Source organism: Jatropha curcas, chromosome 3 (genome assembly GCF_041381405.1).
Source record: "Jatropha curcas cultivar XTBG-Jc1 chromosome 3, XTBG_Jcur_1.0, whole genome shotgun sequence".
NCBI classification, from domain to species: domain Eukaryota; kingdom Viridiplantae; phylum Streptophyta; class Magnoliopsida; order Malpighiales; family Euphorbiaceae; genus Jatropha; species Jatropha curcas.
Window position 1 is genome coordinate 29,265,166 of NC_143153.1, and position 69,085 is coordinate 29,334,250.

The following is a 69,085-nucleotide window of genomic DNA, read 5'->3' on the forward strand; positions in this document are numbered from 1 at the left end:
TTCGCCAATCTTAGTGGCAACATTAATGATTTTGTTGATATACATATTTTATTAAAAAAACTTAAGAATTTATGGTATTTTAAAAAAGAAAATAGAATTATAGCATGGAATAAGTGAAAAAAGAAACTAAAATTATAAGTGAAACGAATGTAAAAAATAGAAATTAGAACAGAAAGATAAGTATAAAATTAAAATAGACGTAGTAATAAAATGAAAATTATTTTAATAAATTATATGTAAAATGAATATGCACTTGTATGGACAAGTATTTAATAGTATGAAATAGCATAGTTGTAAAGTAATTATGACAGCAATTTCTTGTAAGGAAAACACAATTAATTATAAATAGTGAATAAATTTATCCATTAATTTATTTTTTCTTTTTGAGCATAAACTAATCCATTAATTTCAATTTGGCCACAAATGAAACAATCATCAACGAAAACAATCTTGCACCGAAAAAAAGCACAAAACAGAGCCACACAGGTAAAACAAAAATTGGACAATTTCTTCTTAATCTTACATATATTGACTAATTTTTCATACTCAGTGAGTTTCTCTATTTAACGAACAATAAGAGTCCAAAACTAAAATAAATGAACCTTTTTGGCAATTATGAACTCAGATTAAAATCCACTACAAAACAAATATTTAAATCTTAACCCTCTCCTTCCCCTTCTCCTACACACTACTCTTTCCCCTTCTACTCTTCAGTCTGTTCTCGTTTCTTTCTTTCTGTCTTCTTCATTCTCCTCTTCTTCTTCAAAAAATCAGAACCCAAAAACATTTCAGCAAAATAAACAAAACCCAGAAAAAAAAAAATGAGACTTCTTCTTCTTCTGTTTCTCATTCTCCATCTTCAAATCTGCACTTCTTTTGCTCGTGTAATGTCTGAATACCAAGCTCTTCTTTCTGTAAAAGCCGCCATTGATGACCCTCAATCAGCTCTTGTTTCATGGAACTCAAGTAACTCACTTTGCTCGTGGTCTGGCGTTACCTGTGACCCTTCTGGTCGTCACGTGACCTCTCTTGACCTTTCTAGTCTTAATCTTTCTGGTATTCTCTCCTCTGATATCGCTCATCTTCGTTACCTTCAAAACCTTACTCTCGCTGCTAACCAGCTTTCTGGCCCCATCCCGCCTCAGCTTTCCGCCATTCCTGGCCTTCGCTCCCTTAATCTTTCTAACAATGTTTTTAATGGAACTTTCCCTTCTCAACTCTCTCAGCTCAAAAATCTGCAAGTTCTTGACTTGTATAACAACAATATGACCGATGTATTGCCGTTGGCTGTCACCGACATGCCCAATCTCCGTCACCTGCATCTGGGTGGGAATTTTTTCTCTGGAAAAATCCCACCGGAGTATGGGAAGTGGGAGTTTCTAGAATACTTAGCAATCTCCGGCAACGAATTGGTCGGTCCTATTCCACCGGAGATTGGTAACTTAACCAGGTTGCAGCAACTCTACATTGGATACTATAATAGCTATGAAGGCGGTTTACCGCCCGAGATCGGAAACTTATCCGATTTAGTCCGGTTTGATGCTGCAAATTGCATGTTATCGGGAGAGATACCAAAGGAGATAGGAAAGTTACAGAAGCTAGACACTCTATTTCTTCAGGTGAATGGTCTTTCTGGGTCTTTAACAGAAGAGCTTGGCAACTTGAAAAGCTTAAAATCCATGGATTTGTCCAACAATATGCTTACCGGAGAGATTCCGAGTTCGTTCTCCGAGTTGAAGAACTTAACGCTGTTGAATCTTTTCCGTAACAAACTCTATGGAGCGATTCCGGAGTTCATCGGTGATTTACCCAAGCTGGAAGTGTTGCAGTTATGGGAAAATAACTTCACAGGAAGTATTCCACAAGGGTTGGGCAAAAATGGGAATCTTGTCCTTCTAGATCTCTCTTCAAACAAACTCACCGGAAATCTTCCGCCGAATATGTGTCTCGGTAACCGGTTACAAACTTTGATTACACTTAGTAATTTCTTGTTTGGGCCGATTCCTGAATCCCTTGGAAAATGCGAGTCATTGAGTCGGATTCGAATGGGAGAGAATTTTCTAAACGGGTCGATTCCAAAGGGGCTTTTTGGGTTACCAAAATTGAGTCAAGTAGAGTTACAAGATAATCTTTTAACTGGAGAGTTTCCAGTTACTGACACTATAGCAATGAATCTTGGCCAAATCAGTCTTTCTAACAATAGGCTTTCTGGGTCTTTGCCTCCTAGTATTGGGAACTTCTCTGGTGTTCAAAAGTTGCTTCTTGATGGGAATAAATTCTCTGGGGCTATCCCACCTCAAATTGGAAGATTACAACAACTCTCAAAGATGGACTTTAGCTCTAACAAGTTTTCAGGCCCAATTACACCTGAAATTAGCCAATGTAAGCTATTAACATTTGTTGACCTCAGTAGAAATGAGCTGTCAGGTGCAATTCCAACTGAGATTACAGGTATGAGAATATTGAACTACCTTAATTTGTCAAGAAATCATCTAATTGGCAGTATTCCTTCATCAATAGCAACTATGCAGAGCTTAACTTCTGTTGATTTTTCTTATAACAATCTTACTGGTTTGGTTCCTGGTACTGGTCAATTTAGTTATTTTAATTACACTTCGTTTTTGGGTAATCCTGATCTTTGTGGTCCTTATTTGGGTCCTTGCAAAGATGGGGATGGAAATGGAACCCACCAAGCACATGTTAAAGGGCCACTCTCTGCTTCTTTGAAGCTCTTGCTTGTCATTGGCTTGCTTGTTTGCTCAATTGCATTTGCAGTTGCAGCAATAATTAAAGCAAGATCATTGAAGAAGGCTAGTGAGTCTCGCGCATGGAAATTGACTGCATTCCAGCGCTTAGATTTTACGGTTGATGATGTTCTGGACTGCTTGAAAGAAGATAATATAATTGGAAAAGGAGGTGCAGGAATTGTTTATAAGGGATCTATGCCAAACGGTGATCATGTTGCTGTTAAGAGGTTACCAGCAATGAGCAGAGGGTCATCTCATGATCATGGATTCAATGCTGAGATACAAACTTTAGGAAGGATTAGACATAGACACATCGTTAGATTATTGGGGTTTTGCTCGAATCATGAGACTAATCTTCTGGTGTATGAGTACATGCCTAATGGGAGCTTAGGTGAGGTTCTTCATGGCAAGAAAGGAGGTCATTTGCATTGGGATACCAGGTATAAGATTGCTGTTGAAGCTGCAAAAGGCCTTTGCTATCTTCATCATGATTGTTCACCACTGATTGTTCATCGCGATGTGAAATCGAACAATATCCTTCTTGATTCCAATTTTGAAGCTCATGTTGCTGATTTTGGTCTTGCTAAGTTCTTGCAAGACTCAGGCACCTCAGAATGTATGTCTGCAATTGCTGGTTCTTATGGATATATAGCTCCAGGTATGATCGATTGGTTTTGGGGATTTATTTTCGTTTTTGTTTGTACTTTGTTTTTTTCTGTCTTAGGTGTTCTCATATCATTTCTTTTACAAAGTTCTATTATGTCATGATAATATTTGAATTTCCTAGATTAAAAAATTTGACACCATGATCATTTGTGTACAGATCTTACTGATGTCAATTTCAAAATTTCACTGTACTTTGGCCTATTTCAACTTTTGGGATCTATAAGCATGACGTGTGCTATTCAATCTTAATCAGTCCTTGGAAGTGGTTGGTTTTATCACAAGTCAGTCTAGGCTGTCGAGAAGTTCTTCACATTAAAAATTAAGTTTTAGTCATCTTAAAGTACAAAAATTGAATGATGTTTTTTCTTTGCTATTAAACCCATTGTCTTGTCTACTATGATGAAACCCTGTTCATGAATTAAGGTACGGCTTATAGGATATAAAACCAAATTATTATGATTTGGGCTTTTGATTAATCAATTGAACGATCCTAATTTTTGCAGAGTATGCGTATACGCTCAAGGTTGATGAGAAGAGTGATGTATACAGCTTCGGTGTTGTTCTGTTAGAACTTGTTACTGGTAGAAAACCGGTTGGGGAATTTGGTGATGGAGTGGACATAGTTCAATGGGTTCGAAAAATGACCGACTCGAACAAGGAAGGAGTTCTCAAAGTCCTAGACCCAAGACTCCCTTCAGTTCCACTTCATGAGGTAATGCATGTGTTCTATGTTGCAATGCTGTGTGTTGAAGAACAGGCGATAGAGCGCCCAACAATGCGAGAAGTAGTGCAGATTTTAACAGAGCTTCCTAAGCCACCAAACTCAAAACAGGGAGACTTAACAGTTACAGAATCCTCACCACAATCAGCTGCTACACTAGACTCTCCAAATGCAGCAACTACTAGAGATCAAAAAGATCATCAATCGCCTCAATCACCACCTGACCTTCTCAGCATTTAAAAGCCTTTTTGAAAGGGAAAGAAGGGGGATTGTTTGTTCTCTTAAATTCCAGGAATTGTGTTAGTTTCAATCTTGTGATATTTTATTTTCTTTCTTTCTTTTTTTTAATCTTTTGGGAAGGTTTGCTCTAACTTATTGGTATTAAGTTTGCAAGTTTTTTTGTGTATAGTAGGAGGAAAATTAAGGGTGGGAGAAATTAAGGAAGGGTTTGTTTATTTTCTTATAAAAATCTTGTCTTCAAAGTTCTCCATAACATCAAGTTCTAGCGGCACTATACTAATGCCAGCAATTGACCTCTCTGTGCATGCTAATAGCAGAAACTGTTCACCACTATTTTGTTTTAGCTCTGCGTAAAGTTTAAGGGAAAGAGAAGAAAGAGAGAGTCACGGTTCTTTAATTAGTTGGTTATTTTCTGAGCTGTAAGAGGGAAAGACTGAAAGAGACAGAAATTTGTTAGGTATAAAGAGAAAAAAATTTGGTTGTGGTTTATGAATACTTTTATTATATATAAAAGAGTGGATATGCACAATGGGCAATGGCGTGACCTTTCAATTGCCAAGATTGGTGGGGCTTTCTCTGGCTACTGCTGCTAGAGAGAGTGAAAGCTCCTTACCCCTGCCAATTTCCAGGTCTCTTTCTGTGAAATTAAATTGAACTAAGCTACATGAGTGCTCCTTTCCCTTTAAAAGAAGCACAAGTACCTTTGTTTTTATTTTCTCATTCAAGTCTTTTTTTTTTTTTTTGTGAATATACAAGTATAATAAGCACTCAGTTTCGGTTTGGTTTGAAAAAAGAACGTAATTCAGTTTTTATTTTTATCAATATAGTTCAGTTTGGAATCGAACCGACTGATTGGACGTCTCGGGTTACCATGGCGATTTGGTGGTGGTGGGTTCCATTTTTTGGTGTCTATGATCTGGAAGCAAATGAAGGACCTCCCCTATGTGAGGTTTTTGCCATATGCAATGCAAGTGACTCATGCAATGCAAAACTTGTTGTAGAGTTAGTAAGATTGTCCTTGAGGTTGTTGAATTTGGGAATCACCTAACTAAAGATTCTATTATATTTCAATAATTGCCTCCCTTAAAAAAAAAAAATGAAAACGACCAAAATACCCGCATCAAAAGTTCAAAAGTATCAATTCCATAGTTCTATTTTTTATAATGTTTCTAATTTAATTCATGTAATGTAACTTTTTATTTTTTATGAAAAATTATTTAAATAACTAATAATTAAATACTATTAAAACAGATAATAGCTACCAAAATAATTAATTTTACGTAACAAATATTTTAAGTTAGTAGAATCGTACATGTACCCAAGAATATATTCACATTTCAGTTCAATTATTAATTAGACCAAATTGTCCTTAATTGAAGGGTAAAGTCAAGGAGCAAGGGCACTTGCCCATATAAAAGGCTACCTTTACAGAAAGATTACCTTAGAAAGACAAAAGCCCACGTCTTGTTTGATAGTGTTTGTTGTATTTTCTTGCGTTGGAACTATTAGGTAAGGTAAGGTAAGGATGGGAAATAGGATATACTTTGTATGGCTGAGATGCCATGTGTTTTAGTGACGTGGCATGTCCCATCTCTATATATGTATAATGCAACGTAATAATATGGTAAAGATTCAGGTGGCATTGTATTTTGCCTTTGAGAAAGAAAGTATTTGATTGATGGGTTCTGTTGATTCTTCACCTAACATTAATTTGTGTTCTTGCTGATGTGCTGATGGACATTTTGATTTTGATAGGACCAAACTTTAATGTTTTTTTTTTTTAGTCGCTGCTCAATTTGACAATGATTTTAAATCTTCCCTTGTAGTAATACATTATACATAAGATAAGACTATTTCAATGGAGTATTTTGATCAATTTATTTTGTTTGAACAATTTTATTATATTAAAATTAAAAAAGTCGAAATTAAATTATGCATTAGGAGAGCTACTGTTTTATGATCCTATTAATTCAGATAATTAAGAATTTGTTTATATTATATAATTAAGCTATATTAATCGAACATAAAAAACAAATAAGAAGAGCTGAAATGTTCTTATGACGAACGTGCTCCAATGAGTCTTTATTATTGTTATTTTAATTAATTCTTGTACATAATAATAGCATTTTAATAAAATAAATAAATACTACTCCTATTTATTACTTTTTGCAGTCACGTGAAAAATTAGAAAGACAGACAGAGAACAGGAAGCTCTGCAATGGCCTCTTTGTCTATATGCACCATTTTAATTTTTTTTTTTCTTTTAAAAAGGACGAGTATAAATATCTTTTTAAATACTTTAATTTGTAAAGAAATACATAGATAAATAAAATTTAATTTCTACAAAACCGACAACCTTTCATTCCTTTTGTTTTTTATTTTCCCTTTTTAGGGCAGACCTTTTATTCTACTGTTTTCGATTATGCATAAAATCTGGCAAATCAATTTGTTTTCGAAATCAAAAATATCTCAAATTTAAATTTCAATCAAAGTTAAATTAACAAAAAAGAAATTATTACTTAATCATAATAATTATTATAATATTGGTGAAATCACTTTCATTTTCGATTGTTGATATGAATCAACATGTCTTCTTTTTTCCTTTTTGTGACATTTCCTTTATTTTGTTTTGATGCAGAAATAGCCATCAAACTTTTGGTGTCCAATTAGGTTTATATCTTCTTATTGTGGACTAAGAAGTCAATTATTTATGTAGCTTAAATAGGTGACAAATTAAGTAATCAAAACCTAATTCTCACCTAACCCATACACAAACTTCAAAAAGTAAGAAAATAAAATATTACAATCTTGATATATGGGTTATTTGTTTAATGCTGAATTTAAATTAACCGTTTATTGAATTGAATGATCAAAAATTAATATAAGAATTGATTGTTGAATGATTAAGAAGTAATATACAACGATACTATATAGTTCTAAGAGGCATTTTACTTTTTCAACTGATAAATTATATAATTTATTGAACAAGTTGTAAATCAAACTTTTGCATTTAGAAAAAGTTTAGTTTATAAATTTTAATAAATAATTTATTAGTTAAGATCAGATAAATTATCTTATCATTTGTTCTAAAAACAGAACAAATAATTCGTTAAGGATCTTTTGTTTGGATTGAAATCTAAATGTCGTATCGAAAATTATTGTTTTATTAAGTTGAATGATTAAGAAATAGTATTAAAAGCTAATTGTTGAATAATTAAGAAGTGACATATATTTCCAATCTATGAGATAAATTTATTTTTTTCATTTAATAAGTTACATAGCTTATTGAATCAAATCTAAAAATAATTTTTTTTTTATTCAGCAATAAACAATTTATTGATTCAATTTAGGGAAATAAACTTTATTCTTATTATTTGAATGAATAAATTTGGAGTTTTAATAAGCTATAATTAAACTAAAACTAAAACTTCTTATTATATTCAAAGAAAGAAAGAAAAGAGGGTGATTGATGTTTTTAGGTTAGAGCTAGTCAAAGAAATGACTAGTCCTTGATAGTTGATACACTAAAAATTAGAAAATAGTACATTCGATTATTGTTCAATCATTCATAGAGAATAGGAGAAGTAAGATTCTATTCCATGGTATGAAACCCTTTAAAACACCAAATGTAAAGGACAAAATTAATATTAATTGAATAAAAGGAAATCAATAATGTGATTTATTTGTATAAAAAACAACAAAAAAAAAGTATATTTCTTTTCTTTATTAAATAATGAATGTTTGAATGCTATGTATGTATATTTGATTTGAGCAATTTTCCTAAAGGAGCAGAAAATTTTGAAATAAGGAGAGGAGATAGAAAAAGGCTTGGAAAATGACAAACAACTTTTAAAAAGAAAATGCAACAAACATAATAGAAAGACTAAAATAGTTGTTCTTTTCTCTAACCAAATCAACCTATCTTTTTGTTACAACCATTACATAATATCTACAAATAAACATAATTTTTCTTTTCCCATCTAGTTTGAATCTGTCCACTATATTTATTTACTTGCTTTTTAAATTTTAATATCTCTTTTTCTTTTTTAATTCTTCAATATATTTTTAAAAAAATTAAAATATTGGTCATATGTTTTTTTCATAATATTATTTTATCATAAAATTAACAATCACTATATATAGACTTTTCAATTCATGATATATAATTTTGTAAAAAATATGAGTTTGAGACTTAACTTAATTGGGCATACTCTAAATCTTTTTAATTATTTTAGTTAATTATATATATATATATATATATATATATTTTACTTTTACACATTAACTTGGTTTGTTTTTACATTTTGTTTTTTTTTTATTAATTTTGCTGTAAATGCTAATTATTTTTTTTTTTTGCCAAATAAATAACAATCATAGACTTATGCTTGATATTTTAAATTTATTATTTTAATAAAATCTTTATTTTTATTTATTCTGTCACAATTGGCCCTTTGCCCTTGTTTCCTGTTTGCAAGAATCATGGTCCCATACCCCTCTCTCCTTTCACTGTCTATCCCAACTAAAAAGATGTAGCATTCATCATAAAATACTTAGCAAAGAATCCACTTGCTTATTAGCTTATACGAACCTTAGCACTATCAATAATACTTGGTCTTCATCAATTTTTTGCTTTTTATATGAGAAAAAAAATATATTTCAAATGGGAAATTTTTTTTTCATCCATATAGTCACAATGTAATGGCTTCATAGATCAAGAGTATCACCTCATTTATCTGAAGCAATAATCAGGCCAGTGGCAGAATGATCAAATGCTTATATGGTGGTATGATATCATGAATTTCAATTTTGAAAGATTGATAATCTTAATTTCTTTATTTAGTATTTTTTTTAATTTATGGATATAAACTATGAAATATAATTAATAGGGAGATGCATAATAAAGGACATTTAGTTTGAAAAAAAATTTAAGATTTATGATATGAGAATATTTAGAGGGTCTATGCTAATGTGAATTGCTTTTATTTAATTGTCACATTTGATAAATGGAAATATTTTTTAAAAATGCTTTTTGATGCAAATGTCTATTTATAAGATGATCCAGAAAAGAAAAGAAGAAAAAGGATATAAGATGATCTGAAAATAATGCATTAGAGAGATTTTTAAAATGCTAACGTATATAAATAGATATATTATAAAAAAATAAAAAAAATAAATTTGAATTGAAATTAAAATTTGGACTTTGGACGGAAAATTTGGTGTGCAATAAAAGCAGGTTGAATTGAGAGGGAAAATGATAGGTTTGGGGAAGTGCACAATCTATTATTGTTTACGTGGCATCCCACATGTCACTCTTCCATTTTATATCCTATATTATAAATTTATAATATTATATAATTCAGGAGGTGCTCTAATCAAATCCTGAAAAATTAAATTTCGTAGTTTAAGGCAAAATGATTCTCCTAATACTATTGTTTGTCAAAATTTAAAAGTTCTTAACAGAAAAAGAAAAAAAAAATTACAACTTTGACTGAGGTTTGGTAGAGTGTCAAATTTTGTATACACAAAGCTGTATCACTCACCTTCCACCTTCATGTCTTTGACTGCTTTGTAACTTTTGGAAAGTGGTTTCCATGAAAACTTCCAGATTCTGAAATTCTAGGTTATGAAAGATCTTCAGGAAAACATGTGCATGACATTGTCAGTTCAATTAAGAAGATCATTGCGGAAACAACGTTAACATGCATTTCCACTGTTTATGAGGTATAAATACTCAATACGAAACAACTTATTTAGACCCGTCTATAGCCCGTTTTATAGACCAAGCTAATGAAATTAAAAATTATTCCATATGCAGCTGAGTGTGGTTTTTAATTTCAATTTGTATCAATAAAATCAAGCAGTTATTGTATTATTCCCCAGTCTCAAAATATAAGTCGCTTAAGGTTTTTGCACGAGAAGTAAAGAAACAAATAATTCTCCTAGGTTATAACAAAATCAAGAGTAATTTGACCAAATTATCCTTTATAATTACTTGTGAAAATATTTATTGTATCTAATGTAAATAAAGGTAATATAGGAAAAACATCATTTATTACTCTTTAAAATATTCGAAACGACTTATATTTTAGGACAAAATAATTATCAAAAAAACACAATTATAAAAAGGAAAAAAAAGGAAAAAAAGTGGCAAGACTTTTACATCTTGTAATGAAAATTTGAGCATAGGATTCCAAGGTCTATATTATGCTTCTAATTTATTAAAATTTTTTTTCACACTGTTTAGTTACTTGCATATAGTGCATAAATGTCTCCTATGGATTCAACATCATTTAGAATTATCCAACAACTCCCAATACTATTGTTATCTTGGAATGTAAAATATTAAATATACTAATAAATATAATATCTCAATTGGAATTTATACAAATAATATTATGGACCCATGAAAATACTATGACCAATAATGTGTATGTCCTTTTCCCCTAAAAGGTGAGCTTATATTATAATTATATGTACAAAGCATTGCCAATGAAAGAAAAAAAAAAAGACTAAAAGACACAAGATAAACATCTCCACACATTGTAGGTATGCAAAGGCTTTAACATTTTCTATAGAAACACAGTTAGTGGGTCCAAAAATTTTTTGCATATGTGACCCACTTTAGGGTTAGGTGGTAACATCACCAAGAAACTATTCCTTACATATATAATTTTCATTAATGCCCATTGTAATAGCTAGTGCTATAGATATATAGGACTTTCTAAGTGATTAAAGCAAGATTAATACAATCTTTGCAGAGCAATAAGGCGACATTTTAGGTGATATTGGAAAAGCAAAAGGAGAGACATGACAATATAGCTTTAATGTTCCTAACTTTTGAAAATTTAACACCAAGAAATGGCAGGACATAGGAGTGGAATTTTCTTCTTTTTTGTTTTTTTTGTTTATTTTTTAAAAAAGAAAGCTGTAAAGGGAATGAAAAGATTGGACTTTGGCCTAATATCGTCTAATAAATTTTAACATAAAGTAGAACATGTGCAATGAGGAGAAGAATGTAGGGACATGAGATATAATCAACACGGCCTCCAACATCATATCTCATTAACCCAAGTCCACTCCACTACTTGATGTTTTTTTTTTATAATAATATACACTTTTTATGTACCTTTTGGTTGAAAAAATTGGGGAAAAAGAAATAATATATAATACTGTGATTGTAAGCTGAGAAAGAGCATTGGGCTTGTTTTGTGGGGTCTTTAAGATAAGGAAATGGAAGGATTAGTTATAAAAAAAGAAAGGCAGCTTCTTCTTTAATCATGTCTAATGTTTCACAGGCTTATCATCTTCACTATTGTTAAAGGGAGATGAGTGTATTCTACATTGGCCTGTCAATTCCAAGTCAAAGATTTTTCAAATACTTGTTGTAAAGTACATGTTAATCAATTATATTTCATTATTTCATATTTTCTCCTGCCAAGAAAAAACTAAACTAGTGCATTTATTTTCTTTTTCTCATGCACACATGCAACTAAAGCATGAACAATGATGCTTCTATTACAATCATTGATAGAAATTGAAAATGAGACATTATAGCCCATAATAAGATTAGATCAATTTGTAAGAGTTTGGTCCTATCTTGTTGATTAGGATTTGAATTCTAAAATCAAACTATAGAAGGGCAATTTTTTTTTTTAATAATATAAATTCCTCAATTGTTAAAAACATTCTTCTAAAAAGTTTTTTTAATCTCTTTATTTTACTTCGGGTATGCAAAAATTTCAAAACTTTTCTATAATTAGTTGCATCTTTTAAGTTTGATGTCTAAGTTTTATGATTGGACATAAGTTTTTAATTTTATTTACTTGGTTTTGTTCACTTTCTTAGATATCCAGAGTTTGTTGACTCATTATTGAAATTGTTCTCTTCATCATAGTTTTTGTGAAGCTAATTGTTCATTTTGCGATGTTGGATCATTCTATTCCCTTCTCGTTGTTCGTTTGAAATTCTAATCCAGCTTCTTTGTCCTTAATTCTTTTAGCTGATACTCGTCGTATCAACTTCTTGAGTAGGTTTTCTTTCTTTGTTCTCTTCTTATGGATCTAAAGACCTTTGGTCTTTTAGACAGGAAATGGGCTAAAAATTGGCTTCAACATAGAAAACTTGAATTGATCCAGACAGACCCACATGCCTGTTAAAAGCTTTGGAGTTCTAATTAAAGTTGGCTCAATTTTGGACTAGATAAGACCAGAATGTTTCTTTCCCGTCTTTCCAAGCATAGAATCTCTAGCCAAAGGCCGAAGCCATCTTTGAAATGAGAATGTTCCTGTGCACTGAAAAGTAGAAAATATCTAATAATTTTCACAATCTCAGAGGCTTGAACCAAAGTCAGGTAACTGGCAAAGAAAGAACTAGAAAGCTACTTTAGTGGAAAAGCAGCATAAAAACTGCGTTCAAGTCAAATGAGGTAGAGTGCAACCAGCAAATCCAGCTTTCTTGGATTCCCATGGCACTGTCTTTGAAACTTCATATCTGTCTTACACACTCTTTCGTCTCTTGTTTCTATGATCATCTTTAAACAATGCACTCCTATAAAGATGATGGTCGCCCGCTGCAATTAATACCAGTTCCCAAGATAGAAAGATTCCCATTTAGAACTCAAGCAACACTACCAGATAAAAGCAATTAGTATGAAATCCATATTTCTTGAGTACAGAGTTGGTGAGATTATCTTGGAAACAAAAATTATGAAGAGAAGAGACGAGAATAGTTCCTAGCTTTGAAGTGCTTCTGTATTTATTACATAATTATCACCAAAGCCCTGTTGAAGAAAGCCCCATCACCATATTCTTACAATTGTTTGCTTGCCTTTTATGGACAGCTAAAACGAGATGACGCTACTTATTTCAAGGAACCCAGATATCGAGGAAATGCATCAAAGGAATAAAACAGGGACAGAAAATTAGAAATGAACCCTTGTTATTAGCCATGACTCATTTCCTGACAAATGAAATTCCCTTATGAATGCTTGCTGCTAACTCTTTCTTTGCTTTCTCCAAGCCGCTCCTGTTATTAATAAACAGATAAAATGAAATTTGTATCCAGATAACAGTTATTTTCAATCAAAAGAATTCTAAAAATTTGCAGACCTTTCATAGTCATTGAGGGGGCCAAGCGGATAGATTTCTTCAACACCAGTACGGCCAAGCCGTAACTTGGAAGCAAAGAAAGGAAGTTCAGTTACCTATATAAGGCTACACGTCAGAATACAACTCACACCTATAGGAGCAAAATAAATAAATATGAAAATGATTTTGCACCAATAGAACTGAACCCACCTGAGAAGCCACAAATGCACACTGGATGACACCAGCATCCCCCCTCATGCCGCGAAGACATGCGTCTGCAAATTTAACAGCAGCATATGCCTACAATTTTCATGTATATTTCTTCTTAGTCATATGGCATTACTTAACAATTTAAGTAAAAATAACAGAGAGATAATTCAGAGATTGGGGCTCTTGACTAACCATAGATAATGTTGCAGAACCAGATCCAGCTTTGGCCTGAAAATTGTATCAGAATGCTCACTCAAATAAATGCCAATGGATTAAAATGACGGGTATTGAAGAATGCCATCAACAAAGAGATAAAACGCAATACATAAATAGCAGAATTTAAGCTAATAGCTGCACTAATATGCTTATCAAATTTTCCTAGTATATTTTTGCACTGGCAGTTGGGTAGTAAAGTGATTAACTCACTCCTCAATAAAATGAAAATATTAAAATTCTAAATCAAATTAGCCAATTGATAGCACTACATATTACAAATATGTGCATTATTAAAGACGAACGATTTGCGAATAGGTGCAGAGAATCAATCTACTAACTAGAGTGAAAGAGTAAAATTTGCAAAAACTATCTCACTCCCTGAAACTGGTCAGAATATGCGTGGCAAAATGGTCAAATCTATAATTTCCAATATGAACCAGTCCACTGTTGCTTCCCGCATGTGAAATCTCCTCTTCATCATCTTCTTCTCCTTCTTCTCTAACTTTCTCCCACTTTTTTTCAAAAGAAAAAAGGAAGAATAAAAAAGAAAATTTTCCTTGTGTCCATGGTGTTATAAAATGAACCGGGCCTCACTCACTCCCCAAAAGCTAGCTCAAGAGGAGGAGGATTGCCCAAGTCTTCTATTTTGAATAAATGCCCCATTCATTGCATTGAATCAGAACAAAAAGAGCAGCTGTGCTGTCTTGTTAGGACTTCTTAATTGTAATTGGGTTTGAATAGTTGGACTTCTAAATGTCAAATGTTGAATTCTGATTGTGTTTGTAATTGGATCCGAGTTATGAGCCCAAAGTAGAAATATTAAGCTGAAGTAGTGAATATTCAGATCATTTTGACAATCAATAACATCTTCTCATATTTTCTCTCTCGTCTCTCTAGATTCTTCTTTTTGTAACCATCTTTCTCTCTTCACCCCTTCGCTCTCTGCTTCCTATCTGTTTCTCACTAATCAAACATCTTAGGGTTGCATCTCTTCAAATTCCTAACACGTCTTTTATGCACCCATGGAAAGTTTTACAAATATCTAGTGCTTCAAATCATTGTCCAAACATCCCATTCGAAGACCACCACATGGCAATATCAAATTTCAGGTATCTTGAACCCATTTAATGAAGTTATACACATATACATTGGCCATTTCTGACTACAGCATAAATCTAGTCAAGTGTGTATACATATCTGGCTGTAGAGGGGATACATTTATAAAGAAATAAAAGAATATCTGCTAAATGGCTCCAACAAAAATATAAGCTCACTTGCTTAATTTTCCTAATCCTAGAATGCCTAAAAGAAGAAAAGAGATTATGAATAGGTCCACTCCAAGATGGGCTTGGTTCACAATCAGACCTCAGGCTATGCCTATAGAGCAATTATATAAAACGCATCAGTTAAGTAACCTAACTTAGAAATAGAAGCATTGAATTGGTGTATACAACTCAAAAAAATGTCCAACCTTAAAAACCTAAAACCATAAAGTTACAGTAAATTTCTCCCTTTAAAGCTCTGTCCACCTTAGAAGAAGGGTAAATACAAAACAAAGCAACAGTCTGAGACTTTTGTCATCCCATGACTGAAATTAAAACCAAAAGCACTAAAACTCGCACGAAAATAAGTGGTTAATTAAAACCATCCATCACCTAAAAGTGTTGATAGAGTTGGTGTTGATAGAGTTGCTTCAGGAATTAATAAGTGCAACATAAATGCCAAATTTCTCCACATTTTTAATGATAACCAAAGCTCCAAAGAAAATGCATATGGCAATATTCATGTGCTCCATTCCTTTTCCTGCTCTAATGCAAGAATATGGTAATTACAAACAGCTTTACAGTGTAACAAAATTGCTGTTAAAAATTGTTTTCAGTGCCTAAAATAGAATAAAGCCATGTTTTATCCTATAACACCACGTTTGATTGAGTATATGAATTGGACATTAGCAATTTGCAAGTTGACCCATGCTAAGAAATATAATTATATGGCTATCAATTAGGGGCATCCCTAACAAATCCATCATCTTCTCTTTGTCTCTACACTCTGTGTAAATGACACAACTAAGAAATGCCAAAACCAAGATACTGGGCACCTAAGAGAATGAAAGAAAAACATTGATCACTTTTCCAAGTTGAATATGAGCAAGTATTATTTAGCTTAAAACTTTTTCAACCAACCAGATAAAATGAATTGAATGCTTGCCCCTAGAATCAGATATCATGTTAGTTTAGCCTACAAGCAGAAAATTTTGCAACAAAGTTTATGAAATTTTCTTTTACCTCTACAACTTCTGTTCCGCCATTTTGAATACGATCTGTCAAGTAGTCAATTTCTTTTTGGGTGAATGAGCTTGGAGGTTTAACCTGCAAAATAAAGAAAGGTAGTTAATTTTAGAAAAAAGTTGCAACAAAGTTTTTTTTTTTTTTTTCTTTGAATATATATATATATATATATATATATATATATATATATATATATATATAAATTTGTCCTAAACCTGTGATAGAAGAGGTAAAATAGTAACCCCTGCATGACCCCCAACAACTGGCACATCGACTTCTCTAGGATCAAGGCCCAAAACTTCTGCCTGTGGTTTAAACAAAACACAGAAGAAAAAAAACCTACATTAAATCCGGAAATAGAAGTGGATGACGGCATATATCCCACTCAAGAATAAGAAGCAAATATAATTAGACAGAATAAGGAAGACCAGCAAACAAGCTATTCCAAATCATATCTAGGTTGACAATAGTCTGCAAGCAGCTTACGAAATTCAACTGTCTGATACTTGCATCAGCATCATTAATCTCACATTAAATTTTCACAAACTTTGCCCTAATGATTCACATACCCTGAAATGTCTTCCTTCCAGAAGAGAAATTCTTCGCACCCCATTTATTGCAAAGCAAGTTATTACAAAATTCTGAAGATTGCTTCAGTTGATGACAAAAATAGACAAAAACCTTCGCTTGCTTTAACAATATACAGAAAATGCATGAAACAAATTCCACCATATTCTTTCTTTCAATTCCCAATAGGACGATCTTATCCTTCTCTTCCTAACAGTTGCTATTGAAGCATGATCAACCCAAAATAAATGACAAGTGAAGAGGAAAATGTGTTGGAACTCCGTATTTTAACAGTAGATATGGTCAGCCATTAGTGCCTTGTTATCAGTAACGAAAACAAATATATAAACTTTCCATGCATAGAAGATGAACCAATGGCAACAGTGATAGTTCTTACCACAAAAGTATTCGCTCTGACAACATCAAGCATTGTGACACCTAAAAGTCGCTTTGGATCAAAGGTGCCAGCTTTCTTAAAAACTTCTGCTGCAATTGGAACCGTGGAGTTAACAGGATTACTGATAATGTTGACAATAGCTTGTGGACAGCACTTAGCAATTCCTTCACAAAGGGTCTTAACTATTCCAGCATTGATGTTAAATAGATCATCTCTTGTCATTCCTGGTTTCCTTGGAACGCCAGCAGGAATGATCACAAGATCCATCCCTATAAGAGCATCCTCCAGTTGCTGCTGGCCCAAGAAACCACGTACCTGAAATTTGGGGGATGTCATCAGTTCCACTGGACATTTAGAGAATTCATTGATCAATTTCAAAGATTCACTATACTTTGATTTGATTGAGGTTTGTAAGCTAATTCCAGTTTGTATTAAAATTCATTTTCTCCCCTCACTGACATAGGTACTCAACCAAACCACAAAACTTCAGAAGTCAGCAGTCTGCATTAATTAAAAATGACTGAGATAATATATATATATATATATATATATATATATATATATATATATATATATATAAAAGAATAAAGAGACACAGAGAGAGTTCCATCGCATATCAGCATGCAGTAATTCTGCCTCACAGAACATGAGAATAACATCATAAATCTACCAAGATATGAAATCAAGTGCAGTAACAGATGAGATTAAGTATTAAATGAGGAATTTGTCCCAAAAGACTCATGCTATGCGGTTACGCAATCAAGGGATACTTGGTAAATCCATTTACAAATCACACTATGCAGTGATTTATGTTACTGAATCTTATCCTTGATGACATCTAACAGTTCATCCATTCCTAATATTAGTCATTTGCAAGTAACACAATCTAATGTCAAAATGGACCATACCCTCATCAGTACAAGGTCCTCGACTCCCTGGCATATACTCCTGTGTTTTTGTCTGGGGCCAAAATTGAGAAGCATCACAATGCTCAAGTTTGGTTCATTCTAATTCGAGCTTGCCATCAAAGCTCGAAAACCTGCTTGAGTTTCGTGTATTAACTAGCTTATCAATTGAGTGAAGATAATTGATTTTGACATATTTTTATCTAACCATTAAGTTGTTGGCTTAATAGTGCATATTAATAGCCATTTTATGAATTAAAAATATTTAACGTCCAATTTATGTTTGTTTTACAATCGAATGTCATGAAATTTTAAATGAGAACAGTATTTTGCGCCAACAATGAATCATGCCAAAATATCTTTTAATTTTCCAAGCTTATATATTGTCAAGATTGTTCATTAAATAATGGAGCTTAAATTTAAGTTTGAACTTTGATTTGCTTAGTCAACAAATGAGCCCAAATGAGCATTTTAACAGGTTAAACTCAAGCAAAAATGAAGTAACTTCGATTGTTTCACGGCCCTACCTTTATCTTTTTTGCTCTAATTTAAATCAAAACTCCAATCCAATCAATATACTCAAAGGTTACAAATTCAAAAACCTCCGCAAAAGTTCAATTACAAAATTTATAACCATAACCAATCCAATTCAAGAATTTCAAAACAAAAAGCTCCAACAAAATCAAATTTTTTATTTTGTTTTTTCTTTTGCAAGATTCACACTTACCACAGCACCAGTGTCCATATGGCTAATATCAGCAGTAACACCAGGAGTATTAACCACATCATACAAATGAAGAACCGAAACCAGTGGATTCATCTTCATCAACAATGCTAGAGGCTGCCCTATTCCTCCTGCAGCTCCTAATATAGCTACCTTGAACCCAGCAGACCCTCCTTTCGACCGGCAATTCGCTCGGTTCAGACTGCAACCCTCCTCCATCTTTCTCGTTACAAGGAAAGAACAACACAAATCAAATAAAAAAAATAACAATCAAGAAAAGCAAACAGTCAAATCAAAACAAGCTTAATTAAAAACCTTAATATGGGGAGGATTGAGATGGGATGCGATTCTTGCAATCCGTTGATTGGCTTCTGTAATTGCGGGCTGCATCATTTAACAGTACTCTTCCTCTTCTTCAAGTTGGAGATTTTGGGTTTTGTTCTGATGAAAAAGAAAGAAAGGAGCTCTCTCAACAGGTTGAGCAAAATAAATGACGGACTGTTTGTTCGGAAAAGAGATGGATAGAAAGGAAAATGACAGACTGTTTATTCGGAAAGAAAATATTGGAAAATGTGAAAACTGCAAAACTGATCCTATCATGCAAGAAACAAGGAGTTTTGCGACTTTCGGTGTATCTTCAATTCTGTTGTTTCAATTCTGCGTCATCACGAATAACATCGAGACGTAAATAAATAAGCGGTTTTAATTATTAGCTTCGTATATTTTCATAATTTTTTTATATGGATTATTAGCTCGATCTATATGTCCATCCATACGTTAAATGTATATAAATTTTATGTACGTGTCCTAGTTGATTGTACTTTTAAAATTTGAAAGATAAAGACTTGCATGAATTTATTTATATACTAAATAAATAATTAATAACCATTTACAAAAATTATATTAACTGCGTCTTAAAAAGATAATTTTTTTTTCATGACAATTAATTTTTAAACTACTATATTTTATTAAAATTTATCTTATTTTTAATAACCTTAGTTAATTCATATTTATTATTTCAATATAATAATTACTCATGTGTTATTTAAGATAAATATAATAGGGAAATTATATGAATAAAATTATTTTTTAACTATAATAAATGTAACTTTTTTAATTTGTATGAAAATAGAGAGTGAACTATTTTTTTAGGATAGATGAAATATTATTTTATTTCTTCGATTTTGACATAAACATTCTCATTTTTATCTAATTTTAATTATAAAGATTAATTTTCTAAAATTTAATGGCATGTTTACCTCAAAATCTCAAAGAAAAACTCTAATGTTATAATTAATTATATTTTTAAAATTTAAAAGACCGAATGAAACTTACCTATTTTATATGGATATACTCATACACTGAATAAATAATTGATTTCTATTTTATTATTACTTTTTCAATGAATAGCTTGTGATTGAATTTTAATTATAAAGGTCCAATTAAAAAAAAAAAATCAATTACAAAGTTTAATTTGTTGGAGTAGTGCTTTAGATGAACTTAAAACCTAACAAGCAGTCGGTTTTATAACCCAACGGCCCATTGTTTGTGGCCCAACAAACACGGAACAGTCCTTGTACCGATCCTATAAAACAATCGACTGGGGGTGAGAACCACCTCTGGCCCTCTCTATCCACCTCTAAGTATAATTTTCCTATTCCAAGCACTCAGAAGTATTTACCAAACAACATTTTAGGTCATATGTAATTACGTATATATTTTTGCTTTTTCTATTTAAGTGAAATTGTTTTTATCTAATATCGGCAAACATATTTTTTTACATTCTCCTATGAGTTGAATCAATAGCTTTTGCATGATATTAGTGGAGTTTCATATCTCAAAAATTGTTTTTAGATTGTTATAACATAATTGTAATTGTAATTGATGTTTATAACATAATCAAAATTAGCTTATAGTGTATATTAATCATAAAGTTAATATGAGGTAATTACCAATTGGGCCATTTGTTTTTGGATCAAATTGAATTTGTTATAATTTTAAGTCCAAAATTCATAAAATTACTAAAAATAATGTTAGTTTCACCAATTAAGTAAAGAGTGTTGCCATCCACTTATAAATTAATCATCTATTTATTTAATTACTTCCTCAATTGAAAACGTTGAATGGTTAAAAAAAAACCTAAACTTTCTTTTTAATTTGATATTTTCTTTATAACTAAACATAGTAATGATTTGTCTACATCATGCACACACTAATTAGATAAACCTAATTACTTATATAAACGGAGGATTAAGACTAATTAAATCTGCTTTTCTTAAAGTGAAATTATTAAAAGGGATTTGCCGAAAAGTGTTTCTAGAAAAGGAATGTCACTTTTGATTTATATTATATATACATGATGATATATATGTTATGATGAAGAGAGGGACATTGGGTGGTGTTTATTAGAATAAAGAGAATGATTGACGTTTAAGGCACAATATCCTTTTTCCTACATTGTCAAACAAGGTGGCTGTTTTTCTTGTTAAATTATAATTATATTAATTGAATTTTGCATCAAACAAGTGAATTATTAAAAGAGTAATAATTATTTTACCTCCTAAATTTAATTTGTGATGGGTAATTCCGCAAGCACGTGAATTCGTAATAAATAATAAAAAATGAGTAAGAATATTGTTTATACGAAAATTATTTATCAAATGCCAAATTTATTTTAATATTATCATTTAAACGACAATTAAGAGATTTGTTTCCTTTAAAAAAAAAAAAAGAGCTTTTTTTAAGAATTAATAAAATAAAATAAATATTAAATTAAAATCAATCAATCAAAAAAAATTATAAAAGTAATTCAATGAATAAAAGCTATTAAAAAATTTGATTTCACTTAATTCTATCTAATTAATTTCATTAATTCAATAATCAATTTAATTGTTCAAGGCAAGAAAAATAATCCTAAAATCACTAATAATTTTACTTATTTTAACCCAAATTAATTATCTATCTTTTTTTGAACTATAATTAAATACGAGTTAAATCATTAAGATCTATATATAGTTATTTAAGAAGATCTACCAAAACAGATTATATCCTCTAGAAATGATGAAATATAACAGTTCAATTCAATCAAACTAGAAATAGAGACAACAACTCGAGTAATAATGTACATAATACTAATACACTGACTTTCAAACAAAGCCTGTATTACTAGTAGAAAGATCCCTTAAAGAGGCTTTATAATCATCAATTAAAATGCTAAAATAAGAACAATTTAGTTCAAGACTAACAAAGGGAAAAAGCACTTGGACTGCACAATAGGGGTAGGCCTCTCCTTAACTCACTAAATTGGTGAAAACAACTGTGATCGAGAGAACTCGAACTATAGACCTCCCACTCTTCACATAAGTGAGAAAACTAATCAGAATACTGTCTGATTAGCGATGAGTATTTTTTTTCCTCTATTATAGATTAAAGCTTGCATTTTTATTTGATCTTTCATGTAAGTTTAGGGATAATTCTTTTTTAACATGTCATTTTCTTTAGCCAAAGATTTTGATATGTGAGAAAATAATGTTGCAATTTAAGACAAATGCAGTCACGCGGCTTCCGTTTAGTTGTTTTTATTTCACGTGTGTTTTTTCCCAGTTCAACAAATCTTATCTTTGGCCTGCAATTCCATTTTCCCTAATCGATTGATTAATAAACGCATGGCAAGAAATAGCTAGTATTAAGAATTTTCCCAATTTCTTTTATTTTCTTTTTCCAAAGAAAATAATATAATATTCTTTACAGTTCATAAAATAAATTAATTTCTTTTTTGTGTGCACAAGGACTAGGTAAAGACTATTCTCTTCAAGTAGGAACTTTTATAAATTAATTTTCTCCCAATTGAAAATAAATTATTTTCTTTAAACAAGGCTGCAATACATGTTTCATATCTTCTCTATAATTTTGCCCTTCAAGTTCAACATTTAGGTATAGATTATATAAATATTTAATCATATAATTATAATGTAAACACCTATGATTTGGTGGCACAACATTGTGTATAATTGTTATTATTATTATTAACAATAGAGTGAACAAGCAATTGGTATGATAGTGAATGTTAGATTGTTACGTTGCTCGTATCATAATTATTTATGAACTAATTGTTTACAACCAACACAAAAAATTTGAAACATTAAATTCAATATAGAAACATTGCCGCATCATCAGAATTTAAAAGACAAAGATCCTAATCTATTTAAGAAATTCTCCACAAATTACACATCTGTCCAAATAAAAATAAACCAAATGCAAAAAAAAAAAAAAAAAAAAAAAAAGAAAAGAAAAAATTTGCATCTAATGGAGAGATCATCAACTCTACGTAAGATGGAGAAAAATTATGACAAATATAAATAATATAGATTTGTACAAAACATATATAGATCTATAATTTATTTGATAATAAACATAAAAAAATCAAGAAAAGGAGGGAGGAGCTGTTATAGGAAACAAGAATCGACACCTTGATTCTTGTGTTTTATAGAAGAAAAGAAAAAAAAAATTAATGGAGATGAAGGAGAGAAGAGAAAGCACGAAGGTTTTTTTTTTACCTTATAGACCATCTAATTAACTTTTACACATTATATTAAATTAATTTTTTTGAATCTATTTTAAATGAGCTTATAAGTACAGATTTATAATATATCCCTATATAATTGAACTTTGATAAAATAGAAGGGTGAATTTATATAAAATTGGATAAAATAAGTTTACTCTGAACATTACAAGTTAATAAAATAAATTCATTTGCTGATAAAAAAAAAAATTGTGTGATTGGAAAGGCAAACGTACGCAATATATATAGTGTGAGATAAAAGACCCAAAATTGCATTCAGTATTAATGTCTTTGTAAGTGTCAATTACAATAATTAATATGTGGAATGTGACCATCAAAGAGAGCGCCTCTCTCTCTCTCTCTCTCTCTCTCTGTGTCTTACCAGAAAACGAACCAAAGAGTAAGTTGAAAAGGGCTTTTCACCGGCCATCCAAATACCAACAAAATAACTCTCTCTCTCGCATTGCACAGAAAGAAATGCCCTTATGACTCTTCCTATCCCCTTCGTTTATATGGGACCCTTCTCCTCTCTATTCTGTCTCTCACTCTCTCTCTTTCTTTCAACTCCATCTGATTGAGAAAGGAAAGGAAATGAAATGGAGGGAAAGAAAGAATTTGCTGGTGGGGCTACGCTTAGAGCACAAATCAGAAATTGGCTTAAGAGGACAAGCACTTCTCATCTTTCTCAACCACCCATTTGGGCCATTTTCTTCTTATACAAGATGAAATGAACATTTTGCCCTTCCTTCAAAGGGTTTCATTTCATCCCTTTCTGTAATCAATGGTCTTTTTAGTCATTTTGCATTAGAAGGTTATTCCATTGTGAAGAAGAGCCAGCACTACTACTACTACAATGTAAACTCTCCTTCTTCTCTTTCTTTCTCACTCTCTCTATAACAACAACAAGAACATTCCTTCTTAGGATAAGAAAAAGGCAGACAGGATGGAGCCAGGCAATCGTAGCTATACTTCTGTTCTTAATTTTTTTAGTTTTTCAATATTTCTTTTTAACTATCTCTTTTTGTTTATTTTCATATTTTCTTCTTGAGCTAATACAAAGAATCATTCAAGAAGAACAAAAGAAAAAAAAAAAAAAAAGACTGTTTATCATCTTCCATTTGCTTAGTATCATGGGCAAAGATTCTTAATTAGTATTATTCTCTTTGTACATGAAATTTTTAGTTTTTGGTTTTTATTATTATCTTAATGTTATTTATTATCTTCCCATTTTTGAGTAGCTTGAATTTCATTACCTTTCTATATTTTCAGGTCATAGATCTCTGCTCTATCTTTTTGGAGCTATGTTTTTCTTATCCATATAGTATCTTTTATGATTTCTTGTTATGTTGGTTTACAGTACTACTGGTCTTGAAGGAGCAATCTGTAAGGAGAAGATGATTAATGTCTAACTGGATATATTTGTTTAATTAGGTCAGTTTGATTTGTGATTCTGGTGTTGCACTTTTTTCTTTTCTCTAATTACCTTGTATTATTAATTAACTGGATCTTTAATATAAATAACATATTGGAATTAATTTTAATTTCTCCACAAAAACATAACGATAAACTATGGTTTTTTTTTTCTTATTTCATGTCTGTATTTTTTATTTGTTTCTTTCTACCTCTCTGCAATCTATTTTTCTGCCGGCAAATTCTTTGGTGTATTAATATTTATTCATATATTTAATTATGTTGACATAAACACAAATGCAAGCTCTTGGAACTTAGATTGTCTTTGTTCTTGTCCTAATATTTATTGCCAATGGAAATTAGGTCAAAGCATTAGAAATACAGTAATGTTGAATGGAAATATAAGGGAATTGAGCTTCAATAATGGTGGGAGAGATAAAGGAGGAAAGGAGAGCTTTTGTTGTGTGTTTTTGTTTCTTTTACTTCCTTCTTTTTTTTTTTTTTTTCTTTTTAAATCATTGTCTTCAAAGAATCATTAATTGCAGATACGACATATACATGTAAAGGGTACAACAGAAATAAACCCCCGTGAAGAAAATCTAAACAATCATGATGATGGCTCCATTTCTTTCTTTCTTTCTTTTTTTTAATTATTATTATTCTTTGAGATATAATGGCTTGATCAAGTTGAATGTTGTATATTTCTTATAAGTAATAATAATAATAATCATTATATGTAGAAATATAGACATTCAACATGCTAATTTGCCATGGCTTAATCATGGTGTGTATACAGTCATATTAATTGCCATGGCAGTGTTCATACCGGAATATGGAAACTAAATGGAGGTAAGAACAACACATTCTAGATCATGTTTGAATAATTAATTGATTGTTTATCGTTGGAAAATGAGATTATTCGTTTTTGAATTCTTTAATTGTTCAAACATTACTGCGATTAGATCATTATTTTAAGGACGACCATATTATTGTGTTGATGATGCTGATTAGAACCAGAATAAAAGCAGTGTATTACTATTATTGTATTACTATCAGACAGTGTGCTAATTATGTTATTATTGTATTACTATTAAACAGTGTGCTAATTATGTGATTTAGAATATTTTAGTCTGTTGTGTGTGTATTTGATCAAACAAAAACAAAGTCAGGTAATGCGGCAATTTGTTTGTGTAGTACTATATCTAATTATCTATCGCTTTGGAACTTGGAAATGTCCTCTAGTTAAAGTATTGGAACCATCTTTACGAAGATGAGTTATTAATTTCAAAAATGTTATTAATAATATATCCACACGCTTTCATTTTGGTAAAACCAATTACATTAATTATTGTCAATTAGGGTCCAACAATTGAAATTATTGGCCTGTAGATTAACTGAGTAAATCTCAATTCTAATTAACTAGTTTGGCTAATTAAAGATATGTTTGAATTTAAGTTCAAATCCGATTCGAATTTAAAAAATAAAATTTGAACTCAGCTTGTTTATAAACTAATTTTTGCGTCGACCAAATATTTTGATTTATGAATTAAGTCAATAATTAACATTTGGTTTGTGATATAAGAAAAGCAAATAAACTGAATAAACCTTTATATATCGATCCAATAGTAGCAAAATCAGAATTACTAAAAATAATCTTTTTACAGGAATCCTTGTGTTTGATAATTCTCCAAAAGTAAAAGCTACGTTTATAACAATCCACCTATACTGAATTAGCAAGCTGAAGTGATTGCACATTAATCAGATTTCAACTACCTCTTCAATCACTTTTCAATTTGCCAAGAAATACACTAAACAGTTATTATACTAATTTCAGTTGAGCTGATCTTACTCAATTGCTATATATAGAGTCTTGTCGGCAAGCTAATTTACGTAGATAAATCTCACTTCACCATTTTTGTACGTATACAATACAAGTAGGTCAAATTACAAAGTTAGTCATAAAAATTAGACTAACTTCCTTCTTTCGGGTCTTCCCTCCCTTGTATTTGGTCAGCCATGGTGCACATATCTTGGGTAACGCAGAAAGGGTTTATGAAGAAAGATAAAATTATTTTTATCGTATATTTATTAATAAACGTTTTAAAAAATGAAGTGAAATATTATAAATTATCCACTAATTCATAGGCTTGGAAATTAGCATGGTTTTTATATCATAGAAGACTATTTACATATTTGACATGTGTCCTAACATCATGTATGTCCAAACTAGACCCTGTGCGTTCCAGGAATAAGAATTTCCCTTGTTGTGGATAATGGAACCAATGCAATTGAAGCAATCAAACAAATATAAAATACAAATTGAGGAAAAAATCCTGTCATAGTCCTTGGCCGAAAGTAAAGTTAGTCCACAGATTTGGCTAACATCAAAAGGTTAAAACATTTTAAAAATAAAACATATACCAATAAGAACATTACATGTAGTAATTTTTGTTGACTGCTAACTAACCAGTCCAAGGCTTTGTAATCTTTAGGAATCTATGAATTATTGGAATGATTTAATTAATAATGTCATTTGAAAAGACTAGGGATGGCAACAATTGGAATATATTTTCCTTTTTTTTTTCTAATAAAATAAGGTCTAAAATAACTTTTTGAAATTTTTTTCAATGCTTTGTTTGATTGGCGAATGTAAATTAGAGAAATCCAACTTAAAAGTAAAAACCATGCTAATATAAAAGTAAAAAATAAAATAAAAACAACATAAGCTCTAACATTACTTCAATTAAAACCATGCTAAAATATATTCGTGAATGTGTATATATATATAAAAAATTTTAACAAAATATATTAGTCCATATATCTCAAGTGATAGAATCTGAAGATGAGTCCTCGGGTGCCGAATATAAACATGTACTAAAATATAAATGTATATCTCTACCAAAAAAAAAAAAATACAAATGTATTTTTTACATTTTTTTTGACATATATTTGTAAATTGATTGAAATATACTCCAACAGTTATAAGGTGAAAATGACATAATTTAATGTGAAAGGTTTATATTTTGACTTACTGAGAAGAAAGTGAAGTAGGGCTGTGTTAGCTCAACTGCCACAGCTTAGCTTTTCTTTTTCTTCTTTCTGTGGGAGTTTACTATCTCAGTTCCACTTTAATAACAATAACTCTATATTTTATCTTGTTATTTATCTAGAATTTTAAAAGTATATTAATTATTTTTTTCAATTTTACTACATATTTATTAGGTATTTTTAATAAAACTAAATGATGTATTTTTAATTTTAAGAAGCGCAATTTAGATATTTCATAATATATTTAAAAAAAAATCAATGTATTACAATTATTTTCTTAATTTTTTATGAAAATTTCATATATTGCTATGAAAAAGGAAGAGAGAGAGAATAGAATATATTTGTCATTCTGATAATGGAGTTTTGACAAATTGGGCTCCTGCTGTAGATTTGCTCGACACACGCACATTCCATTACTCACTATGTGTGCTTTTTTGAATGCCCGAAATCTTTCTTTATCATCGCTGTACTCCTAATAGTCATAGTCCTCGTCGGTGCTGTAAGACCTCTACTTGGATTTTGTCATCTTTGCTAAACTTTGGCTTCAAGATGTCAAAATTTGATTGGTCAAAGGAATTTCTCTGCTCTCTACACTATAACAATAACTGATAACTTCACAGTCGAAATGTAGAGAGAACCGAACTACCGTATTTAGCAGATTTTCGTTGGGTTCCGATGGGGTTAAATATGGCATTGAATGCAGAGTCAATAAGCAAATTAAGTAGAACAAATTGACAGGTTTTAGTAAACAGCGCCTAATTAAACAACTGAAGCAGCTTCTTCTTCACGGCGACGCAGAAGCCGCTTGCTTGCTGCTACTTCCTAAGCAGCAACCGCTATTTATCTTAATTAAGCTCGGTTGCCAATGTGCTTGGTCCCTTCAAAGGGTTGCTAAATCGACATCATCTTTATTGCGTTTCCCCCAACTTGATCAATCAATTGTTTTGGAAAAGTAGCAGTCTTTAATTACCCTTTATGAATTTTCTTCTCTTATCCCTTGGTTATAGGCCAATAGTTCTCTCTATATTTTCACTAACATATAATTACAAACAACCATTTTTAATATATGAAACAAACTTTTAAATTAAGTTATGCTCACTTACCTTTGTAAAATAGAATAGATTTGAAAAGAAAATAAAGTTTTTTAATTATATTAATTCATTAAATCATATAAAATTACGAAATGAAGAAAGAAAATAGGACTCACAAATAAATACATGAAAATGCATTTATTTGTATATAAAAATTTTTTTCTTTTTTCACAATTATCATGTTCCTTAAAAAATGTATTCTCACCCAGATTACAATATAAAATATAGATAATTTATTAAAGTTTAGATTATTCTTTCTTTCTTTCTTTTTTGTCTACTAAAAATTTAAACTTTAAAATTTTTTAAAATTCTTAACTTTATATCCTACAAAACTCACAATTAATTAATTAAATCATACTAATAAAGTTTCAAGTTGGAATCTATCCAAGCTTACACTTAATTATTAGCTAGATAGATAGATTGGTTCGATGGATTGATCTTTGTTCCCTTCCCATCTCTTTTTACTTACAAGATCCAATCTTGATGGATGGATCATATTTCGAACCTTCCACAACTTGATTTATGATTAGAACCCCAAGTTCAAGGTATATATTCTATGGAATAGATTTCAAAAATTAACCTAATTATGCTATTCTTTTTCCTTGACTAGTCCACAGAAGAAAGTGTCAAGTACCATCACCTTATCCTTAGCTTGACACTTTAGTCTCGAATATCTCTCTCACCCAATTTTAGCCTCTAATTTAAGCTAACGAGTGAGTCCTTTCAAGAAATATTATTTAATATGGCCTTCACATTGACACGATTAAAAAATTGAATAGATGAATTATTAGTTTAACCAATAAATCAGTGCAGCAATTAGTGGATTATAAAAATATTATTATAATGATTATAGTTTAAAATAATTATAATATAATAAAAAAATTATTAAAATATTAAAATCGATCTGAATCAATCAGGTTTATATAGATCGATCAGTTCGACCAATGGTCAGTCGGTTCAATCTGATTCTCTTCTTTAAATAGTTCAAAAGTAAAACTGATCTGATTTTAAGATCGGTTATTAATTTTTCGAATTGACCCGCTGGATTGAGCCGAATTTAATAACTATATTTTTAAGTTTGAAACAAATAAATATCAAGGCATCGCCACCATCCCACTACCTTCGGATCCCTTCAATGCAGCACAATATTTCCTTGTAAAATCTGTCCTTGATTCCATCCTACACCCATAAAGGAACTTGTCTCTTTCTTAACTCATTCCTTTAAGCAAAAAGAAAAATCTCTCCCTAACAAATGTGTAAAATGTTGGAAGATCTGCCTAACTTAACTGGCTTGACTTCAAAATGTGAATTTGATTACATAAAGAATTTTATCTTAAAACTTAATTTGATTCACTTACATTACGCTTTAATAAGGCTACAAAATATTCTATGAACTGCAAAGTTTGGTTTGAAAAAAAAAAAAATTATTTGAGCAAACTCACTTAAGAAACTGACTAAGCTCAAACTCGAGTTTAAAATTGTGAAGGAATAACTTTTTTAATATATATATTATCCAAGCTTAAATTTAGACTTTTAAATTTGCGTTTGGATATTTTTTTATTGAGTCCCAAGTTCAATAAAATTTGATTCGGTTTATTTATTGCTTTTGTCTTAAGTAAGTAAAATGTAAAATTACAAATATATAATAGGAGTTAATTACATTTATGGTATGTAAAATTTTTATAATTAAGATTTTGGCTGATTATATAATAGAAGTTGATTTGGAAACAATTTATAATTAAGTGTTAAACTATTAAAAAAATTATAATTAAATGTATTTGGCTTTCTTCAAAAATTAAAATGAACAATTTTACTTAATAAATGATACGAAATATAAATATTTATTTAAAAAATATTTTTTTTTATTTTTTATTGTCTTATATCTTTTCTTTCTTAAAAAATCTAAAAAATTTATTCTAATTTTCTTTCAATTTAAGAACAATATAAAAAATAAAAAATAAAAAAGAAAGATATAATCTTAAAAAAATAAAAATTAAAAGCAATTAATTAGAATATTTCATTTTGATTTCCCACAATGAAATTCTAGCCAAATGTATTTAATTGTACCAAAATTATAAATTCAAAATAATTAAAACTAAAAAGTTTAAATTACACAAAATACTAATTAGTAAAAATATATTTATTGCAATGTTTTATTATTTGAAGCGAAACGTCAGAATTAAGTGGTTCAGCTTCAATGCTTCGTCAAATTTATTCATAAATAAATAATTTTGACAACTTATGGGTTCAACTCAATTTCTCACTATCTCCATTCCATTAATTTTGACATCCTTTGACTTAAAAATGGAGAAAATGATTATTTTATTTCAAATTCTACAAAAAAAGTAAAGTATTTAATTAAATTATCCTCTTATCAATTTTTGTATTAAGAGAGATAAAGTTAAGCAGAGATCATCCTTTAAAAAAAAAAATAGAGTCGGAATATAATAATAAATACTATTATTTTAATTTTCTATAAATGTTGTATAAATAGCGCAAGAAAAATTAAAAAGGATCAAAATAAATGAAATGAATTTTTTTTTTTTTTTGGAAAACTAAATGAGTTTTGATTTAGTGGTATATTATTTCCATAATTTTTCACTAACAGAAGCTTTGATTAAACAAGCAAAAACAAAATCTATCTCCTCAACGGAATAACAAAAAAAAAATCTCCATTGATGGATCTACAGATTCTACACTACACCAAATCCATGGGTATATAAGTACTTTCCAATTTCACGCCAAATACACTCAATCCCCTTCGTCACTTTCTTCAAAAAAGCCAAAAAGAATCACGTTTCGCTCGCACCACCACCATTCATAATTATAACCTGCTAATTAACACTTTCTCTTTCGCACATTGCCTAATCACTGTGTTTTCTTCTCTTTCTCTGCACTGTTATGCAAATGCAGTGCCTAAAAAGATGAACAACAAGCAGCTCTTTCCATGTGAAGTTAATCCTTTAGATTCTCTTCCCATTTAACCATCTTCTTACATATATTCGACTCGAAAGCCCTCTGTCAACATAACCGACCCTCTCCAGACTAAAATGGTTCACCAGAGTGCCAACAAATCTCTTTTAATTTTCTATTTTGTCTCTTTATGTTGTTCTTTGGTTCTTTCACTTTCAGGTGACTCGCAAATCTTGATCCGAGTAAAGAATGCTCAACTCGGTGACCCCAATGGGAAACTCAACGACTGGGTTGAAACCGCTGACCCCAATTCTGCTTGTAACTGGACTGGCATTACTTGTGATTCTCAAAATCATTCTGTTATTTCAGTTGATCTATCCGGATTTAATATCGCGGGAAGATTTCCTACTGGCTTCTGTCGGATTCGGACCCTCCAGAATCTTTCGTTGGCTGATAACTTCTTTAATGGTACACTTACTTCTCGTGCTCTGTCTCCATGTTCACATCTTCATCTCTTGAATCTCAATAGTAATTTATTCGTCGGTGAGTTGCCTGATTTCTCGCCGGATTTTGTGAATTTAAAAGTCCTTGATCTCTCCAGCAACAATTTTTCCGGTGATATTCCGGTTAGTTTTGGCAGGTTTAAGTCTCTACAAGTTCTTTCCATGATGCAGAACTTCCTTAGCGGTTCAATACCATGGTTTTTAACTAACCTTACTGAGTTAACTCGCTTGGAACTCGCTTTTAATCCGTTCCAGCCGAGCATTTTGCCTAAAAACATTGGTTACTTGTCAAAACTGGAGAATTTGTATCTTTCTGAAACAAATCTCATCGGAGAAATTCCTGACTCGATTGGGAACCTCAGCTCGTTGTGGAATCTTGACTTGTCCAACAATTTCATCACCGGAAAGATTCCTGACAGCATTTGTGGATTGAAAAGCATAAGACAAATCGAGCTCTACAACAATCGACTTTCGGGTGAGTTACCTGTAAGTTTGTCAAATTTGACTACTCTGCTTCGACTCGATGTCTCACAGAACAACCTCTCCGGAAATTTACCGGAGAAAGTCGCAGCAATACAAGTCCAATCGTTGAATCTAAACGACAATAACTTCAGCGGAGAAATCCCAGAGGTTTTAGCTTTAAATCCAAATTTGTCTGAATTAAAACTCTTCAACAACAGCTTTATTGGCAAATTACCGGTGAATCTGGGCCGGTACTCTGATTTGGAAGCTTTTGATGTTTCGACGAATTATTTTACTGGTGAATTGCCGGAATACCTTTGTCAACGGAAGAAGCTTCAAAATATTATTGCTTTTGGTAATCGTTTCTCTGGTAGTTTGCCAGAGTCATTGAATGAGTGTAGCAATCTAAGTTACGTGAGGATTGCTAATAATGAACTCTCTGGTTCAGTGTCGAGCAAGTTTTGGAGTCTTTCTAATCTTAATCGCCTTGAATTATACAATAACAAATTTGAAGGTTCAATTTCTCCTACGATCTCTAATCTCCATGGACTAACTCATCTTTTAATCGCTGGCAACAAATTCTCCGGTGAATTACCGGTGGAAATTTGCAAATTGAACGAGGTTATCGAGATCAATTTGGCCCGAAATCAATTTGAAGGGGAATTGCCTTCGTGTATAACTGAACTGAAGAAATTGCAGAAGCTTGAAATGGAAGAGAACATGTTTTCTGGAGAAATTCCAAGTTCAGTAGGTTCATGGACTGATTTAACTCAGTTGAATTTATCAAGAAATCGCCTTACCGGCGAGATTCCACCAGAACTCGGTAAACTACCGGTTTTAAACTATCTCGATCTTTCCGATAACTCGTTGACTGGTGAAATTCCGGTGGAGCTGACAAAGTTGAAGCTTAATCAGTTCAATATCTCTGATAACAGATTATACGGGAAAGTACCTTCTGGTTTCATCAACACGGTTTATTTATCGAGTTTATTGGGTAACCCGAAACTTTGCAGTCCGAATTTTAAACCCGTCCCTCCATGTTCGAAAACCAAACCCGCCTCTTTGTACATTGTGGCCATTTTAGTCATTTGCCTCCTTATTCCTGTCGGGTCTCTGTTATGGTTCTTCAAAGCCAAGTGCGTATTTGTGGGAAAACCAAAATGCCCATACATGGTAACCGCATTTCAACGGGTCGGGTTTAGCGGTGAGGATATATTTCCATACTTGACAAAAGAGAATCTAATCGGGTCAGGCGGGTCGGGACAAGTTTATAAAGTTCAACTCAAGACAGGACAGACAGTGGCAGTGAAAAGACTTTGGGGAGGTATCCAGAAACCCGAAACTGAGTCCGTTTTCAGATCAGAAGTTGATACACTGGGTCGGGTGAGACATAGCAATATCGTGAAACTGTTGATGTGTTGTAGTGGAGAGGAGTTCAGAATTCTGGTTTATGAGTATATGGAGAATGGGAGCTTAGGCGACGTGTTGCATGGAGAAAAAGATGGAGGTTTAATGGATTGGCCTGAGAGGTTTGCGGTGGCTGTGGGGGCGGCACAGGGCTTGGCTTATTTGCACCATGATTGCGTACCAGCAATTGTGCACAGGGATGTGAAAAGCAATAACATATTGTTGGACGAGGAGATGAGATCGAAGGTGGCTGATTTTGGGTTGGCTAAGACGTTGCAGAGAGAGAAGGGTGAGGGCGACGCAGTTATGTCTCGTGTAGCTGGATCATATGGGTACATTGCTCCAGGTAAATATTTTATGCTTCTATATGTTATTTAGATGTAGGATTTTATGCTTCTATATTTATTATTCTGTTGAATCAATTTGCAGAATATGGTTACACGCTGAAAGTGACAGAGAAGAGTGATGTATATAGCTTTGGAGTATTGTTAATGGAGTTGATCACAGGGAAAAGGCCAAACGACTCTTGCTTTGGTGAGAACAAGGATATAGTAAAGTGGGTTGCTGAGGCAATTTTATCACCTCCACCAGAACCAGAAGAAGCAAGTGATCAGAAAACCAGAAACTACTACGGAGGTCTAAAGAAGATTATAGATTCAAGAATGAAGCAATCTACATGTAATTTTGAAGAAATTGGAAAGGTTTTGCATGTAGCTCTTCTTTGCACTTCAGCTTTTCCAATTAACAGGCCTTCCATGAGAAGAGTAGTTGAATTGCTCAAGGACCAGAAATTTCCCCATCCTAAGTGATGGATGCTTCAAAAATTATATAAGCTTTTCTTCCCTTTTCTTTGTTTTTTTGGTGAAATTAATGCTTGGCTAGTCATAGACATCATTTTTGTTCAGAACTAACTTGCAAGGTAGCCTAGCTGTTGAAGGGGGAAGAGAAATAGATGTGATGATATGGTTTTATCAATGAAGGATATTCAAATTATTGTTGCAATTATTAGGATTTATCTTGAACAATTTCGGATCTGTTATCCATGGATAAATGTACTTATATGCTTGCAATTATTTGTCCAGAGCAGCTAGAATTGCTGTGTAAAGATTATTTTTTTCTGCCAAATAAATCTCCTGATTAGAGCTGTTCTTATCATAGCCCAGGTTTGATTTTAGAAAATGTAGAATCTTTTAAATATCTGACTCATCTGGCTTATAAACAATTCTACTTTTGACTCAAATTTACTAAACTTGAATTATTTTTTAAAAATACTACCTAATCTATCATAAATTTTTATTATTTTACTTTACTATTTAGAAGATTTCATTGTCAGAGTAAGAAAGTGAATGTGACAAATTTTGTAATCTACAAGCAATTAAGGAATGAGAGTAAGTGAGCCAGCGATAAAATTTTTTAAAAGAATTACTATTTCAATCTATTAAAAAAAAAAAATAGGTTGGACAAACTTTTGAAAAAAAAAAAAATTTAGTGTTTTTCAAATCTAGATTTGGCCAATATAGGTGCAGCCACTGTTACCTAATTATTAGCTTTATAATTGCTAGAACCAGCGTCAATAATATTACTTTTGAAAGTACCCTTACCAATCTTGGCTTAGGAGGAAAGATGAATGTAGCACTTGCACTATACGGAATTATTTATCATAATTAACTAAATTATGCTTGGGAGCTAATCAGAATTGCTGAGATTGGAGTTTGGAAGGAATTTTTGGACACCAAATCTAAATTGGCTAGCAGTAAGTCAAAGATTGTCTAAACAATTTGTTGATAGAGACAATAAATTTCTCTAATCACTAATCTTCCATGGTGTAGAATAGAATGCCCTCATGACAGGGTAGATAAGATGATGTCTTTTTCTTTTATTGTTATTTTTAATGGATTTGAGATTTCCTTAAATGGTTTCATCTTTTCTTGGATTTTGTATTGTAAAATTGATTTGATAAAGTTTATTTTATATACCCTACTTTCTATGAATGGATTTATTGTGTATTTAAAAAAAAATTTTGAATTTCAATCTACAATTTAAAATTTACAAAATAATCATCTTCTTTTTCAAAAACATGTTATTGTACAGAGTATATATTATTATTACAATGGTGTAATTTAAGTAGATTATGTTGAAAATTGTGACTTGTTGTGAGGTGGAATTTGGAGGGAGTGATTGGGGCATCCATTATTAAGGAACATGCACAATCACAACGTAATGATTGAAACCTAATGTCTTTGAAAGCAAGTCAAGTGAAACCCAAGTCATAAAACATGACCTAGCCTGCAACTGACAACCCATCTTCCATATACCAATCATTTGGTGTCTGGTCTACTGATTGGACCCTGCTAAGGTTAGTACAACCGTTAAATTTCATTTTTTTGAGAGCGCAACAGCAGAAAAGATATGATCGGCCTATATCTTTTCTGCTAAATCGATAAAAAAAATGTTTTTTAGTTCTAAAATATTAAATTTGAAACATCTCATTTCTATAATAAAATCGATTAAATCATATTAGATTAAATTTTATTTTATATTGAGAAAATCACTTAATTATATAATTTTATTTTAATCAATTATTTGTTAGAATAAATCAATCAATTTAATTATAAATTTGCTCCGACTTTATTTTAAAGTTTTAAAATTATTTTTGGCATGATTATATTTTCAAAATTTAGCTCTTATTAAATATAAGCTGAATTTAACAGTCCAAATGTAATGAATCAAAAATCTAAACTGAATTGTACATAGAGTGTTTGATGATTTTAATTGATTTGGGTTTACCACTTCTTAGAATCAAATACGACCAAACAGTTATGAGCTACGGTGTCGTTTCTTCAGCATACCATTCAAATTCAAATTCAAATTCAAAAAACATTTTAAAACTAAAGGCCCGCGGAAAAAGGCAAAATAACGGTTAGATTTAAGAATGGTTAGAGCTGGTCAACTGGAGTTCTCATGGTGACGCTGACCCCACCTACGCCCCTCTCCAAATAAAAAAAGAAAAAAAAAAAAAAAAAACAGATGTCTCCTGCTTTATAAGGCAAGAGAGAAGTAAAGGACACACAACGATATTATTTCCTCTTTAAAAACAAGGCGTCTTTATAAACGCCTATTCTTCTCTCGATTTCCCTTTCGATCCCCAAAAAACCTCATCTGACTTCATTTTCCTTCTCTGCAAAAATGAGAGAGTGCATTTCGATCCACATCGGTCAGGCCGGTATTCAGGTCGGCAATGCCTGCTGGGAACTTTACTGCCTCGAACACGGCATTCAGGTTATTGCTTCTCTCTCTTCTGATCTTCCATTTCTTAATTTTTGTTTGATGGCAAATTCCTTGTGCTTAAAAGCATGTATATTGTGTGTTGTCCAGCCTGACGGGCAGATGCCAAGTGATAAAAGTGTTGGTGGAGGAGATGATGCCTTCAACACCTTCTTTAGCGAGACTGGTGCTGGGAAGCACGTGCCACGTGCAGTTTTTGTTGATCTAGAGCCAACTGTGATTGATGAAGTTAGAACTGGGACATATCGCCAGCTTTTCCACCCTGAGCAGCTCATTAGTGGCAAGGAGGATGCAGCTAACAACTTTGCCCGTGGCCACTATACCAGTAATACTATTATTCTCCTTTTCTGATTTGTGATTTTTCTTACTGATGTTTATTTATTATTGTTAATTGCGGACTTCTCTTGCTCCTGCAGTTGGAAAAGAGATTGTTGACCTCTGCTTGGATCGCATTCGCAAGCTTGCTGACAACTGCACTGGTTTACAAGGGTTCTTGGTGTTTAATGCTGTTGGTGGAGGCACTGGGTCAGGTCTGGGCTCTCTTCTGTTGGAGCGTCTATCTGTGGATTATGGAAAGAAATCCAAGCTTGGCTTTACTGTCTATCCCTCGCCACAGGTTTCGACATCTGTTGTTGAGCCATACAACAGTGTTCTTTCTACACACTCCCTTCTGGAGCACACTGATGTAGCCGTGCTTCTTGATAATGAGGCTATATATGATATCTGCAGGCGCTCCCTTGACATTGAGCGCCCTACCTATACTAATCTTAACCGTCTGGTTTCTCAGGTATATTTCATTTTTTCCATTTTGTGGTTCAGTCATTTATCGAATTTAAGGGGTTTTTGGCTAACTCTTTCCTTGTTTGATTTGATTATCAAGGTGATTTCTTCACTGACTGCCTCTCTGAGGTTTGATGGTGCTCTAAATGTGGACGTGACTGAATTTCAGACTAACTTGGTCCCATACCCCAGAATTCATTTCATGCTTTCATCATATGCTCCTGTTATTTCTGCTGAGAAGGCCTACCATGAGCAGCTCTCAGTTGCAGAGATCACTAACAGTGCTTTTGAGCCTTCTTCTATGATGGCCAAGTGTGATCCTCGCCATGGCAAGTACATGGCTTGTTGCCTCATGTACAGAGGTGATGTAGTGCCTAAGGATGTCAATGCTGCGGTGGCTACCATCAAAACAAAGCGCACTATCCAATTTGTCGATTGGTGTCCAACTGGATTTAAGTGTGGAATCAACTACCAACCACCTACTGTTGTTCCTGGCGGTGATCTTGCCAAGGTGCAGAGAGCTGTGTGCATGATCTCAAATTCCACCAGTGTTGCTGAGGTCTTCTCCCGAATTGACCACAAATTTGATCTTATGTACGCAAAGAGAGCATTTGTGCACTGGTATGTCGGCGAGGGTATGGAGGAAGGTGAGTTCTCAGAAGCTCGTGAAGATCTTGCTGCACTTGAGAAGGACTACGAGGAGGTTGGGGCCGAGTCTGGTGAAGGCGATGATGAGGAGGGTGACGAGTATTAAAGAGTGGGACAGGCTTGATTGCTTTTGTTTTTACCTGTTGTTTTCCTAGTGTTCTTCACCTTGTGCTTCTTTCAATAGCTGTGGACAGCTTGTTTTGTTTCGCTTCTGGTGAAGCAGCAGCATAGTGAATCTTATAATTTTGTTAAATAACAATGTTAAAACTATTAAATCAATACAATATCATAATAAATTTAAATTTGCAAAAAATATTATATTTTTCAATTTTTTTACAGAAAGGAAAACAAACCTGAATGTGTACATCAATTTGTATGCTTAAAACTTAAAGAGCCAAAGATAATCTGACTCTTAAGCCTTAAGTTGGCTCTTCAGTTTTAAGCATACTAATTTATTCTTTTTCCATCATAAGCAACCAGCTCCATTGCTATTGACGTATGTTTGCTTGTTTTTAGCAAAATCATTCAACTCTTAGAACTCAGCTCCATTGCTATGGGCTAGTTTCCAAATGGTTTTTAAGCATTTTTAAGTATTGCCTCTACAATGATCAAAATTATACATATACGGAAAAAAAAAAAGATTTGATAGATGAGATGAATAGTTTTACTCTGATACAAAAACCTAAGCATTTTAAAAAAAGGATGAAAACATGTATGCCACCAAAATATGTTTCTCTTCAATTGCCTGTAGAACTATGAAGTCAAGGGTCCGATCTCCCCAAATAAGAAGTCACAATAAATACAAGTGACGAAAAACATGAAGTCCAATAATCAAAATCTTTGATCTCCAGATAAAAAGTACCTCAACCATCAATTTGTGAGGGCAAAATCATTCGTCTTTTTGGTTTAGACTCCCTCTTCCATGTTTGTAAGCGTCTAGCATTTCCTCTTCTAACGGGTGGGTCTTGCCTACAATTACAAGGCAATGCAAGGGTGCTCCAAAATCAACTGCCAGCAGTTCCCTCATTGTTCCAGCAACTATCATCTGATCCTCACTGCCCAGCCGAGCAAAACCAACACAGCTAGTCCCTTCATCATATGCTGCAAGGCCATTTAAGAATGGCAAAGATACTATAATTACTACAGTATTATTTTTGTCCTTAATTGCAAGTTTTCAGAACATAGGGAAATAAAACGCACCTCATAAGCATAAAAGCTGGCATGCAGTGCATACAAGAAGCATTAGCATTAGAACCATAACAAAATCTACCAAGGACTAAGAAACAGGCAGCCACATAATGCATTTTATGCCTAGAACAGTCCAAGTGATCTAAGATTACACAGATGATATGCCTTCCTATGCAAACTCTCCTAGAACATTTTTCCCAGTTGGCAGACAATTTAGTTGCATGACATCCACAAACGACGAATTTGCAATTGAGCCTATCTGAACAAAGTGAGAGTGAATTGCCCAGAGTCTAATCTGGAAAGCAACCCAGGAGTGCATCTGGTGCAAGAAATAGAGATGAACAAAGCTTGTTTTTTATGTGGATGATTTAAGTTGACAAAGAACAACATGCAAGACAAGAATTGTTCAAATGCTAGAATTGGGAAGTTACTCAGCCTTCATAAGCACACAAGTATAACATGCAAGTAGTCTCATGTATAGAGAAAATTATTAGAGTTCCACAGGCTATTGTGAAACCCTAAAGAATATAAATAGGATCAGCACATATCAGATTGGTATTCTAGTTTAAGGGTCCCATTAGAAGGAAACTATTGTTAAGCCATAAAATGATAAAATTGAGAGTCATAAAAAATGATAACTAAAGCATTAGAGTTTGAAAAAGTAAAACATTATGAAGGTAACACATTTTTGTTGCATGGAAAAATGGTGAAGAATTATTACAGCATGAAATCCTGAAGATGGCAAAACTCTTTGTGGGACTCACCAGATTCCCCGCGCCTTTGCTCAACTTCCAAGAGCTGTTCAATTGCAGTGTTGATTGTCATGTATCTTGGGGGTTCGTACTTCTTCCTTCCTCTGGACAATTCAAATTATAAATGAATAAAAAAGAAACAGATTTAGTCCAGCAATTGTTGAAAGTGCAGAAGAGCACAAAAGAACAAAAATATTATCAAAGAAAAACTTAAATTTCCTTTAACACATACCTAGCCAATGATTCCCACGAAGGTTCCTTCACTCGTATGTCTGCAGTGGAGACAAAAAATTATACTTTATTGGATTTTTGTGTCAGATATCACACAAAATAGGAAGAAAATGCAAGCCACTAAATAAACCATCTAGAGTTTTAAAGAGTTTCTCTTTTACTTCAAGTTTTTCCGCTTAGAAGAAGTGCCTATCTGAGTGCTAGTAAATTTGTCCAAGTTTGGATTGCCAATATAGCCAATCTCAAAAGAAATTCTGAAAATTCTATCCATGTAAAAGGGGTTCATGGTACCCAAGGCCACAAGTATGTAATTACCTCTCTTTATCAAAAAGAAAAAGAAAATGACCTTCCAAAGTTTAATCTAAATAGAATGGCATTCAAAACTATGCCAAGATTTTTAAGTATATTGACCTCATTCTCTCATTTTTTCCAGGGAAAGAAGAAATAAGAAAATCCTATATCAAATGACAGCATACTGAAATGGCATCCATGTGATAGATAATCAAAGCACAAACGAGTCTGGTAATGCATTTTGTACAGATTCAAAGTCTTGTTGTTATTCTTGAAACAAAAAGAAGAGTGAATGCATTAGTACAAAATTTCACCATATGGTGTTGCAGTTGCAAGAAGAAAATTTTAAGTAGCAAATTTCACAACCATAAAACTAAATTTAGATTTGTGAAAATTAAAAGCTTACCTAACAAGCAAAGCGTATGCAATCCAAGTTCACGATTTATTCGTATCTTCTCATAAAAGCTATCAGGTCTCCATGTATCACTAAAAAAGGGTATTGAGACGGTCTCCCCATAGCGATATAATTGTAATCCACAAATTCCAATTGCATTCATCACAGATGCATTATGTACTACTTTGACATTAACCCTCAATGTGTTTGCTCGAACAACAAGATCTGAATGTGTTGTAGCACTGAATTCCAAATCAAATTATCCAAATAAGTAATGTATAGCAATTAGAGAACAACTAATCCAGTAAAACGAAAGCATAAAATAGCAAACTTCACAATACAACAACAAAATCCAAACTCAAGTAAAATTCAATAGATACAATACCCAAAAGGATCTCCAACAACAAGGAAAGCCACATCAGACACACGAGCCTCTGATAATATATCATCAGCCTTTTCTTCTACCATCTCTCTATCAGCAATGGTGATTCGTTTCCCGTACAAATTTTCCTGCAAAGAAAATTAACATTTACATATCTAAATGAAAAGATATGAAAAAATAAATGAGAATTAGAAAAAAGGAGAGGTTTAAAGAAGTACCAGAGTAGAAAGTCCATCTCCGGATAAGCCAAAGGAGAGGAGAGAAGTGTACGCTTCCATGTAAACTTTCTCGCATTTTTTTACTGCTTCTAAGCCTCTAATGGTGATGTCCTTCTCATCTCCCAATCCCAGACCAACTATGTACAACATCTCTTGCCTCTCTGCTAAATTTTAAAGCTTTAACTTCCTTTTGGAGTTCGTCTACTATAAGCAAAGAGGCAATCAGAGATTGATCTAAAGAGAGATCACAATGCTAGAATTATGCGAGCGGGGAAGAAAGTATGGTTTTAGGATGAAACTATAAACCCTACACCAAAACAACATAGTTGTGGTGATCACTGTAAACCTAATTTATGTTCTTTAAAAAAAAATAAATAAATATATGGTAATTTACATATACTGGAATCCCGGAGCCATATCTGCTTGTCCTAGACGGTCTATAGGTGATACAATAATAAGGAGAAAACATCAGATTCTAAAGAAGTGAATAAGGTTATCAACTAGAGAATTTAAAGAAAAGTCTACTCAATTTATTCTACCGAAATTTCGGCAGAATTTTCCCTAAAAATCAGATACAAAGTCCCTGTGAAAAGCAACAAAAATAAGGTAGTTCAACTACCATCATCATCAATCACACAAAGCCCATCCTTCGGGGAATCCAAATCAATAATTTCCATCCTCCATTCATCAACATAACTCAAGTATTCATTCACTAGTCTCAACATCACCATGTATGTATTTTACATCTGGTATATACTATATGAAAAACAAATAGCAAGTTCTTGTCAACAATGGTAATAATAATCTGAACTTGTCTAGCGCGCACCCAGTTATGTCCAATCAAGTTCATAGGCATTTCCAATGCTTGACAGTTTAATAAATCCATAATTCATTATTATTGATATCTAATTTGACAACTAACTCAGTTCTATTTATTCAATTCCGTTGAGTTTCCGTCAATCTAAAACATCATCTTCACATTTTTTTTTTTTATTGAACTAAGGTTGAGTATCACATAACAAACTAGAACCTAGCAATTTGTATTTCCATCAAAGAGCTAGAACCTTACTCTTATCCTTATTTCAAATCATTGATCACTTCTAGCTATTATTAAAGATGATTACTTCAGTTAATTAGCTAACAACATTTTTCCTAGGAATATCTTAACTCTTGTTTTATCGATTTCTGTGATTTTTGGCTTTGAGGTCTGTTTGTCTAATTGCATCGATTAATATTTCAAGTATCGAATGGCATCTATTTGCAAAACTAATTACTTATTCATGACCAACACATTAGACGGAGCATTCTACCTACTGTAATCATTTCCGGTTACCAGAGCCACCGTCTACGTGGCCAGAGGAGCGGTGGTTACCGAATTCCTCAAGATTCAAATGTTAGCGGTAGTTTTTCATGTAGAACTCGATTCCCAAATCAATTTCACAATCCAATGCCTAATTTATCAAAATCCCAAAATTTTATTCAAACTATATATATACTAAAACGAAATCCAAAATTACTGTTCATAGAACAGTGTAATGCCCTTTAAGCCATTTCATTTTAATGTTATTCCTGTCTTGCCCTTATTCTCTCTCGAAACTTCTTCATTTAATGCTAGATTTTTTTTTTCCATGGCGAATTCACTCTTATCTTCTTCATCACGTATCTTTTCCACATAGTACCTCTACTTCGCCGACTTCATCTTCCTTATGTGCTTCTTCTCCGATTTCATCTATGCACTGTGTTCCTAATTCTTCTTCTCTTCTCTCTTTGTAAAATCTCTTCTTTTCTGTTGCACTTCATTACTAACTAGGTTTTCTTCTCTGTTTGGTTATTTGGGTTTTCATAGAAATAGTCTTATATGTTATTTGGATTTTGATAAGAATAACTACTATATTTTCTCTCTTTAATTAATTCCTTTAATTTTTCAGGAAATTTGCATGCTTTATAATTGATTATGAACGAATTTTCTCATCTTCTCTATCTTTGTTTTATATTTGATTTTATACAAATTTGTTTTATTATTTGATTGTGACTTGAGTTTGTTAATTTTGAACTGCTATTCTTTATTAGAATGATTTATGGGTACTATGAAATGAAAATAGATTATGAAATGGTTTCATTGATGTTTTTCTCAGGGATCCAATGACTATAGATGAATCAAGGAATTGCTATGTCTTATTGAAGATCGGATTAGTAATTATGGATGATATTCATTATAACTCATTAACTTTATAAATGCTATGAAAATTTTCAATTATACATTTGCAAGGATACAGTTGGACACGTTTTAAAGGTACGGGTAGAATCTTGAATCTTATTGATATTTATCTTTTAGATAGATAGATTATCATGTTAATTTTGTCAACTTTTTCTATGCATCATGGTCATAGGCAAAGAGTATGGACAATCGTATTCAACAAGAAATTAATCTAGCTTTAGTTATCTAACATATAAATGGTTTTATAGTCTTAATTTGGAACTATCTACCTATGGTGTTCCATTGGGAAGGGTACTTATTTTTCTTCACTACCTTAGTTGCAATGATATATCTTACTAAAAATTGTTTATTGGGACTCAAATTGAATTTGTTTTCAGCTAGACTCATGTTATTTGATTGAATATGTGCTATTGTTTACTGTTGTTAAGCTTGTAGAGATTCAATATAGGCTTAGTTTATGAGAAATGAATGAAAAAGAATGTCACAAGAAAACCTCAGGTTTGATTTTTGTATTTTTCTTTGGGTTGATAATGGTTAATGGTTAGAGTTGGTCAAGAAGCTAAATTTAGTTGGCAAAATAAATTTTGTAACTAGACTTTTCGGGAATGCTGTCAAGCAGTTTTTTAATTTCCCTTTTCCCCTCTTTCATATACCAATTCAAAGTGTAGGGCTTCAAATTTTTGTGTCATCCAGTGGTTGCTCTTCACTCTTTTTTACACAATTTATGTAAACAAAATTCTGCAAATGAGATTGGATCATTAGAGAGTATAATGAGATTTTTTTTTTTCTTTTTTTTTGGGCATTTGATGAATTGTTTGTAAAGGTTAATGAATTGAACAATCACTTTTGAGAAGTGTCAGGGGCTTTTGAATTCAATATCCAGCTCCATTAATTCAAAATATATGGTGATTGCCCAACTCCATTATGCTATATAATTTTAAGTTGCATCCTGTTCATCTATATTCCATTTGAACATATTTTGTACATTTTGAATGCTTTAGGTTTCTGCTTACCATCTGTTTAATTGTCTGTTTCAGTGTGATACATTTATAACCAAATTCATTTTGATGGTTGAGAAGGGCTTAAACTAAGTTTCAACCTCACTGCCCCTTTTAATATATTGGATGCAGACGGTTAAGGGACAAAAGAGAAAGTTGGAAGAAAAGTGAGCAATTGCTAAATCAACGGATGTTTGTATACTTTCTTACTAAGAATTTTACTTTGATTTTTTTTTTTTTGTTTTCAATTTCCAGTTTGTAGATTAATTTTTAAAGTTTCTTGCTGCTTTGATGTATAGAAAACAGTTAAATCTTTAACCATCAATATATATCTGCATGTAATTTAATACTCTATATGTGACTTTTATTTGGTTATATGTGCTTTGTATGAAAATTACTGATATGCAAAAAACAAAGCAATATAAAGCCGCTGCGAAGCGCGGGCATATTTGCTTGTTGAAACCTAAATTCTAAACCCCCTTCAATGTTCATTCAGTGACCAAATCAATCAAGAATAAGTTAATCAAAAGCATTGAGGGTCGATTTTCAACTAACCTGAGCAAAGGGAAGTTCCGGAAATGCTTGAGCTCGCCGGAAGTCGAGAAAGAGAGAACTGTCGAAGGAGGTAGCGGCGTCGCAGGAGATAGCCTTGTTTCGTGGTTCAGGCTTCGATCGTTGAAGGGATGGCCGAAGTCAAGGTCTCCGTCGATCGCCGCCTTGGCCTCGGCAAGCGGTGGCCGAAACACTGATCGGGGAGGAGAAGGAAAGGAGATCGCAGTGCTGCGATCGGGAGAGGATTTTGGGGCTTCTTTTCCCTTTTGGTTGTTTCTCTCTCCTGTTTCTATATCTGGTTGGGCTCAATTCACTGGTTCGGCTCAATTCACATGGAAACTTATAGATTTTAACGGGTTTCAATGGTTTATGCTTGGTCCGATCTTCCTGGTTAGCGGTTTGGTTTTCCTTGTTTTATTATTCTTATTTTTGATTTACACTGATTTGATTTAAACGAAACTAAACTAAACCGATCTGATGACCCCCACCAAAAACATGACTTGTTTTAGGATCCTCAAGTCAAGCCATCTAGCAAATAGCTAAAAGTTGCCTTTCTGTCCTATAGTCTAATAAAACCACATTTTTAATATTCTGCGTATGCATGTGGCATGACATATATATGCAAAAGGTACAGAGCGGGTCCAAAACATACCATTGATTCCGGCTCGGGTAGGACCATATGATTTAGAAAAATTTTACAGCAAATATTTAATGTCACTTTCAGTGAGTTTAACTGGAGTGTGTCATTCCAATGAGACCACTAGTGAACATTCTGGAATGGTAATGGGATTTTTTAAATTGGGTAAAAGAAAATATATTATAATTGATATTATAAATATTTAACTTTGGTTTATGATTGGAGAATGGATTGACTTATTTTCTATTCCCTGAAGCTGGCCGGCTTCCATCTGATTGCTTTTGTATCAAATTTATATATTTTCTTTCAACTGCTATAAAGTAAAGGGAACTGCCCTTTGCCAAGGGATGAACATATTTTCTTTCAGTTTGGTTTGATTATCCAGTAAATTTGATTCGGTTCGATTTTATATGAAGCCAAAATAAATTTTATAGAAAACTTTTTAGTTCAAATTAAAAAATCGGCCCAACTGACATTACTTTTAGTTGATTATATTTCGTTTTTCAATTAAATTAGTTCATTCAGAAAAATAGAACTTTTAATTTTTAATATTTTTATCGGATTAGATTTGATTATACATGCTTATTTGATTAAATTTCATTAGCTGTTTTTCTAAAATTTAACCATTTTCATTAAGAAGGATCAAATTCAATTTGATTTAGTTGAACACTAACCCACGCCTTCGACCAAAAAAAAAAAAATAGTACTAATAATGCCTTAAACATGCATTTCCCATATCTTTTTTTATTATTATTAAAGGTTGTAAACCAAAGTTTCGATATAATAAATTAGTAAATACTTAAAACTAAAAATCATTCATAACCCATACTTTTTTGTTTAACCTATAGTTATAGTTATAACGTCTTTATTGAATTAACAAACTCCATTAACGTAAAATAACAACTTTTCTTCTAAAAAAAAGTAGTAACAACTTTCCTTTATTTATTTATTTTATTTTTTTTTTTTTGACTTCAACAACTTTCCAATATAATTAAAAAAAAAAAGAAAAAAAAAAAAGGAATGTGCCGCATCCAAAACGGCGAGGATAATGAGATGAGAAAATTGAGAAAAAGGCAAAAACGACTCTGTCAATAAAACGACACGTGGTTCCCATTCTTCATCCCACACGCTTACTTGATTCTTCCTTAAGCCAAGATTGGCTCCCTCTCCCTCCTTCGCCAGTCATCAGACGTAAACATCTCCTTCTCTCCTTAATAAATGACAGTCAAACCTCTCTCTCTCTCTCTCTCTCTCTCTCTCTAACCCATACGTATCTTTAATCTCCATTCCTTTGGTTCTAACGGACCGCTACACTTTCTCTCCTCCTCCAAATCCGTTCTATTCTACGCAACCTCATTTCAGTACTTACACTTCTCTTCTGTCTTTATTTATACATATACTTTTTTTAATTTTTAACCTCTTTCTGCATAAAATATCTCTCTTTTTTCATTTCTCTGACCTCTATTCAAGAAAACCAACAATGGCGACTAAGCTTGTTTGCTTTTCCTTTGCAGCTTATGCCAAAACCCTTATTGACCATTTAAAATCTCTTAATATTCCTATTCTTCCTGGCCTAACTGACTCAGAATTCAAATCCATAGAATCTACTTACCGTTTCTCTTTCCCTCCTGACCTTCGTTCCATTCTTCAAGAAGGTCTTCCTATTGGGCCCCATTTTCCAAACTGGCGTTCTTCCTCTCCACAGCAAATCCAAATTCTTTTAAATCTTCCTATCTTGAACCTTTCCAAGAATATTAGTCAAAACAATTTCTGGGTTGATTCTTGGGGTGATAAACCAGAAGATAGTAATAAAGCATTAGATATGGCAAAAAGGTTATTCTTTGATAAAGCACCTGTTCTTGTTCCTATTTATGGCAACTGTTATATTCCTTCTACGCCTAATGACGCCGGAAACCCTGTTTTTTGCGTCGATAATGGAGGCGTACGTGTTTTGAGCTTTGATCTTGCTAGGTTCTTTCAAGAAGTTGAATTCTTGCAAATTGGTGTTCATTCTATCAAACCAGTAAATTTTCCAAGAATTGAAAAGGTAGCCATCAATGTGCCGGTCTGGGCGGCCACAACTGCACGAAAGATTGATTTTTGGACAGATGTGGCCGAAAATGGGAGGAAGGTGGTGGCGCGTGAGGACACACATGGGTGGTGGACTGGTGGGAATTTGGATTGTAGCTGGGAGATGGGTGATTGTTTAGAGGAGGTGTTTTGGAGGCTGAGAGATGGAGGGTGGAAAGAGGAGGAGGTTAGAGAGATGATGATGATGGACGGTTGTGATGAGGGGATGAAGAAAGGTTGTGGGCCTAAGCTTGGGAAAGAAGATGTGGTATGGCACGTGAGATTGATGTCACTTGTGTTATTGCGTGCGGGATGGAGTAGGGAAGATGTTGTGTACTCGCTTGAGCTTCAAGATAATGAGGATACTAATTCTATTGGGAAATGCTTTTTAGATTTTCAACTTCCAAACAGTAGTTGTTCAAGACAGGATGATGATCATCAACAGAGCAGTATCAAGCAGTTGATGAACATGCGATCACTTGAAGTGTAATGTGATCCTCTCCGGCCCCACATTACTGTGGTCCCACAAGTTTTGCCTTTTCTTTTTTTTCTCTTATTACAGTATAATATAATATACTAATATTTTTATTTTTCTTTTCTATGATGATTCATTTTTCATCCCATGTTTATTCATTTCGTTAAACATTGTAAATACTATATTTTCTTTCTTTTGGCTTGTGATTAATTATATATGAAAAAGAGTATGGGAATGGGATGTGTTTAATAGTATAAATATACTGATATTTCCCGAATGTAATTTTTATATTTATTAGTTCATGATATTTTCTGAATGTAATTTTTATATTTATTAGTTCATGATGGGGTGATGTTATTTTCAGAGCATAAATTCCATATTCATCCATAATATCTTAACTTTTCACCCATTTCTACCATCGTCTCTTTCTTCACCTTATAAAATAAAACAACCAATTTTTTTATTTATCAATTTTTAATTTTTTAATTATTTATTTATTTCTATTTCTCTATTTATTCTGACCGTCAAGATCCATCAATCTTGCCCATTTGCAATCAAAATTTGAAACTTGCTTTTTGGTTTTTAAATAACCTGAGATAAGAGAGATATTGCATTTGATTACAGGATTCAAAACATATTGAATTTGGATCGAAAATGGTGGGATTTAGTTACAGTAACCGGTACATTTTAAGGATAGAAGAAATCACCAACTCTAGAAAGAGGAGAAAGAGGAAATGGGTTTATCAAAACCAAATCTAGAAAGGATAAGGAAGCAAAACATGAGATTTTTTGAACTTTGACATTCGAGTAAAAACTCGGGCAATTTTACATTAATGAAGATTCATCAAAGTTTAAGTGAAATAATGTAAAGATGACACAAATAAAAGGAATATAAAGGGTAATTTGTCTATTAATAGATTTTGTTCTGCTAATAATAATTTAAGCTCTGGAAATCGGCTAGGTTGGTATTTAAGTTAGGGAAAGATTTACCTTCTTTCAGCATATGGTCCATCTATACACTAGATTAGAATTGAGTATTTAGTTAACTGAGCTAAACTAAACCAAATAAACTCAATTTCAGTCTAAACAAACTCATTTTTATGACAATTGAATTTAAAATCGAATAGTATAAAAATCAAATAAAATTAAATTGAATTGATCGATTTGATTTGAATTCAATTATTTTAAACCATATAAGCTACTTTGGGTGATAAAAATAAATTTAATTTATTATATATAATAGTCAAACTATTTGGTTTTTTCACTAAATTTTTAAAACATCCAACCGAATCTCATCAAAATGGATAAATTTGGTTCTATTTTCAATTACAAATAGATTATTGTTCACCCCAACATCAAACCAACCTAAAACAAATTTTAGGTTATAAGGAGGATATTCAAAAAACCTTCATTCACCGGGATAAGCAAGTCTTATCCTTCAAGTTACGTATTTCCTTATCAGCAATTTTGAATACCTAATATTGATTTAGAGATTTTTATTTTGAATAGTATTAAAATAATGAAAAATCTTTTCAGGAATGCCTCCTTTAATGGGAAAAGCAAATAATTACTATTATTAATTAAAAAAAAACAAAACAAAACACTTATTTTCCCAAAAAAGAAAATCACCATTTATTGATAAAAACAGGATACTAATTCTGGCTACTATTCTGATGATAATCAAAATAATATATAAAAAAAGATCTTCATTTCATGCAACATTATGTATGGCTATTTTAATAAACAACCGACTTATGATGGTGCAATGCTTCTTAATGCTAATAATACGTGGCATTTACATTTAAAATAAATAAATAAACAATGCACTTATGAAATAACAATATAAAATTGGAAATGACTATTGTAAATTATAAAACAAGAGAGTAATTTACATATCTTCTCGAAAAATAGAGCAATTTACTTCTTAAAATTATATTCTTTAGAATTTATAATTTAAAATTATTATAATGCCACTTTTCAATTTCCAATATATTAATAAAAATAAAACATAATTATGCTGATAAAAAAAATCATAGGTTTTTCATTAATCCTGAATTCTTTCTGAATTGTAGTTTTAACATGCGTTGTAAGTAATGATTAAATGATAAATTTCACGATGAAAACAATGCCATATATCATTAAAAAAAAAAAAAAAAAACTCATAAAAGTCAATTTTGTAATTTTCTAATATAAATTTCGCTTTTGATAATGATGTTTCGGTATCACATCCTTTGGGGGTCTCAGTCTACTTGTTATGTTATAATTCGACAAAATAATTTAACGTTTTTGGTGTTTTTCTTCTTTGAATTGACACAGCTGAAATATTACACAAGCAATTGAAGAAAAAGGAAATTCTTTTTATTGTTTTTTCAAAAACAATATATTTAAATAGACTATGACTTTGAATTCTTTGGATTAGATAGTCAGGCTTTTGAAATTAGAAAAATTGAATTTTTAGCTCAAATTATATAAATAAATTAGAATTTATTGAAAACAAAAGAAATATAAATATTTAAAAAAATACTCAAACGTGTTACATGTATAGTATTATCTTTATATATAGCAAGGGATTAATTCTCTTTTGTTTTGGTACTATGAAAGGCCTTCTTTCTCATTTTGGGTTTTGGGTTTTGGCAATTGCAAACTCAATCAATTTTGTCTCTTATCTCGAAAGTTCTAATGTTTCAAGTTTCAACAATTGAAAATTTGCAAAATCTTTAAGAATAGAACAAAATCACCAAACCAAAATTAAATCATTTAACCAAAAGCCAATCTAAAAAGCCTAACGTTGCACTAACGTTGTACATGACTAGACCAAAGTTGGTTTGTGTCTCTACAAAGAGCAGAGTTTTGTTTTATTTAGGTGCTAAAAAAAAAAAAAAAAAAAGCCTCAATATCACTATAATAATCTAGCCAATCATATATAACATGATTGATTTTCTCTATGTTCTGTAAAAAAACGTGAAAGGAAGCTTTCGGATAGACAAAAGTTGAGTTTTGATGCGTAAAAGAAGCTTTTTTTTTTTTTTAGTACTAAAGAAATCAAGACTTAATATTATTATAATAATCTAATCAATCACGTTTGATCTAATTAATTTGCTCATGTCCTGTGAAGCATGTGAAAAGTAGAAGATTTTGGATTCGAATTATCTACACTATAAAAATTATCACTAGTTTAGTGAATATATTGAAAGGGAAAAGATATTGTTATTATGTAATCCGTACAATATTCTTCGAGTCTATTGAACTTCCTACAAATTTTTTAAAAAATCACTGTAATAATCTAAATTATGTAGTGAATCGGTCAATTTTTAGAACCGACACCCATGAAAATATTGCCTATTTTTGGGCTTGTCATCGTCATTGAACATTGCTTACCGATGCAAGATTGAGTTATGTACATGAGATTACCGAAAGACAAACTTGCTATGCTTTATGTATTGTCTGTGACATCTACTGGCATGTGGCTGGCTTTTCAAAGGGGATCCTTCTGTTGTTCACATTACGTACGTAGACTAGCTAAGAATTGCAAGTTGGAAATTGTCCAAGTCACAACTTTGTTTCCTTTTTCTTTTGTCAGCAATAACTTTTTTCCTTTTTTTATTATTATTAGCTATAAAAAATTTATCAAAATCAAACATCTACATCTAAATCAACATGCTCTATACATCTAAACTTGACTCGATAATATCAAGTGAAAAAAAATCTAGTAGAGGCAGATTAGAAGCAAACCTAAGGAACGTTATAAATATTTATATATAAGTTACGGACCACTTAAATAATTATAGTAAATTTCAAGGATGAAATAATTATTTTTCCGTATTATATCTTTGATGAATAAAATTAAAACTAAGATATTTTTAATAAATGTGTCATGTTTTTAAAATTTTTTACAGAATATTTTCACATCCTTTTAGGTATAAAATTGATTACATTTTGAGATTTATGGTTCCCTCCCTATGAATACGCCACTAATTTTAAACTGAGATAAATAAATCTACACAATCAAACTATCAACTTTTTTTTTAAATTTATTGGAGGCTTTTAAGGGCTGAAATAATACTGCAAGCTACATAATATGAGCTAACAGTCTCCTTGGCTCACCAATTTGCTAAAAACAAATATCACTTTTGAGTCACTTATTTCAAATGATAAATATTTTACCAACCGGTAAAAAAAGAAAGTGTTCCACGCATGAGTTTTAATTTTATTTACGACGGAACCAGAATTGAGACCAAAATCAGACCGAAATCAGTGAGTCCAAAACCCACACAAACAAAAGGACCGGTTCTAATTTCAATTCTGAGTCTCATCGATAATCAGAATGGCCCTTCGGGTTCAACGAGCCGGTCAGGTATACCTAGCAGTCAAACAGAAAGGTCGAATCATAAATTCTCTCCTCACGGCCCAGTACTTATGGGCCTACTACTTTCTTAGCCCCACTATAGAATGAGAAACCCAATACTTATGGACCTAATCGCTCGCATAACAATTGAAAAAGTATCAGCTCCGGCTATAGAAGGCGAATGCACCATGGCTACCACTGTGTGGCTCGGCTGGTGCTGCTCTTCAATGGAGATTTATGCGATCAATACTCCGTTTTTGCTCGGAGTTTCACTTTTCGTCAGTTCTTATGTGAATTCTATAATTTCATATCGAGACCATCTACATAATAGGTTTATTTAATTTCTACCTTCCTGTTTTTTATTTTTTTTTTTCATTTTAATTTCTGTTATTCGCATCCTTATCGAGGCTTAATTTTATACGAGCAATTACATGCTGATAACTAAAATATGAATTCAAATTTCAGTTAACCTTTTATTTTTGTTTTAGATTTCTTCATTGAGAAATGGACCGTTGAATTTGGATATAATGTCAATTTATTAAAGCTTGTTGTTAAATTAAGGAACATTAACTCTTAAATCCTGAGTTTACTATTATTGTATATGTCGTTGCAAATTCACTTGGCATGACTGTGATTATAATGAATGTTGTTGACTGATGATGGTATTCATGTTGCTTTTTTATTCTTTCTATATTGGGTTCATTTACAAGATATTTAGGTGTTATTTCTGGAAGTTGCTATTAAAATAAGGAATGTAAGGGATGATAGCTAACATAGCAGTGTATTTTATGACCAGGAATCCAAAAGAAGTAGAACAAAGTAAAGAGTATTGATTCAGTGAACTTAAATTAGAATAGGATTAATGTTTTTGTTGAATTGAGCAACTGAAATAATCATATGCTTGTAGTACAATAGGCACTGGCTTCCAGATAGAAATTCTTGTTGCATTGTGGTTTTGGTGAGTCATATGTTTGTGAATATATGTGATTCGCTTTTAGAAGTATCAGGAACAAGGGTCGACATTTCCACTTAATGTGCAGAATAGGATGTTGGCATTGCTATCGCAGGTTTACAAGAGAAGCATTGGACATTATGAGTTGGAAGTGCAAGATTTGATCGTCTTTAAATTCTTTTGTTTTTACATGGTGCTTGTCACCTCATATTATTCTTTAGCTACATTTTTTGTTTTTTTGTAAATGAACTACTATTATGTGCTTTTTGTCACTTCCCTCTAACTCTACCCTAACCTATGAGTTGGAACGTGATTTATAATGGAGTTAAAATATTTTTCCTATAGGAGTTTCATGAATGATTTGTTTCTAGCATGATTCTATGAAAATTATCTGAGAGACAATACAAAGCTGGATCAGTGGATACAACTAATAACAAATGGACTTTTTACATTCAATGGAGGGATGCTTGGTCATCTGAAGGACAGACATTTCAGAAGAAACTTGATGAATTGGTTACAAATCTAAGTCAACCTTGACTCTAATATGCGTATGCTTGCATGTGCAATTGATCTAGTCTCATCATTTGTGTTTATAATTTTCCTTGTATATGCACATCTCTTGGACTACTATAATGACTAAGAGATTCATCCTCAAGTATGCATATTAGAATGTCATGCCATATGTATGCTGCTTTGCCGCCCTAGAGCCTGCAATATGTGAAGCCTAGTAGTGCACCCTTTATTTTGTAATCATTCTAACATAGTGAGACATAACTTATCACATGCAGTGAGCCAATGACTGATGTATGGGGGTGAAACGTTTGAGATAAATTAGGTTTTAGATTTCTTTTTAAAATTTTATTCATTGATATTATCATATACTCCATTTTTTTTAAGTGAATACTCTTGGAATTTTACTTATTATCATGGTTTTGTTTGCTTTTTTCTTTTTCCATGGCATGCTTTTTGCAAGTTTTATTGAGGAACTTGTCATAATAACAATATTTATTACATTTCTCAGTACTGAACTGGTAATGGGGAGGGCACTAATTGTCACATTAGTTGTAGGGCCATACTGTTATCATGCCAAAAGGGAGACTCTCCTAAAGTTGTATTTGTGCACACGTTTCAGAGTATTGTTTTTATGTCTATGTTATGTGTGTATGCATATAGATATACATATATTCTGATGTAGGTGGGTGAATTTGTATGTGTATAATTATGTGATACATGGTTGATCACTAGGACTATTTTTTCTTCCTAATAAAATATCGTGCTTATACCAACCTGTAGAAGGAAAGTCTTCATGGTTAAGTAACCATATCTACTTTCTTTATGAAAGTTGGTTTTGGTTAACTGCAGGCTTAAGGTACTATGGCCAAATTTGCCCTGAGTCCCTATAATTATTTTTATTATTTTTTTTTTAAATTTTGTCCCCGTTAAAAGAAAAGAAACTGCTTTTGCAACATAATAAAAACCTGACATCTCAGATATTTTTCCATGTTTACTTGAAAATTTTTTCAAAATATTGTAATAACATAAAATAATCGTTGAGGTTATTATTTTCTTACCAATTCTTGAGGTTACTATAGTTGGGTATACGATTTCCTTACCAATTCTTGTGCATGTGGTAAGATATCTATCTTCATTACATATATATTTTTTTAAAAAACATTTTAGAGTCTATGTGCTCAGATTAGAAATGTGTGGTACATATGACTTACATGTTAGGATGAGTAGAGCTAAATGTTGGTATGTGACCGTTAGTCATTGATATAGGGTGGTCCTTGAGTCACATGGCCAGCGTAGAATTTTTCTATCTTGGTAAGTTCGGTAGGCTTGTTTTGGATTTTAACTCCCATTCCTATTTAAATTATTAAAAAGTCGAGTAAACTTTAACGCTGCCAACTAAGGATATTCTGTATTTGTAAATTTTATTGCTATTCGCCCGAGAGTGACGAGATTCTCATTATCTTGTGCTTTGTGATAATATATGGAAGGATTTGGAGGTGACCAATCCAGGAATAGAGTTGTTGTGGATGTGTGAGCTAGCTATCGCCTCAAATCCCTATAAATCATTTTGATTTTCATCAATTTTTCATATTCAGGGTTAACTTGTCTTTCCATTTTATTGTTTTATTGCAGGAATTGTCAACATGGTGCTTAAGAAGACTACAACAAAGATGACTCTGGGAGAGAATGGTCGCCATTCTTTTACAAAGCGTCGATCTAGCATTTTCAAGAAGGCCAGTGAAGTTTGTACCTTGTGTGCAGTTGAAACTGCAGTTGTTATCTTTTCCCCTGGTAGCAAGGCCTTCTCCTTTGGTCATCCCAGCTTTGATGCAACTATGAATAGGCTTGGCAACCCAGGGGATCCACATTCTAGTGTTGCTAAGCATATGGCTGAGCATGAGGCAAATACTGGTGCGCTTAACAAGCAGTATGCAGATGTGCATCAAGAACTAGCTGTTGAAAAAAGGCAAGGAGAGGAACTCAAAAAGTCGGGAAAGGCTCAGGGCATGCCGTCGTTTTTTTATAAACCCATTGAGCAGCTCAACTTGAATGAGGTGTTGACAATGAAAGCTTATTTGGAGAAAGTTAAGGCAATTCTAGTGAAGCGACTTGTGGAACTTCAGATTCGGAATTTTGGTCTATCTGCAAATTCTGCTGCAGCCTATGGTCCTATTGTTTTTAACCCAAAAGGAATTGGTGCTCCTCCTCGTGAATTGCGCTTCCTCTAATGATTGAATTCTGAGTTTGAATAAGAGTGATGGGGAGAATTTGGTTTAGTTATCTTGCTATTTGTGTTATTATATGAGTGATTTCTAGTAATTCTCTCTTTTCACTGCTTTGATCGGATGGAAATGTATCATTGGGCATTTATAAATGTTCATTTAAAATAAATAATTTCCATATTAATAAAGAGCTTGAGGATTTTGGTGGTATTTGCTTCAATGTTTATGAAAGATCTTTATCCCTTTGTTTATTGTTTGTATGATAAGAACCTTTTCAGTTATTCCTGTAAGTAAGTTAGAATAATGATTAACCCTGTGGTTAAATATATTATGTGATGTGATGATAATTCGCTATCTCCTGATTACGGTTTAGTATGCAGTTTAATAGAAATGTGCTGCTATTTGTAAAGTAGCCATTGATATTTATATTATCAATCTCTTTTTAAAGAAACATTGTTGATTGTTGAATCAGATTCTCATAATGCAATTTGTGGATTCTTTTTAACAGAATAGATCTCATGTGTTTTTCTGTATCAAGTGTTTGCTTTGTTCAGATTTCCAGATCTATGAATGTGTTTGCTGGTGTTGAGATTTCCACTTCTTTCTGGCTTATAGTTTTTTGCTCTCTGGTATACAAGTTGGGCTGATGTTTGTTTATTCATTGATTTAGCAGTTATTTTCTGCGTCGAAGCCAAGCTGTTTGTGCTGCATTTTTGCGTTGCCAACTTTAATACCATTTCTCATTTCCAAAATGTCTCGAGTTTGTTGGCCTTGCTCCTTGTCTACTATATCGGTAATTGGTTGGGCTTTGGGCTGTTGGATAATAGTTTGGAGATTGAGATTAGAGATGTATTCTTGGGTTTAGTTTTATATTTTGACAAGGTTTTTTTTTATTTATTTGGGAGTTCGGATGTAAGTAAGTGGCCTCTTGGTATGAATTAGAACTTAGATAAATTAAGTTTTTTCTATATTATTTTAATGACAATTAATTCGTTCCCACTAAAAAAAAAGATGTGTTTTAACTTTTTTTCGATATCCATTTTTGAAATTAAATTACAGTTCTTCTCATATATAAACAATCAGAAAATTAGAGTAAAATTGTTATTAATCTAATCTTACACAAAAATGACGAATCATTAGATGTATTTAACTTACATCAAATAAATTTTTATATCAAGCCGAACTTAGTCAAATTCATTTGAAGTTCTTCTTTTCGGCATGTATGTGTTTAGGCTGAGCGAGACGATAGTTAAGTAAAATTCTTCCAGCGATACGTAGATTTTGTCTAACTGGGATAGTTTAGACGGGCAAAATATAGGCCTGGCCCATCTCTTTTGAAATCTAATTTTTAGTTTTTTATGCCTTTTACATGTTAGGCCTGAAATAGCACTAGCCCAGTGGCTATTTTAGCATTTGACAGGAAGAGAGAGAGAGAGCAGTAGTATCATTTGTATACCGGCAACGGATTGGCTCGTTAAGCGCAGGAAATAGAAACGCGAGGTTTTAAAAATGGCGTCGGCGATGATGCGATCTGGTCTTCGTAATGCTCTTCGCGGTGGCTCTAAGGTCTCTGCTCCTCCCAAGAGACGTTTTTCTTCCTCTGCTCATCATGACGAAGCTTGTAAATCTCTTATCTCTCTCTTTATTTATTCAATTTTGATTTCATTATCAGTCTTTAGGAATCAGATTTCGATTTAACTATACGGATTTTTTTTTATTCTTTTCCTCACAAGTTCGATTAATCGTTGAGCTGCGAACACGTTAGGGTTCCAAATTGATTATCGTATTTGATCTTTTTCTTTCCCTAGGGTTTTTCTTGTTTTTTTAATATTTGAAAATTATTGATTTGCTGTGTTATTATGCTGTTTGGTTAATAACAAATGTGGGGAATGAGCAAGATTGGAGATTGGACTTTTATTATCGAGAAGTCAACTTTCAATTGGGATATTCTGATATTTCAGTTTGAATTTTCTTGTTATACTTATAGGATTTGTCTTTTGTGTCCATTTTGGTTTATTTAATGTGGTTGATTTTGTAATTATTTTTCTTTCAATAAAATTCATCAGATGAGGCGGCAGAGGCATCAAAGTGGGAGAAGATAACCTATTTGGGCATTGCTACATGCACCATCTTAGCTATTTACAACCTATCAAAGGGCCATCCCCACCATGAAGAGCCTCCCGTAAGTTTTCTGTTCAACTGAAACTTTATTCTTCAATTGTTGTTAAGATTGATTTTTCTAGGAGTTTCTTCTATGTCTCCATTGGCATGTCTTGGTGGAGTAAAAAGCTTCTGGTGGTTCCTTGGTGACTGTATTGGATTAGATTTTGCATGCTGTATGCTTTTGGAATCTGACTGTTGTCTGCTCAATTTTGTGTACACTCATGCAGGCATACCCATATTTGCACATTCGCAATAAGGAGTTTCCATGGGGTATGTATTTAATGAGTTATTACTTGTCTGATTTGTTTTCTTTCTCACTAAAAATAATAATATTTTTTTTAATATTCTTATTTGAATCAAATATTCATCACTTAGATCGAGCTTCTTGGTTGTTTATTGAGTTCCCAAAATATGCCTCTTTGTTAGCTGTGTATACACTGTGCACCCAATTGGTAGTAACATGGCAGCTGACGGTAATTTGTGAGGGAGCATCTAACTTCACCAATGATGAACAACAATGCCCATGTGATTGTGGCATCATGTCTGAAGTGTAGAAAGGCAGATATTGCTTTCAGCATGCATGCTTCTGTTATGATGGAAAATACTGCCCAACGTTAAGTTGTCTGTTGTTTATGAGGTTAACATCTGGTGGGTGGTATTGTTTTAGGGCTTCGGCTATATATAAAGTACACAGATATCTCTTGTGGGCAAACTGAAACAACCCCTCTAATCAAATGTGGGGAAGTGCAGTTCAGTTTGTTTACTAAAGAATTTTCTGTTTTCCTTCATTGGAGATCTGTTACCATTAAGGTGCTGTGCCACCAAGAATTCTGTGCTTATTTTTGAATTCAAACTTTTCATGGCATCACTGAAGGTTGATTCATGGAGGCAATAAACAAAGCTTTAAGAAATTAAAATGATGTAAATTAGGAAGTTTACATTTTTGCAGATGTTTATGTTATGAAGCAAATTGTTTGGTTGTATTAGGATTAGAATGCATAGCTTATAGGTATCATTGTCATCTATGTTGGTAAAACATCCAGCTTGATGTTTGGTCTTATGGATGAGTTGAACTTCAATGCGCCATGAAGTTGGAGGGGTTGGTTTATGTAGCATGTTTTTTAAGTTGTTAACCTCCTGTAAGTGTTGTGAGGCCTTTCTTAAATAGTTAAATTCTTTTAATATGTTTACATGTCGTTATTATAACTGATCGTATAATTATTGTTTGAGTGTTAAATCTAGACTGGATGCTTGATAGTGTTTATCTTATATGCTTTTCCCCCTTATGTGCAGGACCGGATGGGCTGTTTGAGACAAAGAAACATTAAGTATTTGATGGCCGTTACATGAAGATATCTGAAGTTACCCTCTTTTAGTGCATTCCTTGTCTCGTGTCAGTTATTAGACTATCTCGGATGTTCTTTGAATTTGATGCTAGCATTTGCATTCCAATAATGTGGAATTTGTGATTTTGCAGTTAACCAAGTGCTAGTGCTTGTCTCCTATTTTTCTCACTTGTGCGCTGCTAAATAAAAACTGACCAATGACATCTGGTTTCTCTTTTCAATTTTTGTTGATTATCGATTTGTTAGCGAGTCCATGTTTGATGGTAAGGGTTTGGAGCCGTTAAAGTAGTTTTGCTATATGGAGTTCTTGCTATTGGGTGCTTAAGATGCCATTCAGTAGAATTTTGAAAGAAAATGCAATGGTAACTTGCGAAAAATGTTTATTGTAATGAATTGACCTGTTTAACTACTTTTTCTAGTAATGAATTCATTAGTAATGGGCTTCGTGTTGGGACTTTGTGATGAAAACTACAAAAGAGAAGTTTACTACTGCTCTACCTGAATCCAAGCCTAAAAGGGGAGGAAAATAAGAGAGCAGAAATCATTTATTTGAAAATTTGAAATGAAAAAGAAAATTAACACCAATGGGACTATATAGTTAAAAAGTAGTGAGAGAAGCAAAAAAGTGCAATCCTCTGGCTTCGTGAAGCTCACTACCACTGTGGACGCGGAACTCATTATCTCGCTCTCTGCTTATAACTCTCTATGTAATGTTAACAAGCACGCTAACCAGCTAATTGTTCTACAAGTACAAATGAATGAATTTGCATCTTAAGTTGCAGGGTGAACAAAACAAAGTCTCTTTCGAAAACCATTACAAATAATCCTATTTGATAACAAAAGAAAATAAAATGTAGCAGGACATTGGCAAGCCATATCTTGCAATTCATCATATGTTCATTGGCTCAGGAACAGAGGAATTTAATATATCCAATAGTGAATTCTGAGGCTCTAACTCTTCATGCCACAGGGGAAGTGCTTCGCCAGGATAGTAGTTTCTTGTCACTCCCTCTGAGTTAATCTGCATAATGCCACATCATACACAAAAAGTTAAGTCATTTCCTGTACTTTGGAAATGAGAAATTGCTATATTGCTTACTCCTGAAAATCTTACAATGACAGTGCGCACAACACCACCGCTAGCCCCATCTCTTGCCATGGCCAGGGAAACTGCCTTTACAACTAATTGCTGCAATGCATCAAAGAGCTTCTATGGTCAATCCTTAGGCACAAAGTTACTTGCAAATATATTTTTCACTACTTTGTAGCTCAGTTCTTCCATTGAAAAACCAAAATCCGTATCATCAGGGGAAGAGGATGCAAGGGGACAGAAGGGGAGTAAAGGTGAGAAAATCAAAGACTTTCATGCACATTTTAAATTTGCACTTCGCCAGTCAAACCTAACCCTAGTAATTCAGCACAGATTCGCTTTCAATAAAATAATTTCACAAGCGAAAACTACGGATAGAGTCCAATCAAACATCAAAACTGTTCATCATAAATCTATTCCAAAGTATTAAATAATTTTTTCATTAGCATTAACTACTATGTACCTCAGCTTCATCTTTTGTCATTCCTTCTTTCCATGCTTGATCAAAGAATCCATACAAATAAGTGGAGCCAGATCCTGAAAATCCCATCATTATGTTAACTTGTTTGACATTATATTAACATTGCACTAACAATATTTTCCATTTGCATCAATTATATTTAAAAATAGAATCCAAAAATCACAGGCGGTTACTTACTAAAGCATGAGGCAATTCAAACTGTTTTGATGCTCAAAGAAATATTAAGAAAAATAGATACATTGACAAGCTAAGAGCAAATAACTGTGTCATTCAACTCAAAAAACAAAACTGCAAGTCAAGAAAATATAGGCTATAAATAACATAGTACATTAAAACGAAGTCAAAGGTAAATCTAGATCAGATCAAAATGCACAGGTAATGGAAAACGCAATTAACCTACAATATCAAATTAACTTGCACCATCTCTGGCGCATGAGAATCCCCTGCTTTGCAAGGGTTCAGATCATCATTCATAGAGTAGAGAGGAAATATATACCTCCTATAGCAAAAGGCTGTTCTATTATTGTCCCACCAAGAGGAACTCCATAAATTTTACCACCCTCATACTTGTCCCATCCACCAACTATTATGCCAGTTTGCAGCATGTTCTGCAATGTGAACTATAGGAGGTCAAGCATGAGAAGGAAAACTCAAAATTGTGAACTCTTTGAAGCAAAAATTCACAACAACTTAACGGGGAAACCAAAGTAGCAAACCCATAACCCCCCCTACTCCCCCAGCTTTTTCCCTTCCTTTTGCTCTCTCTCACTTGAAAGTAAAGTAAACATAAACCTTATTGTTATAAGATAATAGCCTGACAAGATTTGCAGCAACTTTGACAGTTGCCGGCTGCCCTAGCTGTATTCTGTCCAAAAGAGTAATTTGTTATTCAGACAATGTAAACATACAAAGACAAGAAAACCATGACATGATTAAGATCCTGCAAAGTCAGCACTAAGTGCCAACAGAAGTAAAACATTCCAATCTGCACTAACTACACACATTTACAAATATATAAGCTTTATCAAAGTTATAAATCCTCATACGACAAAATTGTAAAGTAACAATAAGGTCATTATGTTATTACTTAAACTTTGACAATCATCCACACAAGCCATATAATTACTGCCTATAGATGAGTTGAGAAGTAATGGCCACAGAACATTCATCAATAGGTAAAACTTTTCATGGTGTCAGCTAAAAGGCCTTGTACTCTAAATGAAACCAGAATGCATACACTTATTAATGAAGAGATAAAGCTCCTTTAAATAAATGAATCAAATTTGGCGTAGTAATGCAACTTTGGATGTGATTATAATTCTTGCAAAGAGCCAACTTTTATCAATATTCCATAAGAATTTAGTATTATTTGCTTACAAACGTTAGAATCTAGATAAAAAAATGACATGAACCAAATTCAACATTTCTGGTTGAAAAAAAAAAATTACAGAGAAAAGATATGGATCAAAAGTTAATGAGAATTGATGAACAAACCTGACATAGAGTGATTGGACTAGTGACAAAAGCCAAGATTATCAAAATCCATAAAAATGCCAAGACAAAAATATAATAAGAAAATTAAAAAAGCACTCACGTGTGTTGATGAAGAAAGTAACGGACATAGTCAGATACAATTTGGGAATCTGCCGCCTGCAAAAGAAGATAGCATGAAATTAGCATTCACAGAAACCACCATAGTAATAAACATCATCTTCACTCAACTGCAATGAGTAGAGAAATAAGGATAGAGCAACTAAGTTATGAAAGAGAGATGGAAATAATACCGATCCAGAACGGCAAATGTAAACATTGTCGGTGAGCTGAGTGATTTTATCAGACGCCCTATTAGCAACATACATTCCTGGAAAAGTAACGCAGCAAATTTATAAAATTTCGTCAAACTCAAAATCTACAAACTTTTTGTTTGGAACTTCGACTGAGAGAATACTTCCACAACCAATTGATCAAATCTTTATCAGAAAAACAGAAAATTGAAATATTACCAGTGCTGGTGCGAGAGTCGGCGCCGAGGACAACGCCGCCGTTATAGGTGACGCCGATGATAGTAGTACCCATAGAGTGAGGGGCGTTGAGATCCATTAGCTTGGTAAAAGATAAGCCAAACTTAAATCAGAAACAAGAAGGATCAGTGAAGCAGAAGCAAAAGCAAAGAGGGGAAGAGGAGGGAGAGGGCTTTTGTATTCTCTATTCCTTGTGCCTTGGGAACTGACTTCCTCCTCAAGCCTATTCTTTTCTTCAGAGCAATTGGTTGGTTCGACCGGTTTTTGCTAACCGAACCGAATATTTACCATCGAAATTCAAGATATTTTTAACAAATTAGGAATAAAGTTTAAAACTTTATGGGCAGGTAACTCGTTAGCGTTTAAGGTGAAAAAACGGCGCCATCAGCTACTCCTCGAGAACCTTGAAGATTGAAAATAGCCTTAAAACTTTAATTGCTCCAATGGCAAAATATAAAAGTCTTTAATGAAACTTGAAAGCAAAGTTGGTTCACCTGATGCAGCAAGCTGTGTAGCTTTACTTTGACTGATTGAAGTAGATCGGTCAACTATGTACTTTGAAAACTATCTTTGCTTTACATTAAATTTTTGTTGCTTATATGAGATTGTACTCCAACAACATTGCTTACTTTCAAGTCACTTGCAGGAAATATGAGAGAAAATTAAAGAATAAAAGGGAAAATCTGACTTCTTGTTATTCAAATGCCAGAGGTTAGGTTGTCAAATTCAGGCTTCAGTAGGATTTCCATTTCAGATTTCAAAGTCATTTTACGTTTTGTGAGGATTTTAAGTTTCATTTATGGTTGCAAAGCCAAAACAGAGGTCATGGTAAAAAACAAGGAGCCATTTCTCTTTCAATATTGGAGCTTGACAGGATAGTATACTTGCATAGATGACTGAAAACTTTTGTGTTCAAGCCGGTACTTAGATATTTTCTAACGTTGTTATTTGAACTGTTGTTAAGAAAAATTATGTTAAAGATATTTTATTGGAAGCCAAACTTCAAATGTGAATTTGGCATATTACACTCATAAAAATAAAAATGACAGAAGCTGTGGCGAAATTTGGAATCTCTTATTATTATATATCAAAACCTTAATTAATTTTCTAAACTTAATTTTGTCTCAATTAAGCATACACAACAATAGTGCACTGTGATTGGAATAAAGCAAATAATCACCATAGAACCCTATAAATTGGCCTGATCATCTCAGGGTCAATAAAAAAAAAGTACAAAATCTTTACGACAAGAATATTTGGTTGCATACACAATTACTTAGTAGAAACTTTACTCAGTTGCATCATCCCCACCATTAATCCCATGGTTTCCTGTTTCCGGCAAGGTTCCCAAATCGGTTCGTGCCTCTTTTTCTTCTTGAGAAACTGAAGAATTCAATGAATCATTCTGAGATGAATTATTTGAGTCATTTTGGTTGACATCAGTGTTGCTATAAGTGTTTGAGGGTGCATCTTTCTCTTCTTGGGATGTTGAGGATTCGGAGGAACTAACTTGTTCTTGGTTTGCATCTGTACTGTCATTTGTATTGCTATTTTCATCATTTGCGTTGCTTTGGACTGAACTGTTATTGTCATTCTGACCAGCATCACTGCTGTTCGTATCAGCCTGCTCCTTTTGGTTTGTGTCTGCACTGCCATTTACATTGCCATTGTCTGTGTCGCTCTGAACTGCATTATTGTCATCATGATTCTGGCCCGAATCACCATGGTCATTTGTGTTTGAGGAGACATCAGATTGTTCCTTTTGGCCAGCATTACCCTCTTCATCTGTGTCCGAGGACACATGAGATTGTTCCTTTTGGCCAGCATCGCCATTGTTATTTGAAGCTGATGATGTGTCTTTCTCTTGGGAATTGGAAGAATCAATATGTTCCGTCTGCCCTGCTGCATCTGTATTTTCATCCTTATTTGTTGGTAGGACAATTTCTTGATTTCCCTCTCCGTAATTACTATCGGACTTTTCACCTTGAACAGAATCATCATTTTGGCTTCCTGATGAAGGTTCATTGGAGTTGACAGTTTGTTCATTAGACACAGTGGACTCTGAACTGTTAGAATCTGTTGATTCTTGATTAGTTGACTCTACATTCTCAGTTGTAGTGGAAGGCGTTGCATTTGAATCTGATTGCTGAATACTGGCATCTGAGTCAGATTTCTCAACAGATTCAGAATTGTTAGAATCTGTTGATTCTTGATCAGTTGACCCTATATTCTCAGTTGTAGTGGAAGGTGAAGCATTTGAATCTGATTGTTGGCTGCTGGCATCTGAACCAGATTTCTCAGTTTGATCCTTCACAGCATCATCTGCAGCTGACTCTTCTTTTGACATTGTGTTATCTTGTGTTTCACTTTGATTCTGTAGAGAGGAATCATTACTTTCTGAAGCAACCGGAATGGAATTAGAATCCACCTGCTGCTGCTCATTTGAATCTGTTGCTACTGTGGATGAATCATGGGAACCATTCTCTGACCCTTGCTTACTATTTTCATTGTCACCCTCTTCACTATCTGCATTGTTCTTTTCCATCGGTTCATTTTCTGTTGCATTTGCAACTTCATTTTGATTAACATCAATTGCCTCACCGGTATTTGTTTTACTGGCATCAAGTTCATTCTTCTCTTTGCTATCTACCTGTTCCACATCATTAGTTTTCTCGGAATTACCTTGCTCTTCTCCAGGTGTTAAATTTTGAGTATCATGGACAACTGCACTGGAAGCATCATCTCCCTTGTAATGCTCTTCTCTTGCCTCCTTATTATGTTCATCATTTCCATCGTTAACCTGATCTTCTGTTGAACCTGAATTTTCAATTTTATTTTCTGTCTCTTTAGTTTCATCCCCATCGCTTTTGTCTACAACTTCTTTAATTTCTGCTCCTTGACTCTCCTCTGCACTTTCCTTCACTTTACTTTCGTTTCCTTCACTCCCTTGATTCGCCTTATCTTGACTTTCAGTCTCTTCATTCTCCTTTCCTTCCTTTTCCCCATCCTTGCTTTCTGGAATATCGGTCTCTTTACTCTCTACATTCACATTTTCTTCACCGTCATCATTTCCTTTGTTCTCTTCATTACTCTTATCTTCACTAACATTCTCCTTGTTTTCTTCACCCTCCTTCTCCCCATCAGTTGAATCCCCGCTATGCTCAGTTCCATCTTCAGTTTTATCGTTAAACTGATCTTCATGAATTTCACCATCTCCATCCCCAGTGCCAACGTTGCCATCAAGCTTAGTTTCTTCTTCATTCTTGCTTTCATCTTCTTCCTCTTTAGGTCTCACATCTCTAACGACAGTTTCCTCGGCTCCAGGAAGGCCCTTTCTCCCCACAACCTTCATCATCTCATTCCTACTTTTGACACTACCCTCATATGCCACTTTTTTCACACCATCATCATATGCCACTTTCTTGTCGTGAGAGTGCCTGATTTGGTAAAGCAGCCAGATTCCAACACCAAGTAGAAGACATATTTGTAAAGCATGCTTTACCTTAAAACCTTTTGATCTCTGGCTCCTGCGTGGTGATGTCCGGAACATGATGCTTTTTCCTTAACTTCCCGCGATTATTAGCTGCTTGCTTAGTCTAAAGCAGTAACAAATTAATTAAAACCAATACATTCAAAATCAGCAAAAGAACTATTTTCATTCCATTGTTATATATCATGATCAAACCCCTAAGATAGGTAAAACTGACAACAAATATTAATAAGCATCAGTTGAACAAGAGATAATCTGATCTGTAGAGAAACTTATAAAGATCGAAACAGAACAAATACAGAACAGAACGGAGTTGCTTAAACTTATAATTATTCAAATGACAAAATAACTAGTGCCTCCCATCAAGATAAACTCCATCAAAACACTTAATCAACAGCAAGCGAGTACGTACACTATTCAATTTCACATCGGCAAACATGTAGAATGAATTGAGTTTCATACTAATCATTCCCATTCATGAATTAAAACAAATCCACTTCACAAATTAGACAAAATAAACTTGATACTTAAGAGATCTAATTAATCCTAACTTCAAATTAGAACTAGGAATGGCAAGAAATTAATTAGGAAAAAAACTTACTCGGAGAAAACAGAGCCACTAGATTCTGCAACAATGGAAACAGACAAAAAATGTAACAGACCTTTTATTTGGAGAACAATGTAGCCAAAAATGAATAAAGATTTAGACACTGGAACTGAGAATATAAATAGCACTGCTAAAACTGTAATCTTTTTTCCGCTGAAAAGGCCTTTATACTCTCAGATTGGATCTGGTAAGCCAAAGAAAGGAAACAGAGTTCTTCAAAACCACAAATGCCTTTTATTTATATAAAAAGTAAGTATTAATTATTAAAATAATGATATATGTGTATACAGTGTATTAATATCATTTATAGCGCGTGACACTTTAATTATTTAAACGATGCCGTTTCGGTAGCTTATTTCCAAAAGGCTTCGTGGCAATTCTAGTTCTGTTCCAGAAGCTTGCTACGTGTCCTTGACAGTCGGTGACCCTAATTTAACATATTATTATTCTTATCTTTCACGTTCGGTCGCCCATATTAAGTAGTAACAGAGAAGAAAAGATATCGTATCCAAAATTACCATTCAGTCCAGCCATGGCATCGAAGCTTCTAGCTTCCGCTTTCAGCCGAACTTTA

General features: G+C 32.8%; 11 protein-coding genes and 1 long non-coding RNA gene across 19 annotated transcripts in view; 8 read left to right on the forward strand and 4 right to left on the reverse strand.

The window, feature by feature from the left end:
- The first annotated feature begins 636 nt into the window (after positions 1-636).
- LOC105639912 (uncharacterized) lies at positions 637-4,627 on the forward strand. The gene is made up of 2 exons (XM_012224106.4): positions 637-3,405; positions 3,917-4,627. Exons 1-2 carry the CDS (start codon positions 822-824, stop codon positions 4,372-4,374), a joined length of 3,042 nt encoding a protein of 1,013 aa, XP_012079496.1. The 5' UTR covers positions 637-821; the 3' UTR covers positions 4,375-4,627.
- An 8,381-nt stretch (positions 4,628-13,008) lies between these two features.
- On the reverse strand, positions 13,009-19,448 carry PMDH1 (peroxisomal NAD-malate dehydrogenase 1). 2 transcript variants are annotated; one of them, XM_012224104.4, is made up of 9 exons: positions 19,083-19,444; positions 18,771-18,986; positions 17,139-17,453; positions 16,390-16,479; positions 16,172-16,255; positions 13,863-13,898; positions 13,671-13,760; positions 13,482-13,576; positions 13,009-13,398 (listed from the first exon to the last, which is right to left on the reverse strand). In XM_012224104.4, exons 1-9 carry the CDS (start codon positions 19,158-19,160, stop codon positions 13,326-13,328), a joined length of 1,077 nt encoding a protein of 358 aa, XP_012079494.1. In that variant the 5' UTR covers positions 19,161-19,444; the 3' UTR covers positions 13,009-13,325. The 2 variants fall into 2 exon arrangements, with proteins under 2 accessions (XP_012079494.1, XP_012079495.1); XM_012224105.4 differs by lacking the exons at positions 13,009-13,398; positions 13,482-13,576; positions 13,671-13,760; positions 13,863-13,898 and adding an exon at positions 14,977-15,984 and having other exon boundaries at positions 19,083-19,448.
- Positions 19,449-23,625: 4,177 nt separating this feature from the next.
- LOC110010108 (uncharacterized) lies at positions 23,626-24,869 on the forward strand. The gene is made up of 2 exons (XR_002285042.3): positions 23,626-24,183; positions 24,686-24,869. It is a non-coding gene; the product is annotated as an uncharacterized LOC110010108 (long non-coding RNA).
- Positions 24,870-31,612: 6,743 nt separating this feature from the next.
- Positions 31,613-35,235, forward strand: HSL2 (HAESA-like 2). Its single transcript, XM_012224103.4, has 2 exons — positions 31,613-34,508; positions 34,592-35,235. The coding sequence occupies exons 1-2, from the start codon at positions 31,928-31,930 to the stop codon at positions 34,969-34,971; spliced, it is 2,961 nt and encodes a 986-aa protein (XP_012079493.1). The 5' UTR covers positions 31,613-31,927; the 3' UTR covers positions 34,972-35,235.
- Positions 35,236-37,217: 1,982 nt separating this feature from the next.
- On the forward strand, positions 37,218-39,082 carry LOC105639908 (tubulin alpha chain). The gene is made up of 4 exons (XM_089718864.1): positions 37,218-37,441; positions 37,538-37,772; positions 37,864-38,234; positions 38,328-39,082. Exons 1-4 carry the CDS (start codon positions 37,349-37,351, stop codon positions 38,979-38,981), a joined length of 1,353 nt encoding a protein of 450 aa, XP_089574990.1. The 5' UTR covers positions 37,218-37,348; the 3' UTR covers positions 38,982-39,082.
- A 416-nt stretch (positions 39,083-39,498) lies between these two features.
- Positions 39,499-46,577, reverse strand: LOC105639907 (Tetrapyrrole (Corrin/Porphyrin) Methylase). 4 transcript variants are annotated; one of them, XM_089718865.1, is made up of 7 exons: positions 46,103-46,547; positions 42,332-42,638; positions 42,117-42,241; positions 41,744-41,973; positions 41,048-41,087; positions 40,828-40,919; positions 39,499-39,976 (listed from the first exon to the last, which is right to left on the reverse strand). In XM_089718865.1, the coding sequence occupies exons 2-7, from the start codon at positions 42,479-42,481 to the stop codon at positions 39,765-39,767; spliced, it is 849 nt and encodes a 282-aa protein (XP_089574991.1). In that variant the 5' UTR covers positions 42,482-42,638; positions 46,103-46,547; the 3' UTR covers positions 39,499-39,764. The 4 variants fall into 4 exon arrangements, with proteins under 4 accessions (XP_089574991.1, XP_012079490.1, XP_012079489.1 ...); XM_012224100.4 differs by having other exon boundaries at positions 42,332-42,532; positions 46,103-46,544; XM_012224099.4 differs by having other exon boundaries at positions 42,332-42,535; positions 46,103-46,538.
- Positions 46,578-47,921: 1,344 nt separating this feature from the next.
- Positions 47,922-49,472, forward strand: LOC105639906 (uncharacterized). Its single transcript, XM_012224098.4, has one exon. The coding sequence runs from the start codon at positions 48,217-48,219 to the stop codon at positions 49,294-49,296; it is 1,080 nt and encodes a 359-aa protein (XP_012079488.1). The 5' UTR covers positions 47,922-48,216; the 3' UTR covers positions 49,297-49,472.
- A 4,292-nt stretch (positions 49,473-53,764) lies between these two features.
- Positions 53,765-57,523, forward strand: LOC105639905 (agamous-like MADS-box protein AGL62). 3 transcript variants are annotated; one of them, XM_089719837.1, is made up of 3 exons: positions 53,765-53,957; positions 54,924-55,091; positions 56,724-57,523. In XM_089719837.1, the coding sequence occupies exon 3, from the start codon at positions 56,735-56,737 to the stop codon at positions 57,317-57,319; it is 585 nt and encodes a 194-aa protein (XP_089575963.1). In that variant the 5' UTR covers positions 53,765-53,957; positions 54,924-55,091; positions 56,724-56,734; the 3' UTR covers positions 57,320-57,523. The 3 variants fall into 3 exon arrangements, with proteins under 3 accessions (XP_089575963.1, XP_012079486.1, XP_012079485.1); XM_012224096.4 differs by lacking the exon at positions 54,924-55,091 and having other exon boundaries at positions 53,766-53,957; XM_012224095.4 differs by lacking the exons at positions 53,765-53,957; positions 54,924-55,091 and adding an exon at positions 55,109-56,621.
- Positions 57,524-58,719: 1,196 nt separating this feature from the next.
- LOC105639904 (cytochrome c oxidase-like protein) lies at positions 58,720-61,043 on the forward strand. Its single transcript, XM_012224094.3, has 4 exons — positions 58,720-58,934; positions 59,380-59,495; positions 59,704-59,746; positions 60,770-61,043. Exons 1-4 carry the CDS (start codon positions 58,823-58,825, stop codon positions 60,802-60,804), a joined length of 306 nt encoding a protein of 101 aa, XP_012079484.1. The 5' UTR covers positions 58,720-58,822; the 3' UTR covers positions 60,805-61,043.
- A 534-nt stretch (positions 61,044-61,577) lies between these two features.
- Positions 61,578-64,798, reverse strand: LOC105639902 (proteasome subunit beta type-6). The gene is made up of 8 exons (XM_012224093.4): positions 64,397-64,798; positions 64,178-64,254; positions 63,988-64,043; positions 63,186-63,258; positions 62,890-63,001; positions 62,376-62,449; positions 61,937-62,011; positions 61,578-61,843 (listed from the first exon to the last, which is right to left on the reverse strand). Exons 1-8 carry the CDS (start codon positions 64,491-64,493, stop codon positions 61,712-61,714), a joined length of 696 nt encoding a protein of 231 aa, XP_012079483.1. The 5' UTR covers positions 64,494-64,798; the 3' UTR covers positions 61,578-61,711.
- A 671-nt stretch (positions 64,799-65,469) lies between these two features.
- Positions 65,470-68,730, reverse strand: LOC105639901 (uncharacterized). 2 transcript variants are annotated; one of them, XM_012224091.3, is made up of 2 exons: positions 68,506-68,730; positions 65,470-68,010 (listed from the first exon to the last, which is right to left on the reverse strand). In XM_012224091.3, the coding sequence occupies exon 2, from the start codon at positions 67,962-67,964 to the stop codon at positions 65,703-65,705; it is 2,262 nt and encodes a 753-aa protein (XP_012079481.1). In that variant the 5' UTR covers positions 67,965-68,010; positions 68,506-68,730; the 3' UTR covers positions 65,470-65,702. The 2 variants fall into 2 exon arrangements, with proteins under 2 accessions (XP_012079481.1, XP_012079482.1); XM_012224092.4 differs by having other exon boundaries at positions 68,567-68,729.
- Positions 68,731-68,962: 232 nt separating this feature from the next.
- The window catches only part of NFS1 (nitrogen fixation S (NIFS)-like 1), a 1,790-nt gene continuing 1,667 nt past the window's right edge, over positions 68,963-69,085 (forward strand). The window contains exon 1 of the mRNA XM_037642013.2: positions 68,963-69,085. This exon is cut by the window's right edge and continues 1,667 nt beyond it. Within this exon, the coding sequence (XP_037497941.1) occupies positions 69,044-69,085 (42 nt within the window). The 5' untranslated portion in view covers positions 68,963-69,043.

Bases quoted from the DNA above. Each gene is read 5' to 3' on its own strand.
- LOC105639901 (XM_012224091.3), bottom strand. From the start codon at position 67,964: ATGTTCCGGACATCACCACGCAGGAGCCAGAGATCAAAAGGTTTTAAG.
- LOC105639907 (XM_089718865.1), bottom strand. From the start codon at position 42,481: ATGTTGTACATAGTTGGTCTGGGATTGGGAGATGAGAAGGACATCACC. The intron at 41,088-41,743 runs GTAAGCTTTTAA...TCTCCACTGCAG, and splicing joins GCATACGCTTTGCTTGTTAG to ACATACGAGTGAAGGAACCT. The intron at 39,977-40,827 runs GTGAGTCCCACA...ATGGCCTTGCAG, and splicing joins GCAAAGGCGCGGGGAATCTG to CATATGATGAAGGGACTAGC.
- HSL2 (XM_012224103.4), top strand. From the start codon at position 31,928: ATGGTTCACCAGAGTGCCAACAAATCTCTTTTAATTTTCTATTTTGTC. The intron at 34,509-34,591 runs GTAAATATTTTA...ATCAATTTGCAG, and splicing joins ATATGGGTACATTGCTCCAG to AATATGGTTACACGCTGAAA.
- LOC105639906 (XM_012224098.4), top strand. From the start codon at position 48,217: ATGGCGACTAAGCTTGTTTGCTTTTCCTTTGCAGCTTATGCCAAAACC.
- LOC105639902 (XM_012224093.4), bottom strand. From the start codon at position 64,493: ATGGATCTCAACGCCCCTCACTCTATGGGTACTACTATCATCGGCGTC. The intron at 62,450-62,889 runs GTATATATTTCC...TGGGATTTTCAG, and splicing joins ACAGCCTTTTGCTATAGGAG to GATCTGGCTCCACTTATTTG. The intron at 61,844-61,936 runs GTAAGATTTTCA...GGCATTATGCAG, and splicing joins GTGTTGTGCGCACTGTCATT to ATTAACTCAGAGGGAGTGAC.
- PMDH1 (XM_012224104.4), bottom strand. From the start codon at position 19,160: ATGATGCAGCCCGCAATTACAGAAGCCAATCAACGGATTGCAAGAATC. The intron at 18,987-19,082 runs GTTTTTAATTAA...GTAACGAGAAAG, and splicing joins TCAATCCTCCCCATATTAAG to ATGGAGGAGGGTTGCAGTCT. The intron at 13,761-13,862 runs GTTAGTCAAGAG...TGAAAATTGTAG, and splicing joins GTTCTGCAACATTATCTATG to GCATATGCTGCTGTTAAATT.
- LOC105639905 (XM_089719837.1), top strand. From the start codon at position 56,735: ATGGTGCTTAAGAAGACTACAACAAAGATGACTCTGGGAGAGAATGGT.
- LOC105639904 (XM_012224094.3), top strand. From the start codon at position 58,823: ATGGCGTCGGCGATGATGCGATCTGGTCTTCGTAATGCTCTTCGCGGT. The intron at 58,935-59,379 runs GTAAATCTCTTA...AAAATTCATCAG, and splicing joins TGCTCATCATGACGAAGCTT to ATGAGGCGGCAGAGGCATCA. The intron at 59,496-59,703 runs GTAAGTTTTCTG...ACACTCATGCAG, and splicing joins CCCACCATGAAGAGCCTCCC to GCATACCCATATTTGCACAT.
- LOC105639912 (XM_012224106.4), top strand. From the start codon at position 822: ATGAGACTTCTTCTTCTTCTGTTTCTCATTCTCCATCTTCAAATCTGC. The intron at 3,406-3,916 runs GTATGATCGATT...TAATTTTTGCAG, and splicing joins TTATGGATATATAGCTCCAG to AGTATGCGTATACGCTCAAG.
- LOC105639908 (XM_089718864.1), top strand. From the start codon at position 37,349: ATGAGAGAGTGCATTTCGATCCACATCGGTCAGGCCGGTATTCAGGTC. The intron at 37,442-37,537 runs GTTATTGCTTCT...TGTGTTGTCCAG, and splicing joins GCCTCGAACACGGCATTCAG to CCTGACGGGCAGATGCCAAG. The intron at 38,235-38,327 runs GTATATTTCATT...TTGATTATCAAG, and splicing joins TTAACCGTCTGGTTTCTCAG to GTGATTTCTTCACTGACTGC.